This window comes from Medicago truncatula, chromosome 2, assembly GCF_003473485.1.
Source record: "Medicago truncatula cultivar Jemalong A17 chromosome 2, MtrunA17r5.0-ANR, whole genome shotgun sequence".
NCBI lineage: Eukaryota > Viridiplantae > Streptophyta > Magnoliopsida > Fabales > Fabaceae > Medicago > Medicago truncatula.
Window position 1 is genome coordinate 34,384,589 of NC_053043.1, and position 72,089 is coordinate 34,456,677.

At 36.7% G+C, this 72,089-nt stretch overlaps 4 protein-coding genes and 1 non-coding gene across 7 annotated transcripts; 2 read left to right on the top strand and 3 right to left on the bottom strand.

The window, feature by feature from the left end:
* Positions 1-6,562: 6,562 nt before the first annotated feature.
* Positions 6,563-8,465, bottom strand: LOC120578076 (ervatamin-C). 2 transcript variants are annotated; one of them, XM_039830152.1, is made up of 2 exons: positions 7,964-8,465; positions 6,563-7,237 (listed from the first exon to the last, which is right to left on the bottom strand). In XM_039830152.1, the coding sequence occupies exons 1-2, from the start codon at positions 8,424-8,426 to the stop codon at positions 6,642-6,644; spliced, it is 1,059 nt and encodes a 352-aa protein (XP_039686086.1). In that variant the 5' UTR covers positions 8,427-8,465; the 3' UTR covers positions 6,563-6,641. The 2 variants fall into 2 exon arrangements, with proteins under 2 accessions (XP_039686086.1, XP_039686085.1); XM_039830151.1 differs by having other exon boundaries at positions 7,952-8,465.
* A 13,270-nt stretch (positions 8,466-21,735) lies between these two features.
* On the top strand, positions 21,736-22,973 carry LOC25486921 (ervatamin-C). Its single transcript, XM_013608752.2, has 2 exons — positions 21,736-22,207; positions 22,390-22,973. Exons 1-2 carry the CDS (start codon positions 21,736-21,738, stop codon positions 22,971-22,973), a joined length of 1,056 nt encoding a protein of 351 aa, XP_013464206.2.
* Positions 22,974-29,408: 6,435 nt separating this feature from the next.
* Positions 29,409-32,817, bottom strand: LOC25486922 (shikimate O-hydroxycinnamoyltransferase). Of its 2 annotated transcripts, none has more exons than XM_013608753.3 (3): positions 32,693-32,817; positions 32,081-32,503; positions 29,409-30,520 (listed from the first exon to the last, which is right to left on the bottom strand). In XM_013608753.3, exons 2-3 carry the CDS (start codon positions 32,486-32,488, stop codon positions 29,630-29,632), a joined length of 1,299 nt encoding a protein of 432 aa, XP_013464207.2. In that variant the 5' UTR covers positions 32,489-32,503; positions 32,693-32,817; the 3' UTR covers positions 29,409-29,629. The 2 variants fall into 2 exon arrangements, with proteins under 2 accessions (XP_013464207.2, XP_039686573.1); XM_039830639.1 differs by having other exon boundaries at positions 32,685-32,813.
* Positions 32,818-46,159: 13,342 nt separating this feature from the next.
* On the bottom strand, positions 46,160-46,265 carry LOC120578802 (small nucleolar RNA R71). The gene has a single exon (XR_005644613.1). It is a non-coding gene; the product is annotated as a small nucleolar RNA R71 (small nucleolar RNA).
* A 4,458-nt stretch (positions 46,266-50,723) lies between these two features.
* LOC120578387 (uncharacterized) lies at positions 50,724-51,098 on the top strand. Its single transcript, XM_039831074.1, has one exon. It carries the CDS (start codon positions 50,724-50,726, stop codon positions 51,096-51,098), a length of 375 nt encoding a protein of 124 aa, XP_039687008.1.
* Positions 51,099-72,089: the final 20,991 nt, after the last annotated feature.

A 72,089-nucleotide genomic window follows, 5' to 3' on the forward strand; every position in this document is an offset into this window, starting at 1 on the left:
ATTCCCTTCTGTGACACTCATCCTATACGAATCAATTCGATGTGGTAACCTATATAGCTAATTCGGCAGAATACATGTTGTGTTCTCTTAATCTTTTGACTTTCCAAAGAGGCTTGCAAATCACTACATTCAGTATAAGACACTTCAATACCAACATCTTCAGCAAACTAACAAGAATTAAACTTAAATTCCAACAAAATAAATACATGTTGTTACTTAAACATAATTTTATGGAAGAATGAAATTGTTGAGAATATCTTCAGGAGATCTCAGCAACGTAACTTTCATCTCAATTATCGGAAACATACGTTCCTGATAGTATCTAGAGAACATACTCCTCAGGTAATCCTCGTCTGTCAGCATTATCTTTTCGGTTTGCAAATAAACGGGACATGCATACTGAAGGTCCTCCTCCCTCCTTGTGTCTCCGGGATTGAGTCTTTGATTGATTTTGTTCAGTTGATCCTTCAGATCCTTTAGCGTGATATCAACCTGGACTTTGAACAAATGATGGTTTCCACCGTTGAAACGTACTTGAGCTTTGAACAAATGCGGGTCTATTGTGTCAAATCTACACCATAAGAAATAAACAATCAATGAAAAATTCATTCATAGATTTCATCAAAAACGTGGAGTGCAAATTATACATAAACCCTAAAACTCATAGTTACAACATAAACATGCAAAAATCTAAATAATTAAGCAGTATATGTTGTTTACATATATGTAACATTGTATCATTTCTTGCCAAAAAATCAAAATTTAAACAAACTCTAAAACAAAAATAAAAAATCTAATTGAAGATGAAAAATCTAACATATAAACATAAAAAGGTCAAGGGTGTTGCTAACTGGTGCCCCCGGGGCACTGGTTAAGGAACAATAAATAATGTGTCCTACTTGTTTTACCTCAATTAAATTGATAAATAAGTTAGCTAATTAAAATAATAAAAAAGTTGTATTTAATGCTTTGTCAAATTTTCTTTCCTTTACACATCATTTCCTTTCTTTTTCTTGTGACGTTGCATATATTATGCATTGTCCTTACCAACTAAGCTAAACTCACGAGGACAAAACAATAGAGAGAAAGTAAAAACATAATGTGAGTATAGAAAAGAAAGTTATCACAAAAGTTGTCAGAAAATAGTTGTATAAATATCATTTCTCATTCAGAAATCCGTCTGTACAACTCAATTTTTTTTATAGATAATTTCATTATAAAATCACCAAATGTATATTTAAGAGATTAATTATTAATAAAGTTCTGAATTTAATCGGAAAAAAAATGTAGTTTTATTTGTGAATACATAATTGTTGGTTATTATTGCTAGCATCCGTCTCCCTGTTCTTTTTATTGCGCTGATATGTATAAATTATAAATATTAGTTTTTATGAAATTTTTATTTTAATTAAAATTATCGGAAAAGATATTTTGCACTTCCATACTGTAATAAATTTTACTTATCTTTTTCAAGATGGCAACAAATAATAGATATAATATGTATTATCATCTATTTGAATGACATTAACAATATTATTGCCAAATTTTTTTAAGGGTAATTGAAAGCGAAAAATCCATCTAAAATTATATATTCTCTTTACAATATTTAATAATTTATATTAAAGAATCGCATTACTGACAACTACTTAAAATTGAAAATCTACAAGAAATTTATAAAACAAAATACAAAACACTCAACTACTTAACGTGATGTTGATTTGTTGATTTACATGCTTTCTTACCACAAAACACTTAAAATATCTATGGAGTTGCATGATCTAGGATAAAAGTGAATTACAACGACTCAAGTGAAAATAATACACTATGTTCTTCAAACCATTGAGAAATCCTCTAACTCTCTTCTTATTTGCCTTCAAATGCAAAGAAAAGTACTAAAACATAGCAAAAAATATCATATGATGCTCTGTCATCACAACCCAAAACTTAAAGTGTTGCTTGTCCTCAAGCAACACAATAGCAAGAAGTTAGAATTTACATGAATTTAAATAATAGAGCATACCTTTCTAGAGATTTGCTCATATTGTCATTCTCCCACTATCAGATTTGACTAGTTTACCACTTCCATGCAAGCGAAACAAAGTTAGAGAAGATACTCTTACTTTTAACCACATAGAATTCCAAGATACACGTTTGGAGGTAGTATAACAAGCACTTTGGAGTTAGTTCCTAAGGATTCCCTATTTAAAATACTTTAACAATCTTTATCATCCAAACCTTGTAACTTCATTTACAAATTGTATCACAACCATTGTTATGAGGTACTAGCTTTCATTTTTGTAGTCAGTTCAAAGAATTTGGACACTAGTAGAACTACTTATTTCCTTTTTATTATTAAGAGACCAAATTTTCGTTCATGTCTCTTGATTTTCTATATTGTTTTTATGTAGACATCATTTTCGACGTTTTATCTACACTTTTATTTTTCATTTTTTTCCTTTTATAACCAAGTTTTACTAGTACCCCACCCCAAACTTAATATGTGGCTAATTCTAAATAGAAACCCCAAACTTAATTTCAAACCATGACAAATATTTCACTAACCTATTTAACGCCGAAAAGGGAAATCAAACATATATAATCAATAGGATCAAAACTTGTGACATGATGTAAAGTCACATAAAGTAATGAAGAAAAAAGTAATGGATGGAGACTCACAGTGATTTCACAAAGGATATATAATTATAATTCAGGATGGCTTGAAAAATGCTCTATTTATCAATATCAAATACCTCGTGTGTATGACAATACAACCGATAGTCCATAGAGAACTTCCGAAATTTCGAGCAAAAGTAGAAATCCAACATGGAACACTCATAATAAAAGAAAAAAGTAGAAATAGATTGGAATATTTGGCAAAAAAATCTCACCGGTTATGTTATAGATAATTATAGTAGTGAATTTTTTTGAGTATCTTCCGGAGCAAGCACCAAAAGTTACCGTGCTCTTAAACTTCGGAAGTAAGCTAGCATTCTGCTTACAATGTTTGGAACAATTCTTGAAGTCTAAAAACAACGCGCCTAGTCGCGAGTTAACAACAGTAAAAGAAAGAACTTATAAGATTGAGTGGCTATGTAAAATAAGTGAATGAAATTTAAATTACTGAAAAATCAAAAGATGGGTTTCCTCCCTTCCAACGCTTGTTTAATGAACTGTCCAAGAATCATAAAAAAATGGTCATAGAAAACAGAGACCGAAATATCCACTTCCAAAGTATCCCACACAATCACCAAATCCCCTGACGCCCCAACAGACGGTCGAAAAGAATAAGCATGAGGTTTAGACCCCTAAATCGATGAACACAAAATCATCACAAGACTGGATCTTACTTTCTTGAATACACAGAACATAAGGCATCTTCTCCCCGACCAACTCACGAACCTCCTTTATCTTCTTCTCTAACCCACCCAGACCCCAGAAATTCCACGACACAATCTTCATCAAAAACACCCTCACCCCACCACCATCCGCACCCGACGCCTAACACCTCCCACCAGCCAAAGTCCCTCCCTCCCCATCTCCCATATTTTTTGTCACCCTCTTCCCTTTCCCCGCTCAAGAAAGCACACTAAACATATTATGATTTTCCGCATCAAATTTTACACCAATAATTTCCCCATCCCACACACATCCTCCACTGTCACCTTTTCATTCCCATGCAAGACCACCTAGTGTTTCCAGTCATTATTAACAGAGTCTGAAGATGAAGCTTCATCAGAATTACCTTGAGTTACAACTTCCACTGCCCGATGGATTCTGTTTGAACTTTGTCTTTTATGGACTCTCTTTTTCAAGTCATGCAACACTGCAGAGCGGTCCTTGCTAGGTAACCGCGCCACCTTTTTCAGAGTATGAATCGCGTGACGCATCATCTCACCAACTTTTCTACGCTTAGCACCAGAGAACCCATCCAGTCTATGTTTATCTTTGATTCTCCCCACCTTTTTTAACTTCTTTTTGGACGAGAAAATAAGACCCCTATCACCGTGATGATGATCATTGAACCATTCCACACTCGACGACCCTGACACCTCTGACCCGCCCACACCAGGAGGACCTGATACAGTGTGAACATGCCGAGTCACTTCAGACTCCTTCATGGCTTCTAACCCTTTCTAACCAACCTGAAGACAGTTTTTGAAGGACCGTTCCGCACCAATATGAGTCTCACCATCAAGTATCGGACCACCAACAGTCGACACAATATTATGATCAACACTCACAGTCCGCGACACTGCACTCGGCGTCGAGGAAGCAATATGTGATACCACCAGAGCAACTTCCACCTCATCTTGAACATGTGGCCCTTTCACATGCATATCAGTAGGTGCTGCATTTTCAGGATCAATCAAAACATGTTCTTCGTCCCTAGTGTATTGCAAAACATTTATCTCCTCTACCTCTAACTCACAATCTTATCAACTAGATTATCAACATTATTACAAGTTTCTGGATCAATAAACACCTCCTCATTATCAGACTGAGTATTCAACCCATCACTATCTTCAAAAAGGCACACATCCTCCCCTATATTGAATCCCCACTCCTTAACAATCTTAACCTCCACCATCTATCAGTAATTTGGCAACAAGATTAACAATCTCCAGAGAGGGCGTTGCAATCAATACCCGTGCATAATCAAATCTTTCTATGTCCAAAGACACAATATCTGTACGTAGGAAAGTCCCACGATCCATAACACATAAATGAAAAAAGGTTTCATTCCATGCATGAAGCGGTATATCATACAATCTTTACCAAGAACCCCTTTTGAAAAAAAGGTTTCATTTCTTCTCACAATATTAGAGAAGAAATGGTAAAAAAAATATTTTTCTTCCCCTAAAATTGTCAATATTTCCTTATCTGATAAACTCTGCATAAAAACTTTGTCGGTGCCCAGTTAAATGATTTCTAAGTTAGTAAACCCAACATCTTCAATTATATTTTGTATGACCGGAATTGCCTCACCATTAACCACTGAAGCTATCACACCTGAACGTGCCAACTTCAAATCTTCCTCATTTGATCTATACATCCTTACCAACTTCTGAACTATCGGTTGTTGTTGTTCAACATCATGAACCCGACCATTTCCCTTCTCCCTCACCACATCCACCACCTTACCTTCTTTCAAAACCGCCGGCTCACCCCCACCACGTCCCCCCCCCCCCCCCCTTCTCCATCCCTCATCTTAGTGACCACTTCCCCCACGTCACCCTTCTTCCCCTCACTCACTACTACCTCTGTACTCCTTCCCCCAACTCCATGCACACCCATGCTCACACTTTTTTCTCCATCACTCACCTGTATCTTCCCACCACAACCTTCCCCACCTACAACAATCTTTGCCTTCTTACCAGGATCCGCTCTCCTCGCCTCACTTACTCCCTCCTTATCCCTATCTCTCTTCCCCTCAAGAGAAACATTACGGTCAAACCTAGCCACTTTAGCCCTCACACAAAAGTGACCAAAGCAAACAACATTCATAGCCTTCAGTAATTTACCAACATCTTTAACCTTGGAAAACCGTACAAAGCCATAAAGCTCCCCATGCACATTTTGTCTACTAGGAACAACTATCTCCTCAAGCATTCCACAAACCTCAAATAGAAATTCGATAAATGAGCCGAAAAATTTGTAAAGTAAAAAGTAATGAACCGTTTGCACTGAGAATTCCCTGAAGCCTCCTTCCTCCCATTATAATCATTGTGTGGCTGGTCTAGGAGATCATTATCAGCCGGCCGCGACATGTGTAGTGGTGGTGCGGTGTAGGCAGGTCGTGATTGCACCACCGCGCGACCTCCCTCCGTGCGCTAGTAGTCCCCCTGCGAGCCTGCCGAAACCCTCACCCTAGATTGAGGGAAATCTCTTAAGCACCCGGGTCAGTTTTTTTTTTTCTGTCTACCTTACCTCTTAATGATTTGGGGTAATTTAGCCCATCAAAGAAAATTTTATATTTTTCATTTTTTTTCTTCTTACAATCGAATACCATTTTCATCTCCATAACATCAAACTTCTTTATCTGCTTCATTCAATATGTGATCTCCATCTCATTCGTTCCATAATCAAATTTTACTTGTTATTAGGGGTAAATTACCGTCAATTCATCAATGAATAATTAATGTAGGCTTCACCATTTTGATTTTTTCTTACAATCAATTATCATTTTCATCTCCATAATATCAAACTTTTTCATTTGCTTCGCTCAACATGTAATCTTCATTTTCTTCAATCCAGTATCGAATCATACTTAACATGAGTGGTAAATTACCCCTAATTCATGCAAGGGTAACGTAGGTCTCACCAGGTCAGAGGCGTAGCGATTTTAAGAGTGGAGGAAGGAAAATCGCTTAGCTTTAGATCAAGAGTTAAGTGATTTCCCACTAACTTAACTTTATAAATAGCTCTTCACTTCATTCTATTTTTAGATCTTTTTGCAATTTTTCTGGAGAATAGAGATAGAATAAAGAAAAGCTCGAAGAATACAAGGTGCTTGTTTGTCTTTCTTTCTATCTTTTGAAAAACTTATTATTATTATTATTATTACCATTATTAATTTTGTTATTACATGTCTTCAACGATCTAAGATCACTAGCACATATATGCTTGTCCCCATGTAAAATTTATTTAACAGTGGGATAAATAGAAAATACCATGGCAAGGCCACATACAGGAGAACTAGAAGAACCTTGCCTTTTTAATCTCATGTATCCTTTCTCACCCCAGTCATCACCATAGGAATTCTTAATCAACCAATACTTATTTCTGCGGCTCCCTCCATAACCAATTAAGGTGACTGCATGAGAAAAATTGAGCGACTCCTTCGGTCCACATGGTCCGCTACCAAATATTCCACTTTCATATTTCTTGAAGTCATCGTTAATCGCGATTGCAACTGTAACCGGCTGTTGTGCCACTGCTTCTAATAGGTTTTGTTCGCCGGGTGATACTATTACATAACCATCAATTTTCGCAGCACGGTCTTTTTTGTTGCTAAGGCATGTACCCACTTTTTCTGTGTAAGGATAATCCACATCTTTTGCTATTCCATTGGTCTTCATATACTCTAAAGCTTTTCGTACGCTACCTCCTTCGCATCCACCATTCGCTTTGTCACAGTCTACCAATTCTTGCATAGATAGTGACGTCAATTCCTTATCGGTTTTGATTTTCATAATTCCTTCTACCGCTGCTGTTGTCGCAAATGCATAACAACATCCTATGATAAAAATGGATTAAACACTAACATAATATATTCAATAATTTCATCAAGTACTTAGAAACTAAATTTATTAAATTCTTTTTACAAGTTATAGAAAAATTCATCTATTTCATCCAACAAAAAGGTCCAAATATTTTCATGCCAAATTATTTTTGGTTGTCTTCCTACTCGTGGAAATTTGACTAGAAAGGGGCATGTGTTTTTGGAAAAGTGAGGGATCGAATTGTGTATGGTACCCCGTAGATTATTAAAAATTACCACAAATTTATGGGTTTCAATTTTGTTGTACTTCCCTGCTCTATATGTTCAGTTTTTTTTCCTCCTTCATCTAAAAAGTGTAAAAAATCTATCTTTATTTTTTCGTTATCCCAATTATAACCTTAAATAATTTTTTATATAATAAAGATTGTTGTTGGGGTCATTAAAAAAAATAAGATTTTAGATTATATATATTTTTGTTATATTGTTTCTGTGTTTGAAAAAGATAATCATTGTTAGTTTGTTTATTATAACTTGAAAGCAATAAACATTCATATTTGAAGTTTTAATCAAAATCAAAATTTAATAAAATATACAGTTTATAATTTTCAAATGTTAGCATAATAAAAAGGACGAAAAGACGGACACGTGAGCGCCTTCTTTTCGCTAGTAATTATAATATACTTTACGCTAATGTTATAATTAAAAAAAAATGCAAGAGACTGTTATTACCACATATCAGACCTTGCCTCTTGACATTGGTGACAGCTCCACTCTCTTTCCAATCTACGCTATCTGGAATTGGTTTTCTTTTCCCTTTTGGTGAATTCGTAGGTGAAATTTCACTCATATTAAATATAGGTCCAGCAGTGGATACCATAGATGACTCTAGTTCTCTTTTAAGATCAACACAATTATATAAAGCAGCAAACTCTTCATTTGTTAAATCAGAGAATTGATTCAGACCCAACTTATAAGTCTGTTTTCCAGCACGGTTAAAATTCTCTATGTATTCTAAATTCTCTGCAAAAATCTTGAATCGTTTCTCCTTCTCAGCATCATCTGCATAATTGCGCTCGAATTCTTTCATCCATTGCTCGTATCTCGTTTCAGTAGCAACTGATGATTCCAACACTATTCTCGACATGGTTTGAAATGCACATGTCCAAAATGTGAAGAAAATAGCTATTAATATAATATGCTTCATGTTCAAGTATCACTGCAAGTGATATTGGTGGTGATTTGTGTGAAGGTAAACATGGGATATGTTTTATTTATATAATACTTTTTTTATTAAAGAACCTTCAATTTATTTTTCATGGTCAACATTATTTATTTATATCAAACAAGTATACTAATTTTAAACTTCATAGTAATAAAGTCATCCCCACCTTAACCATAATTATAGTTTACAATTTTTTTAATTTCACCACATTTAATAAAAAATGATGAATAACAATATTAATAATATCCTTCAAAAAAAAAAAAAACAATATTAATAATAACACTTTTCGGTATTTATGATTTGATCAAATATTAAAATATAATAATGTAGTAGAAGGTAAACAATATTCAAATTTGTTTGAAAAATTTACACTAGAAAGGTTTTTGGATGAATTTTTATGATATAATATATTTTATCGGAGTATCCATAATTATCATATATCTTTAATAAATAAATGAATGATTGTTACCATTATATTTTTTTTGAAGGATTGTTACCATTATATGTTATTTGTGTGATACATAAAATAGTATATAATTATTTAAATCTTAAATTATATTCTCTTAATCTTAATGTATGTTTTTAATGTAAGTTAAGGGTAATAACATGCATTGAAATATTTGATAAACATCTCAATCATATGTCGGCATTCGTATAACATAAAAATTAACTGCATGTATATATAATATATGCTAGTGTTTTGACCGGCAATCTATGTTCGTTCATCTGTCTGTTTTTTTTTTATTGCGTTTATAATGCATAGAAATTACAAACAATAATTTTATAAAACTTTGGTTTTGATTAAAATTATATATATAGTGAAGGAGGGCATTACGGTGGGGAAGGATGAGGGAGGCGGGAGGGAGCGGTGGTAGTGAAGGCTGGAAACAAGCCTCCTTCACGATCACTTGTGGACGAGAAAATGGTGGTTCTAAGGGACGTAGAGATTCACAAGTCAATACCGGAGGTAAAATCACGATTCATACATATTTACAGATCAAAAGTTGCAGACCTTGAGTGGGCTAAAGCTGGTATGGTGGCCTTGGTAATCGCAGGGGACTCCACGTTGGCTTTACAACAAAGAATTGAGGACACGGGGTTTCTGTCTGTAGTTGTTACTCCTTTAGGCGGAGATAGAGTATTTTTACATAGTACTGGTGGGGAGGATATTTGGCATGTGTTCAATGAAGCTATTCATTTTTTTGGTATGCTATTTAATAATATTCATAAGTGGTCGGTGACGGACGTCAAGTATGAACGTGGGGCTTGGTTACGAGTGTATGGTATTCCCGCTCACGCTTGGAATGATGATTTTTTTTTCCAGACTATGTGTTATGAATAACAGAAGATTTCTTCGTGCAGATGAGTATACATTGGACAAGGTTCGGTTGGACTTTGCACGTATTCTTATTTCTACGACTAATATAGAAATTGTGAATACGACTACAAAATTTTCAATAGATGGATGTGTGTACGTTATTAAGCTGGTGGGGGAGTGGGGGTGTCAGTTGGGGGAGGATACTTTCTTGACGGAGGTGGAGTCAGAGACTATGACAGAAACATTACCGCAATTTAATCACGTTCCTGGAATGGAGAAGGTTCAAGGGGGGTAGGAGTTAGATGACTTAGTGGATGACTTGCAAAAAGAATGGAGTCAACATGATAAAAAGAAAGAGGGAAAACATCATTTGGTTACAGAGAGTCCGGTGGTGCTTAAGAAGGAAAACAGTAAAAACCAGCAGCCTTTATGTATCTCGGTCTTGGAACCTCTTTTATGCCCTGTTGATATGATGGATGCAACAATGCCGCAAGGTTCAAAGGATAAGCGGACTGTTTCTTCTCCACGGCCAAGCCACAATGGTCCTTGGAGTCTTGACTGGTTGTCGCAAGTGCCCATTCAGGAAGGTGGTAAAGTTTTTACGGCTGGGAATTCTGCTGGTGCCAAACAACATTCAATTTCCAAGGTTATACATGAACAACCTTTGCAATCGAAACATTCATCCAAAAAGACGACGGTTAGAAGCTTCAAGCATTCAATGGGTTTCTTGAAACGAGTTGTACGGATGCCTTCAGTTGACAGAAAATAAATATCGAAAGTATTGAAAAAACAAGACCGAAAAAGGAAGACAAGCAAGGTTTCCCAAACTTCGAAGGGTAAGGCAACCATGTCTTCTACTTCGGACTCTTATAAAAATTCTTCTACTTCCGTTAATAACGACTGGGAGAATTGGGTTTTGGCTCATGATAAAGCAGAGGGGGTAGCGGAGGATGTCAAAGAGATAAGTAAGTTTAGGTGTAAGTTTTAAGGGAGATCACAATAATAGTTTCAACTTGTTGACACGGGCGGGTAGAAGAGAGTGGCGGGCAGCAGGGGTGATGATGTTACTGGTGAGGGAGTGGGAGGTTCTTTGGGTGAAGGTGACGGGTTTTGAGGCTGTAGGTGTGGTGGGAGATGGGGTGGAGTGGAGGTTCAATGAAGGTAATATTTTATAATGTGAGGGGGTTGGGAGGTGGTGAAAAGAGGGTGGAGGTCCGAAGATTAGTACAAGAAAAGAATCCTTTTGTTTTCTACATCCAGGAATCTAAGCTGAGTTTTGTCGACAACTTTTTGATCAAATCAATTTGGGGAAACACTCCTTGTGGCAATTCTTATCAATAATCAGTTGGAGCGTCTGGTGGTTTAATTATGGTGTGGGACAGTTCTCTTATTGACGTCTGGTCTTCCATGAGTTTTGATAACAGCCTTGTTATTGCTGGTAGGGTCATTATTACAGGGGAAGATGTTGTTATTATTAATGTGTAAGCACCTTGTGAGACGGCGGCTAAAAAGGTTTTGTGGGATCGTTTGGTACCTTTTATTTCTAGCAAGACAGATTTCAGTTTATGTTTGTATGGGGATTTTAACTCTATTCGTAGTATTGATGAAAGAAAAGAAAGGAGCATGGTTTTCAGACAGGTGGATGTGAACAATTTTAATATGTTCATTGATGACAATTTATTGATTGATTTGCCAATTTGTGGTCGTTTACTTACTTGGTATCATGGTGATGGTGTATCGATGAGTAGATTGGATCGATTTTTGTTGTCTGAAAAGTGGTGTGCGGCGGGGCCTAACAATATTCAAGTAGCATATCAACGGGGTCTTTCTGACCATGTTCCTTCGATGCTACATGTTGATGAAGCTAATTGGGGATCTCGTCCTTTGAGGATGCTCAAATGTTGGTCTGATTATCCGAGCTATGCTAATTTTGTTTGTGACCAATGGAGTTCTTTTCAAGTGCAAGGGTGTGGCGGCTATGTGCTGCGTCAAAAGCTTAAATTGATAAAAAAAAAAATTAGTTTAAAAGAGTGGCACATACAACATTCTCAGAACATGGAAGGCAAGATGTCGGAGGTAAAAAATTGTATATCTTTTTTTGACTCTAAGGGAGAGGTGTCGCCTCTTAGTGATGTTGAGGTGGAGGAGCTCCATGAATTGTCGACTAATTTTCACTATATGGCTCAGATAAACAATAGCGTTCATTAGCAGAAGGCTAGATTGAACTAGTTACAGGAAGGTGACGCGAACTCTAAATTTTTCCACAATGTTATGTCTCATCGCCGTCGCCGTAACACTATTAATTTGGTAAATGTTGATGGAGTTTGTGTTGAAGGAGTGCAGAACATCAAAATGGCAGTCTTTAACCACTTTCAGGTCATTTTAAATCCATAGGTGCTGATCGGTCAGGTGTGGGTGGTCTCCCTTTCCGTAAACTATCTTTTGGCGAGGGGGGCATCCTGAGTAAACCGTTCTCGGTGGAAGAAGTGAAACAAGATGTGTGAGACTGTGATAGTTTGAAAAGTTCGGTTCTGGACGACATCAATTTTGGATTTATAAAAGAATTTTGGGACTTGATAAAAGATGATTTTATGAGATTCATGGTGGAATTTGATTGTAATGAAAAATGAACGAAAGTTATCAACTCTACATTTATAGCTTTGATTCCAAAAGTAAATAGTTCGCAAAGGCTTAATGACTTCCGTCCTATATCTCTAGTGGGATGTATGTATAAGGTGCTTGCGAATGTTCTAGCTAATAGACTTCGAGGTGTTATGGGCAGTGTCATTTCAGATTATTCTCAATCAGCTTTTGTAAAAGGAAAGCAAATTACGGACGATATTCGAAATTCAAATGAGGTGGTCGATGAAGAAAAACGGTTGAATAGGGTCGATTCTTCTTTGTTATCGTCCGTCGGGAAAGTCATTTCGGCGAGGAAGTCAGCAAATACTTGTGCCTTGAGCGCCTTCCTGGATTCGTGGTGTATATCGAACTCGGATAGCTCGAGTGACGACTTCATCATCCGGCCGGCTACATCAGGGAGGCCCAAGATTTGCCTGATGGGTTGGTCCATTCGGACCGCCACCGTATGTGCCAAAAAATACTGCCTCAATCTTCGGGCCGCTGTGAGGAGAGCGATAGCCACCTTCTCGATTCTCTGGTACCTTGTTTCAGGTCCTAGTAACGCCTTGCTAGTCAAGTAGATTGGTTTATGTCCCTCTGTCGTTTCTCTGATGAGAACGGCGCTTACCGCGTCAGAGGAAACAGAGAGGTATAGGTACAATACTTCACCTTCATCGGGTCGCGAGAGCACTGGCAATGCCAATAGGGTTTCTTTGAGATGTTTCAGGGCGTTCTCGCACTCGTCCGTCCAATCGAACTTTGTTTCTTTCCTCAACAGTTTGAAGAAAGGAAGACCGTGTTGGGAGTATTTAGCCACGAATCTTGAGAGGGCAGTCAGCATCCCGTTAAGTGTTTGGATGCATTTCTTGGAGTGGGGTGTTGGGAGCTCAGTAAATGCATAAAATTTATCTGGGTTTGCCCCATATCCTCTTTCTGTTAGGTAGAAGCTGAGGAATTTTCCCGCTTGGAATCCGAAGGTGCATTTTTCTGGGTTGAGCCGCATGTTATGCTTCCGAGTTTGTCCGAATACTCTCCTGAGATGGGTGGCATGATCCACCTCTTGTTGGGATTTTACGATCATGTCGTCCATGTAAACCTTGAGGATGTCTCCCAGAAGTGTCTTGTCATAGACTCTGTTCATCATTCGTTGATAAGTAGCCCCCGCATTTCGTAGACCGAAGGGAATTACGTTGTAGTAATAATTCCCCGACTCGGTCATGAAGGTTGTTTTCATTTTATCTCCTTCAGCCATAGGTATCTGATTGTACCCAGAATAGTCGTCCATGAAGGATAAAAGTTTAAAGCCGGAGGAATTATCTACGAGTTTATCGATGTTAGGAAGAGGATATGCGTCTTTAGGGCAGGCCCTATAGGAAGTCTTTTACAACTTTTTCTACAACCTCTGATTTTTCAGGAGACTGCTTTCTACGTCGTTGGGCTACAACGCTAATTCCGGGATCTACTGTCAGCTAGTGACAGGCGACGCCAGGGTCGATTCTGGGCATATCGGCTGCGCTCCAAGCGAATAGGTCAGCGTTCTTCCTTAGGCAGGCGACCAACTGTGCTCTGACAAGTTCGAGAAGATCCTTGCCAATCTTGAAGTTTTTCGAGGGGTCGTCTCCGAATGGGACCAGCTCGAATTCACCGTCAGGAACAGGTCTAAGAAGTTTCGCGTTGAGGGAATCCTTCTTTTCCCGTTTTTGTTCCTTAAGGTCTTCCTTGGTGAACCTGGGATCCAGTTCCACCAAGTTGGCATCCATAGTGCTCGCAACAGCTTTACCTTTGTCTTCAGCAGGTTTGATGGATTGGGAAACCGAGCTCTGGGTTTTGTTAGCTTGGAGGAAACATCTTTTTTGCAGCTTCGATGTCTCCGTTGAGAGAGGCGATGATGCCATCTTTCGCATGGTATCTCAACTTCAGATGAGCAGTTGAACATGCAGCCCCTAGCTGTGGAAGCCCGGTTGTCCCAATAATGCAATTGTAGAGAGAAGGGCAGTCGATCACTAGGAATAGGACCTTTATTGTTTTCTTGGCCTCCTTTTCCCCGAAGGTGACCAGTAGCTCCACGTATTGTAACGCCCGTTTTGAATTATTTAATTATTTAATTGAGTCTAGAAATTATTTAGATGAGTTTATATTATATTTATATAATATATGTGTGATTTATATGATTTATATGATTGAGGTGGTTTTTATGATTTTATGAGAAGTTGTGACTTATTTTATTGTTAAATAAAATAAGATTTGAAAATAAAATAAATATTGAGTTTAGGGGCTGTTTTGAGATTTTAGAGAGTTTTGGGGGAGAAAGAGAAATAAGATAAGATAATTGGAGGAGGTATAAATAGGGAAACCTAGTTTAGAAAAAAGAAACAGTACGTACGATCAGTTTTGGAGAAAAGGGAGAAAAAGCCAAGAGAAGAGGGAGAAGACCTAGAGGCTGCGATTTTCTTCAATAAGGTAAGGGTGAGACTAACTTTGCAATTCTATTAAGTCTATGAATCAACGGTCACATTTAACATGAATTAGGATGAGTTTAAGAAGAATCGGAAATTAGGTCAAATTGATAGAATTGATGATTAAACGGTGAAAAGTTGTTAGATTGATGTAGAAACTGTTCCTAGACCTTAGATAATGTGTAGGATGAATTCAGGAATCAATGTTAGGCTTAAAACCATGAGAAAAGATGAATTTTCGTGAAAACTGCACTTCTGCCCGAGCAAACATTCATCGCTCGCCCTCGCGAACGATGATCCTCGCCTCGCGAGTGATGAAGTTCATCGCTCGCCTCGCGAACCATTTTCCCTCACCTCGCGAGTTGCACGTCGCAGCTCGCCATAGCGAACAGATGAACTCGCCTAGCGAGCTTGACCAGAGAGCATGCAAGATTTCGTATTTTTGACTTTTGAGTTGAACCTTAGATGCTTTTGAGTGCCTGAACATGTCTAAGAATGATTAGGAAAGAATGTAGAATGAGATTTGTAACACCTCATTACCCAAAACAATTAAATAACGAATATTCATCAGAGTATTTCCACAACGGGCATGCTACACCATCATTTCAAAATTTCTTAAATAGAAAATAAAACTATTTAATTAAACAACTTGATAAAATATCAAAACATAGCAGCAGAATAGTTTTCAAAGTCATTAACATCGTGAACATCCAACAACATTTTATGGCATTAAAGGCCTCATCATAAGTCGACAACATTGTTCAAATAACAATAAAAAGGCTCCACATTTTAATTCCAAAATTGATACATAAGGAATGAAAATAAATATAACTAATTCCCACCCCGAACGTATCAGAGCCCTAGACAGTTGAGCCACCACCTACTACTCAGGATCACCTGCAAGTTACCCATAGGAAGGGCAACATTTTCAAGCAGAAGGGGTGAGATTCACAACAATAGAATATAGATATTAAAATCTTCAATTGAATCTAACACCCTATAAACATCAATTTATCATCTTACAAATATAAGTATATCATTCACAAGCAACAACAACATCATCAAAATCCATCCATCACAATATGTATATAAATATATATTCATCAACAACATCATCATCATCAAGGTGGCAACTACAACCAGCAACTAAAACTCATGCAAATGACATGTCAACACTGCTAAGACAACACCTTAGACTCCTCCATAAATGCAAATATGCATGTGGTACCAGACAGGACCGAAGCCATCACCGCTTTTGAATGGTTAAAGCATTCATCAGGACCGAAGCCCTCACCGCTGTTGAGCAACTAGTGCTCCAGGACATGAGTCATCTCCGCTGTTTTATGCATATGCAATGGACCTACTTGTGTATATCTACATACAACTTGACCTTGCATACAAACTCCATATGACTCCACTTTTACAACATGTATGTTTAAATAACAAATCATACATCACAACCATCAGTAACATTCAACAATTCAGCAATCCAATCACCCAGAATAATGCATAATTACATGAAACTATGCTCAACACAACAACATTAAATCACTACCATTCATGCACGAAATTCAACACTCAGGAACTGTGCAGCTCGCCTCGCGAGCACATCTGCTCGCTATGGCGAGTTCACAAAACTGGTTGCTCGCCATGGCGAGTTCAAGGCAAACTCGAGGCGAGTGAAAAATAGGTGCTCTCGGGAAAAATGACATTTTTCTCACTAAAACCTCAATTATAAGCTCCCTATTCATCTTTTTAACCTAAAACTTGCTCCATTCATCATTAAAATCATCTAGGTACCTTAAACCATCCCCAAAACATCTTATAACAACAATTTGAAAAATCAAGTTTTGAACTGGCTTGCTCGCCACGGCGAGTTGATCTGCTCGCGAGGCGAGCTATGAAGTTGCTCACTCACCATGGCGAGCACAGCTACTCGCGAGGCGAGCGATGAACTTCTGTACGGGCAGAAAACTGGTTTTTCCCCAAAATCCCATTTTTCTTCAAATCACTCCCCAAATTAGTTTACAGATACATAATTAAGTGTTTTATGCAACCAGAACCTAAATCTAACATCAAATTCATCAATACAACTCCAAAATCAACATTTGATCATAAAACCCCAAAAATCCCAATTCTCACTAAAACTCTATTAAATTCAAATTCAGAAATTAATAACTACACTATTGAAGTAAACCTCACCCTTACCTTAGAATTGCAGAAAGAAATGCACAACAATTTGATTCCTGGGTTCTACTTGCTTTCTCTCCCTTTTCTCCCAACTTGACAGTTTCACGTAAAAAGCTTCTGACATCTATTTTCCTAACTTCCCTCTTACTTAACTCCCTTTATTTTCATATAACTCCTTTTAATTCTAATAAATATTAAATAACTCCCCAAACTCCTAAATAATTATTATTTCTCACTTAATCCAATTATTATTAAAATAAACCATATAATAAAATAAACACACCACATAAATCACCAAAAATCATATATATATATATATATATATATATATATATATATATATGTATAGACTCCACATAAATCAAAATAATTAAATATATCGACTAGGGCGTTACAAGATTGAACCTGGAAAGACTTAGAATGTAAATATGGAGAATCTGACTGAACTCGCCATGGCGAGCAGAGGCTCTCGCCTCGCGAGCATTTGTGTTACAGAATGCCTTTTTAGGTTAAAGGCGATCTTTGTCGTTCGAGTTGATGTGAGTTGATCTTAGAGGTTAGAAACTAAGTTGTTTACCTTGCTGTTAATGTTCCAGTAAGACTGATGCTTATGAATTAATGTTGCTTATAATGTTATATAATTGTATATACATTACGTGACTTAAGTTTGATAATTGAGTTGTTGATTTACATTCGATATTATTATATCATGATGGTTTGCATACTGCCTATGTTGCTGTTTGTTATTTAACTAAGCTGCATGAGTCGGTCTAAGTTGTTGAAGATGAAGATGTTCCAAATTATTGGATTAATATAAGAGGTTGTCGAATTAAGATGTTTAAGAGGTCGAGTCCATGCATTAGCATTCATTGTTGGGGGCTTGATGCTCTGGAGCTTTGTACTCACCACGTTGGAGCATTAGCTCAAATTAGCGATGGGGGCTTGATGCCCTGGAAGTATATTAATACTCAAATAGCAATGGGGGCTTGATGCCCTGTATTGGTACCACATGCATATAAGAGGTCTAAGTTGCATAGTTGCATTTGTCAAGTCGATGATGATAAAATGATTAAGTTGTGTTTATTAAAGAATAAAGTGATTTATGATATATTATTATCAATGTTGAATAATAAGATGTTTTATGTTGTTAAATATAATTGTTGAATTATATGCTTAATATGATTGTTTTCTGAAATCTCACCCCTTCTGCTTGGAAATGTTGCTCTTCGTATGAGTAACTTGCAGGTGATCCAGAGTAGGTTGTTGTTTGTGCTGTCGTGAGTGGCCTTGCCTCACTGAGTCTTAGGTTGCTCTGATACGTAACGGGATGGGGTCTTTGATTGCATGCTTCTATTCCTTTACGTATTAACTTTTGAAATTATGATTAATGTTATTGAACTAAATTTATGACGTGTTTGATGAGGCCTGCGTGCCAAGACAATTTATGAAGTTGAATTTAATTCTACTGCTTTTATGTTGAAGTTTATGTTGAAGGATAAATTATTATTTATCTATTTTTGAGACTTTTAAGAAGTGTGATATCCCGTTTCATGATGTTTTACTCTGATTATTGTTGAAATTTTTATGTTGGGAAAACGGGGTGTTACACGTATCCCCATGGCTGGGTGGATGAGCCGTTGAAGTTGTAGAGTTCATTTCCAACGTAGGGAGAAAGTTTTTCTCCGTCAGTTGAAGAGTTTTGAGCAGGCTAGTGTACCTAATGTCGCACGAGGCCCTTGTGTCAATCAGGACTCGTCGAACGTCAACATTTGCCATCGATGCTTGCACGAGCAAAGGAATGGCTGAATTTGAAGCCCCACCGGGAAGTTCTGAATCATAGAATGCCAAAGGTGGCCTTCCTCCGTGGAATTTGTGGAATCGACGGTATTTTGTTTTCTCTACTCCCTTCCTCTCCTGAGATGGAGCCTTTGGTGGCTTGATGCCAGCTTGTGTCAGATCGCCTACCGTGATCTCAGCGAGGATTTTCTCCCTTGACATGGCTAAGGGTGTGTACTCTGTGAAGTGACCGTTGGGTCTTTTGCCTCCCCGAGTACCCTTGCCTTCCTTCTTTTTCTCGTGGAAGGGCTTTTTGGAGGACTCAGCAGCAGGCTCCTCCTTCCTGGATTTGTTGAGGCTGTCTGCATACAACTCCTCTTCATAGGCGATGTAGATCTTGGCGATCGCTAGGAACTCGTTGAGATACCTTGGGCGATCCAAGCGGACAGCTTTCTTGACGTATGTGCCTTCGCGCAGACCTTTGGCGATGAGGTACTGTTTCATTGTTTCATCAGCACCCTGTACCTGAACAGCTTCTTTGTTGAACCTCTCAACGTAGTCTCGGAGGGGTTCACTTCTTCCTTGAACAATTGCTTCAAGGGATTCTACCATCTTTGGTTGCGTCCTTGAAGCAGTGAAATGGGTTGTGAACTTGTAGCAGAGGTCGCTCCCTAAATCGATGGAGTTTCTCTTTAAGTTCTTGAACCAGGTGACAGCTCCTAGTCTCAGTGTAGTGGCGAAAACCTTGCATTTGACGGCGCCTTGCACCGATCTGTAAGTGAGAACTGCCTCGATGTCCTCGATGTGCTAGTCTGGGTCAGTTGTCCCGTCGTATGAGTACATTTGTGGAGGCTTCTCTAGCCCGCGGGGGATAGGAGCTTCTTGGATGCGCCGTGTGAAAGGACCGTAAGCATTTCGGTCATTTCGGGCACCACGAGTGTCCTCGGAGCCAGAGGGAGACCAAGAGTGTCCGTTGCGTCTTGGTGGAGGCCTCCTCGGGGGATACTGTCTCAGAGGAGTCCACCTAGGTGATCTCCTTCTAGTTGACCTCCTGGTGTAACTCGGAGATCTGATGCTGACCGAGTTGCGTGGGGATCTGGAACGTGACTAGCGAGGGCTCCTTCCCCTTCTACTACGTATTGGGGAAGGACTCTGTTTGGCTTTAACAGAATGACGCTCTTGCTCCAGATCCATCAGGCGTCGGTTCTATTCCTCGATTAACGATGTCTGTCGTTGAATCGTGCGGATCAGGTTACGGACGAGGGCACCGGTTGGTGTGATATCTTCAGGCGTCTCCGTAGGTCGTGGGGGACCCTACAGAGGTCTTTGTTGGAGAGGAACTATTTGTATTGGTTCCTCCCTGGGTGAATCCACAGGTGAAGGTGAGGATGTCATGCCATCTCGTTGAGGGATGCGTACCTCACTTCGTATCTAGGAGACACAGTTGGCAGCCATATTAACTTTTTTGGAAAGCTTTGGTTTTTAGGAGTATAAAAACGGGGAAAGCTTATATTTCCCACAGACGGCGCCACTGATCGTACCTGATCAGAAGGTGACTGCCGGTGTCGTGAATGTGGTGGTTGTGACGGTGGTTGAATACATCAGAATGCTTCTTGGAGCGGATGGGGTGTGTGTACCTATAGGCACTCCGACGCTCAAGTCAGTAGAGATCAGAGAGTGATGGTTTTGAGGAAGAGAGATTCTACCTTGGGGACTGCATTGAATCCCCTATGTATAGACGTGGAGGGCTACAAAGCCGTTGTAATGGCACACCTAACACTGACGGTTACGAAATCATGGGAAGTGTAACTGCCTATGAGTTTATTGCGGGAACGTGGAAAGAGACGTTGGGGTTCGTTTGAACCAGTCTCTTTCGTTATGTGCACCCCCTCTCATGGAAGGGGTGTGTCGCGAGTAATTTTGCCAAACGTGATGTTTGGGCTTTGGATGGTATTGGGCTTAAGTAAATGGGCCAAAGATCCTTTTGACCGGTCCAGAACACTTTGGGTCCTTGAAGGTTAGTGTTTCTCTTCTTGAGAGATTCATTCTTATGACCACATACTGATTTAAGATGATCAGATTTGTTGAAATAAGAAAACTATATTTTATCAATCTCAACCTTTTGAGATCATTCTAATTTAGAATAAAATGTCTTTTTGAAATGAGGATTTTTTTTACAAGTTTTTTTTTATGAAAAAAAAATACATGTTCAAACTGTTAAAATCTTTTTCAAAATGAACATTTTTCATTTACCTTTTCACTTTTGTTTGTGATTGGTTATGAATCATAAACCAGCTTTTTGAAAGGTCTTACCAGACTTTAGAAAGTTGGTTATGTCCTTTTTCAGAATAACATTTTGTTTCAAAAATTTAGACTTTTCTAAATCTTACAACTTTTTGTTCATTGAGGATCTTAAGTTTCTTAAAAAGAGATTGCTGCAATCTTTGAATGGTTTTAAGATATATCTCATTCAAGATTAATAATTTCACATTTTCTTTCTTTATACAAGAGAAGTTATTTAAAAGTTCCTACTTTTAAAACAAAAGGCATGAGTCATATGAGATATTATAAAACACTTTATAAAAAATATATTGTTTTGAAAACATTTAATATTTCAAGACCACTTTAGAAAAACATTTTCAAAATTACTAATTAATAAATTATTTATAAAAAATATATATTTTTTTTAAAAACATTTAATATTTCAAGACCACTTTAGAAAAATACAACAAAATTACCATATTAAATCAGTCTGCTAAGACTCCATTAATGGTTTTTCTTATTCCCTTGTGTAGGATTTTAGTACTATATAAATACCCTATGTTTACCTTCACACATTATCACTTGGGTGAGATATTTGAACATGAAGAATCTTATATTAATAACTATTTTCTTCACATTTTGGACATGTGCATATCAAGCTATGTCCATGACAGTGTTAGAATCATCTGTTACTGCAGAAACGAGACACGAGCAATGGATGAAAGAATTTGGGCGCAGTTATGAAGACGATGCTGAGAAGGAGAAACGGTTCAAAATTTTTGCGGAGAAATTAGAATACATAGAGAGGTTCAACCGTGATGGGAATGAGACTTATGAGTTGGGTTTGAATCAATTTTCAGATTTAACATATGAAGAGTTTGTTTCTGCATATGGTTGTTCCCGTCTTGAAAACCATTTACTAGAGTCATCCATCTTCAATTCAAGTGAAATTCCAACTATCGAGTTACCTAAGGTGCCTCCAAAAAGAAAAAGAAGTCCACCTAGCAGGCCTCCAAGGCCTCCAAAAAGAAGAACTCCACCTAGCACGCCTCCAACAACAGGAATTCCAGGTAGAGTAAATTGGAGAGAAAAAGGAGCTGTCACCATCGTCAAGAACCAAGACAAGCCAAAACAATGTGGTAATATATTAGGCTCTTGCATTTACTTGAATCATTACTTTAGCAACATTTCATTTATATATTGCCATTAACCAGAAAACCGGATTTTTTTTTTGGTTCAAAATTGACAATTGATCATAATACTTTTAAGTGTACTATTTAATTAATATATTGTCCGATTGATTAATCCGTTTTAATTATAGGAAGTTGTTGGGCATTTGCGGTAACTGCAACGGTAGAAGGAATTATGAAAATCAAACAGAACCGCCCATTGGTTGCATTGTCTGCACAAGAGTTGATCGATTGTGACCAAGGGAACAATGGATGTGATGGAGGTAAGGCATCTATAGCTTTTGAGTATATCGTGAAAAATGGAATAACAAGGGATGTTGATTATCCTTATAGAGCTCAAAAGCTCGGATGCAATAGAGGATCCAAACGTAGTTTTGCAAATATTAAAGGTTATGCAAAAGTAGAAGCAGGTGAACAAAACCTACTAGAAGCTGTGGCACGACAACCCGTTGCAGTTTATATCTCTGCCGACAAACACTTTGAAGACTATAAAGGAGGAATATATGGTAGCGGGCCATGTAAACCGCAGACGAATCTCAAAGTTAACCATTTGGTTACCGTAGTTGGTTACGAAGAGGACTATTGGTTGATTAAGAATTCTTATGGTACAGGTTGGGGTGAGACCGGATACATGAAATTGAAAAGGCAAGGTTCTTCTCCAAATCCTGTTTGTGGTATTGCCATGGTAGCTTCTTTTTATCCCACCACTTTTTGAGAACGATTTTATCTCGGTCTAGCATACATGTTGTGATATTCAATAAAGACATGTAATAATATTTAGGGAGCTTCTACAGTGCAGTCATGAAACTGACTTTTCTGAAAAAGTTAATTTTAAATATTTGATTCATTTTTAAATTGTTGATTACTGATTAATGATCAATAGTAATTCATCTAGTAATGCTTGCAACATCTTAGACTTACAGATACTATTTTATCGTTGGAATCTTTAACTTGCAAACAGAGTTCCTGATATCATGTGAGTGTTACACTTTGTGGGGTGTTACACTTAAAACAAGGTTGGATAAAATTAGATTAAGTGTATTCTTGTTAATCTGATGAATTGATGATACTAAGGGACTGAACTTTTGATGTCACTGTACAAACAGTGTGGTGTTACTCACAACATTTTTGATGCTATAGTGTTAACTTCACCAAAAAATATTATTTTAATGACTTCACCATAAAATTTTCCTAATATTAAATCTGAAATTGTGTCCCAAATAAAATTGATGATAATAGTATTATTGAATGTCATATTTAATTTTCTTAACATTCTTTGGTTGTTTAGGCTCAATTTGAGACACGAAATCAAAGTAATTATAGAAATTACACGAATATGTTTTCCTAAAATTTGTCCCAAGTGTGAACCATTTCAACAAAAAGCCTTGCAACAAAAAATATGAAGATGGGATATGTTGGATTTCCTTCCTTTGCAACAAAAAATACGAAGAACCCTTCCTTGATGCTATCGATTCTTGACAAAGAATCATTACTCAATTGGTTTCCTTCAAATCAACTAAACTTTAGTTAAGGGATAGAGAGAAAAAAATAAAACACCATTGAATGCATCCAAAAACAAATATAAAATACCATTCTCTCTAGTGTGCCATTTCACTCCCAAAGACCTAAGTCAATGGAGTTTTGTTGAATATTCAATACCAACTATTTGCTAAAGTGTGGACACCATTTTTGTTCTTTGACACTTGAAGTTTTAACCTGAAACCCTAATCTAAAAACAATTCTTGATGATGCCCTTGAACCTCGACACCCAAGATTTGTACCTCTAACTCTCTAAAATAATGATGCTTGATCAAACAATGCAATGATCCAATCAATTTGAGAACATTGTCAATCTTGACATGAGCCACCCAAAAAATCGTTGGGGTCTCCTTTGATCTAGAACGCTCAATCTTAGATTCCCTTTGAGCCTCCCTTTAGATGTAAGATGAAGAAAAACTCCGAATTCCCCAAAGGAAGTGAAAGATCGTAATCTTTCCTTTAGGTTCAAATTTCTCCAATTGAGAACCCAAGAATATCACAATCCGATGTACAAATAATATTAATCTAAGTAAATCACAATCTATCAACATCACAATCACTATCTAACACACAAGAGTTTTCAAAGAGTAAAGGTAGTAGAAGAGGGTTTAAGATAAGAGATTGTGAAAATTTTATTTTTTGAGAAGAGGTGTAAATTTTGCTTATATAGGTTTGTGAAAATGTAGTGTGAAAAACAAGTTATAAAAAAGTTGTCAAAAATACAGTTAAACGATTCACTAAAGTTCACTGTATGTGTTAAACGTTTCTAACACAAGTGAAACATTCACTCTAATAGCAACAACTTATTTTATTAAAAAAAATGCAACGATTCACTCATACAAGTGAAACGATTCACAAGTTATCAGTACTAACTATGTGAAACAATTTACTCACTGAAATAATACAATTCACAAGTTTAAAAATATGAAAGTTTCAAAAACCAAAAACAAGTGAATGAATGCTATGTTTTAAAACATGCAACCTAGACATGGTTGTCGAGATAATATTAAGGCTTAAACTAGATTGTTGACCCGTGCGTCGCACGGGTTTATTGATAAGGGATTGACATACGAATAATAAAATGCAATATATAATTGGTAACGGTGACAAAAAGAATAAGTGATAATCCATAGTAGGCAAAATAAAATACTTCATAAAATGTATAAAATCTGAAAATATTATAAAAGATGAAGGTTGTAAGGTCACATCCTTCCGTTTGCAAAAATAAAAATATCAAAATATATGATTCTTCTGCTGTCTGTGTAATTTACCACGGTTTAGTTTTATTTTTAGAGAAACACGCATTAGGGTTTACTATATATAGCCGAGTTTGCATGGAAATTAGGGTAGTCGAGTTTGCATAAATATTAGGGTATTCTGTTTGTAAATGTATTAAATAAGTGTACAACAACTTGTCAAAAAAAAAAAAAAGTCTACAGAAACAATAGATATATACAAAAGATGACAACATGATAGGAATGAAAAGCTCATCAGTGAGGAGAAATATTAGAGATTGCTACATTTTAGAGGGAATCTCTTAGGTTAAATTGGTGCGATGCATTTTAGATGGAATTTGTTAGCATGGTTTTGCCCACGTGCTAGTTGCTGACTATGCAACTTTTGCCACGTGACGACGATGTGGCATGCCACATAATTAAAAAATATTTTTTAAAATTTTGAAAATAGTTTTTAAAAATAAAAAAAATGATAATTAATTAAAAAATTCCAAATTTTTTTTTTGATCATTTCGAAAATTTTAATTTTTGAAGTTTTTTCTTCTAAAAAAAACGATTTTTTTTTGTAAAAGAACAAGAAAATAACTTTTCAAAAAATAAAAAAAAAAGTTCTTGGAAAAAATCTGAAAATTATATGTGCAAATTTTTTTTTTTTTTAAAATATTGAAAATTTTATTTTCAGATTTTATTTAATTAAATAATTTTCCATTTTTTCATATTTCAAAAAATTATATTTTTAAAAAATATATAATCGGAAAAGTTTTTTTATGATTTTTTTATTTTTTAAAATTATTTTCATATTTTTAAATTTTAAAAAAACAATTTTCGAAATTTTAAAAATGTTTTTTTAAAATTTAATATTATGTGGCATGTCACGTCAACGCCACGTGGCAAAAGTTGCACAGTCAGCAACTGCCAAGTGGCCAAAGTCATGCCACTTCAGCTGAATAGTGGGGCCAGGGACCATTTTCAAACAATTTTTTTTTTTTTACAGGGACGAAAATTCAAACTGGATCAAATTATAGGGACGATTATCATATTTAAGCCTAATATTAAAACAGCAATACTTAGATGCACAAATTCTACTTAGAAGTTTTGGCACTAAACCAAAACCATCAGTAAGTCCAATTACATCGAATTGAATTGAGGGTCAAATGATATGGTTAATCCTTGCATTCCCTCAAATCCTTCACCAATCTCTCATTTAAATTCCTTCTATCAACTTTAGTCTAGTTTTGAGCCTCTGACCTCTTCTTCTCAGTCACACTCTAACCCCAACTAATATTTTCTAAATTAAAAATACAATTAATTATAAAATATACAAGGGTATCTCACATTCTCATCGTTCAAAAGTACTTCAATTTAATTAAAAATAGACAACGAAAATAAGTTCAAAACATAAGAGAGACAACGAAAATAACTTCAATTAAGACTTATTTATAAAATAATAAGAGAGACTTATTAGTAATTAAATAATTATGTATGACTTATTATTTAATTTGTGAAAATAGAGCAACGCGGTCCACCATAAGATACGGTGTATTTAAGTGGGATATGGTGCACCGTAAGGTACGGTGTAATTAAGTGATTGACTTGATGACCACACAAGGGGTTCTATAAATAGAACACTTGTGCTGAAACGTTTTCGTTGTTGAAACGTTTAACCTAATTCACAAAGTAAACCTAGTCACTGCTCTCTAAACCTAATCTCTCTGAATCTCCGCTGGAATTGGCTCGTACCGGTCATCAGAGAAGTTCTCTACGTGTGGACTGAGTAGAGGCATCGCTACGTTGCTTTGCTCGTGATCAGAAACTATTCCGCTACAAAGATTCTGCGCTTCAAGAGGTAAACACATAATCTTAAAGTGTTTATGTTTGTGATTAATGATTTAATCAAGATCTGTTTCGTTTCAATGGAATTTGTTCCGCTAAGAGAATTAAAATTTTGAAAAACCCCTCTTAGAATACCTTTAATAAATTCATCAAAATCACAAATTCACAAATAATCACTTATGACCCATAATCACTTATTGGAATTATAGCTTAATTGATGAAAGGAAACCATCCCCCTTACCTCTAGTCTTCAAGAATCCTAACTTTAACTTCACTTATGCTCCTCAATTCCAAGCTCTCTCTCACTAGCTCCTTCTTCTCTTCTCTTGATCCACTTTCTCTCTCTCTATCTCTCTAAAAATATATTGTGAAGTGAATGAAATGAGTAGAAAACCTAGTTTTCCTCTTAGTGTTATGTTTATATAGCCACCTCCAATTGAGCTTGGTTTCTAATTATCTTAATGGGCTTAACATTCTTACCAAATATTTCCCCAAAGTTACTACACACTTAAATCGTCAAAATAGCGAATAATTACGATCTATAAATAATTACCCAACTTACTAGTAACTTAGTAAAAATAACTATTCCCACTAAAGCACAAAAAAAAAAACCTATAAGTGAAATGACTATTTTAGCCTTGCTCACAAAATGACCAAAATACCCTTGAGTCTAAAAAATGACTAAAATACCCTTCTATATCAAAAATCCACTAATCCCGAATAAAATATACACAGAGACAATTAATCTCACACAAGCACATATAAACACATATAATAAATATCTTAGTGTTTAATGAAGTGTTGTTAGAGGCAGCTTTGTCTGTCGCAACATTATGTTTCTTCACGGTTTCAATATCGGCACCGGCACGGCGAGCGGCGTTGACAGTTTATAACCTTCCCAAACCTGTCTTTCAAAACCATTGCAAATTTTCCCAAACCAACAAACACCAGGGTGATCCATGCTCCCAGTCGTATTCCATAAAAATCTCTCAGAGCTTTCCATCCTTAGAAAGAAAAAAAACAGCACCGTTTACTCTCTCAACTAAGACTTCAAACTGGTTGTCTTTTGTTTCAATAAAGTGGCATAGCGGGTAATCTCATCCCCAAAGTCAGCTGTAAAGAGGTTAGGTAACCTCACAACACCCTACAGAAAAAAAAACATAAAACACAAATAAACATCAAAACATTTGTAGCAACAGTGAAACACATGAACTGGATATGTAAAACGAAACATTAACACTGACATCCTCAACATTATATTCGACAATATAGGAACGGTATTTCGTTCGGAGCTTGTTGACGGCCTTGTCCAATTCAGTACCAGGGTTACTCGCCAAAGGTCCTACTAAAGAATCACGAAAAGATAGAATTAGAAGAAAACCATTACACTCCGATCCAAATGAAAGCTAAACTTGTTTTTACCGGTAAATGCATGGTAGGACAACAACGTTTCAACGTTGGATCTTGACATTTTTTGAAATTGAAATTGTTTAAAAAGTTAAAGGATGAAAATGAGAAGAAAAAAAAAAGGACGAAAACGTTCCCTAAAGTTAATTTTTAAAGGACTATTTGCGTAATTTTGCCTAAATGATTTTATTTTAAACAAAATAAGCTAATAAATCAAAAGTAGTTGATATTTTGTATTATGACTGATTTGTAGTGAATGAAAGTTTAGTCTTAGAGTGGTCCACCAGCGGGACACCAGCGGACATATCATCAACAATTATGATATTGATTAAACAAAATAATTTTATCCACCTTAATTTACGATCTCCTTATTAATTTACGCCCACTTTAATCAAAATTAAAAAAATTATTCTTGATTTCATAGTGACTTCAAATAGTAAAAAATGGTTTGAAGAATTGGAGTATTGCAATTCTAAGATGGAACTTGTTGACATTTTCACCAAACCATCGAAGAAGGCAAGGTTTGATGAATTTGAGAAAGCTTACGGAAATGAAGAGGCTCACTGGTATGAATTAGGATGAGTGTTTGGACTTGATTCTAGAGGTACAAAAGATCTAGAGGTGAAGAGATCCAGAGGTACACAGGATCATCACAGAGAATGCATTAGTGTAGTAATCTAGTGTATAGTTGTAATGATGCATATACTTTAGATTAGCATAAGCTTGTTATTATTAGTTTGTTACTAGCTAGAAGTTAGTTGGATAAGGATGAGTTAGTTACTTAAAGATTAACTCACCATATGGTTTACTTGGTGGTCAAGAAACCATGGTTAGTTAGAAGTTTTGATTTGTGTATATAAGTTATGTATTGCACTTAGAAAATGTATCATATAAGTTGAATAAAATTTCCAGAATCCTTTTTCCACAAAATTAAGCAACTTATCCCAACATAAATTGCCTATTAATCTTGTAAATTGATGATTATTTATCATGTGTAAATTGCCTATTAGCGTTTAGTTCCTTCCTTGAAATAAGGCACTAAACATGGAGTAAAGAATTTATGAGTCAGTAATAGGCAAAAACGACACATTCTAACTGTAGTGCAAAAAGAATGACTATTTATTATGAAAATGAAATGTTGAAGAAAAATAATCATGTTAGGAACATGCATCTTTGGCGCCAAAACAATGAAAGCAATCACAAATCTTGTCCAAATGTGATGTCAAATTAATAACACACTTGTTTCTATAGAATTACACACACTTTGCCAAGCCAGAAGCAAGTCCATGATTACACATTTAATTGATTCATAAAAAGTAAAAAGCTAGGAAGAAAACATGCACCGCCTTAGAATCCCTCAAATGTCATAAAACAATTCCTGAAACAGTTTCATCTGATCTGGAGGCAGACCAATTGCCAAAGATAAGCTACCATCATTTGTTGAGCTCGGAATGATGAAAGATAACCCCTCATATGCAATCCCACCAGGTCCCATGAATATGGGTCTTCCCCAACCAAAGTCAGCTTCATGGATTGGTAACCTTGCCCAGCTAGTGATACCAAGATTTGGACACTTAAAAGTATGTGCACCACGAACAAGAGCTTTCAAATCAGGTTGTAGCTCAAGATAGTCCAAAGCAGATCTCAAATAATCATTATCCATTTGTAACAATGCATTGTGGATTCTGCTAGCAGCATACCATGTTGGTTTTGACATTAAATCTCCTGCTACTGCTATTGGAGTAGTTGTGAATATCACATTGCCAAAGTAACCTTGTGGAAGTGAAGGTTGAAGCCTTGATCTTCCATCAGTTGCAATGTACAATTTTGTTTCTTGATCAACAGGAAGTGCTCTTGCCTTGCTTACACTTCTCCATACATGACCTGCCAACATCTCATAGGAGCTATAGTTGATAGTGTTTCCATCTTCTTTTGACTTACCCTTCAAGATGTTGAGTTGTTGACGGGTTAACTTGAAGATTGACACGGTTACACTAGCACTAGTGTCTGAGCCTTGTTTAGCATGTTGCATTGATGGTGGAGGCTTGTATTCAATGTGATCAAAAACAGGTCGAGGTGGATCACGAGCATGGAGTAGTGTTCGGCCAATGAACGGTGGGATGGAAACATCAAGGCCACGAGCTACATCTGACCATGAATTGATGAAGTGAAGACCAGATGCTCCATCTGCTACATGATGTTGCATACCAACGCCTAACGATACTCCTCCGCATTTGAAATGTGTTACCTGCATGCAATGCAGCATTGTATTAAGTCAAAATTAGTAGGTGGGGTATTAATTTATGGGGTACAATAGTTCATAATTGGTACTACTAGTACTGATATTAATGTTGCACCAAAATTAAAAGCTTAAACCTACGATATCGGCTCAGCGGTATCAATTAATAACATTAATCTAATCTGGTTCAAAACTATTGCAAAGAAAACAAAGTAAACTCATCCATCCTCATGTTTCACATGTCATGTCAACCTTTTTTTTTTAAAAAAAAAAGCTAAACTTTAATACCCATGTTTTTCTCTGTATAGGCGTCACGCTTATTTATTAAGAATAAGTTTTGTTTTTTTGTTTTTTAGGGATATTAGGAATAAATTATCATTCCCTCAAAAAAAAAATTATCATTCCTTAAAAAAATAATAATAAGTTATCATATTTTTCCTTCGGAAAAAAGTTATCATATTTTTAAAAAATACTACTACGTCATTTCATTCTGTTATAAAATTTAGATATTGTTAAGATTTTATAACAATTTATCAGTGTTTTTTATGCAGTCTAATAATTAGAAATTCATCCATTAAGATATAAATACATGGAGAATTTGGAGTTCAAACACTAATCACGGTATAATGCAACGTCCTTATCATTTGAGTTATATACTCACATGGACTAACAATTTATCATTTTACATGCCTAATATATATATATATATATCAAAATGAATGAAAATACAAAATAATGTTAAAATTAAGGGTGTGTTTGTTTCAAGTTATATTTGTTGATTCCCAGGTATAAAATGATAGGGATGTATATGTCTATGTTTGTTACAAGTTTACTAAATTTTATTCCCAGGTATAAAATATTCATGGGAATAGAAAAATTTACCCAAGGAAAAGGGTGGGAATAAAGTTCCCATAGAGATGAGAATAAATTCATAAATAGTTACCTATTATAATCCTTATTTTTATGGTTCCTAGGAATATTATAAATTTAATCAAACATATTTTTGCTAAATACCTTGAAATAAAATTCTCATCTTTATATTCCAATAAATGTTATTCCTAGGAATAAATTTGGTAAACTTAAAACAAAAGGTTGTCAATTAAAAGAAAAGTTTAAATATTATAATTTTTTTACTAAAGAAAGTTTAAAAATTATGTCTAAATAAAATGTCCAATTCAATGAATTATACAAACAAATCAATACTTATCTGGTAAATATTATATTATATATAAAAAAGTATACATATAGGAATATCGTAATATATTAATTAATATTCTTTTCCGTCCAATTTTAAAAAGATAAGTTATTTGTAAAATTATCAAACAAAGAATAAATTAAAGTTATTCTCTTTTTTTTATTGAAAATTAAAGTTATTCTAAACCTTAAATTAAAGTTTTTCAAAAAAAAAGAATTCTATTATATTCCTAACCTTAAATAAAAGGCGTGTAAATTGCATGGACAGAAATGGAAAATGTCCTAAATTAAATTTAAAAAAAAAAAAAGAAAGTTTGTCGAAACGTGTGTTTAGAAAATGAAGTAACAGCTGAAGAAACATAAAAGAAAACGCACCTGTAACACCAACAATGGATACGTTTCAATACCAGCAGAATAATCCACGGCTGGGATTAACTGACGGAGGCGAAGTGTTGGAGCAAAGTCACTGAAGTCATCAACGGAAGCGGTGGTATCAGCATCGACGAAGAGCACCCCTTGACCATCGCAATAAAGCTCAACACGACCATCTTCATCTCGGCGGAGACGGGCTGCCATTGGATAGAACGGGACCAGCACCTTGCTTAGAGCTTCCTTCATAATCTTAGCATCGAAGAAATTGGACGTGCCGTTTGGCCTGTAAAAGTACACGCTTGGTGTGTGAAAATTTGGAACCACCAAGTCGACGTTGGAGTTCCATAACGCCTTTCGTGGTGTCTCCTCCGCCGGACGCACCACCGTCGACTCTTTCACGTTGATCAACATCTCTGGTAGCTACCACTACAAAGTAGTATACAACAAACTTTTAATTATTATTAGTCATTCGTATTCGCATATATTTTAAACAAATTACATCTACACATTTTTTTAATTAAAATTAAAAAACTATTTAACCAGGCATGCAAAATACTACTAGTATTAAAATCAAGAAGAAATTAATTAACAAAAGAGAGGGCTTTACATTATTACCAATAAAAAAGATGCAAAGAATGAATGTGAAGGTAAAGGAGGAATGATGAATGAGAGTGGGTTAGGATTTGGTGATGGAGGTGAGAAAGAAAGAGAAAAGGTCTAGTGCGGAGGTGGTGCACTCATATGACTTAAATATGCGTTTTATCTTATCTTATCATTGTTGAATTTAATTAGGCAACACATTTATTTTGACTTATACCTTCAACTCAACAGTGTGCGTTTTAATCCCCGTAAGCTTACTCGGTTGATAGAGATATTGCATGTTATATGCAGAGGTTGAGATTTGAACTCGGACACTCCACTTATCCACAATTAAATTGTGTGAGCTCCAACCACTAGGTTACTTGACAAAAAAAAACGGTGTGCGTTTAATTCGGTTGCAAGCGCGAATAAAATCAATTTGGATTGCATGCAGTACAAATTACATAAGATATTTTAAATTCATTAGCGAAAATATGATATTTTCGCTCTTTTTATTGCGCTAACATTTGAAAATTATTAACGGTGTTTTTTTTATGACATTTGATTTTGACTAAAATTAAAAATATAAATGTTTGTTGTTTTCAAGTTATAACAAATCAAATTAATCATGATTATTTATTTCAATGACACCAACAATATATAACAAAAATATATAATCTAAAAAATTTTAATGGCACCAACAACAATCTTTATTATAGAAGAAATTGTTTAGGGGTATAACTGAGATAATAAAAAGTAGGCAAAATTACACAATTAGTCCCTTAACTTTATTTTAGGTAATATTTTCGTCCTTTATATTTTTTTTTTGTCACAATTTAGTCCTTTATGTTATTAAATGACAATATCTTATCATTTTTTAAGAGATTTTTTTCAAAGAAATTTGATTTTCTAGGCTTGTATGATGAAGATTTACGTTTGCCTATGAGTTTGATGATTTTTTTTTTGGAGTTTTTGATTATTTTTTTCATAAAAAAGGATAACTATGTTGTTATTTTATAACATAAAGGACTAAATCGTGACAAAAAAAAGATAAAGGACGAAAATGTTACCTAAAATAAAGTTAAGGGACTAATTGTGTAATTTTGCCTAAAAAGTAGGTATAACTATACTCCTCTAGTTTGTTACACTTTTTAAATGATAAAAGAAAAGAAACACACACACACACACACACATATATATATATATATATATATATTATGTTTGTTACTTTTTTTAATATTTAAATTTATTATTATCTATGTGTTATTTGTATTGAAAATTGAGGACATATTTGAAAATAGAAAAAATCAGTCCAAAAGAGCTGAAAGAGATTATTTTCTTTATATATAGTATAAATTTACGGATTGGACGATAGTGGTTGGACGGTCTAGATTTAAAGTAATTTAAATAATAACATAAATGTTTTTTTGTCAAAAAAAAACATAAATGTTTTAAATTTGGATTGTTTGATCTTAATTGGACGATCAAATCTCCTAACTATATGTAGTTTTAACCGCTTATAATTCAGAGTAAAATAGTGTTGCATCATTTGCAAATTTTATTTTCACCATTTATTTAATATAATGATGAAGTTTATTGATTCAAAGATGAAAACAAATTTGTGCATGGTGCAAGATTTATCGCACTTATGTACCATATAAATATTATCTTTTTTTTAAGGGAAATCTAAATTTTGATAAGTGTGTTTTAACTCTAACAAACTCTTGAAATCCAATTATCTAAACTTTAATAAAACTTTTTTTTTTTTTTAAGAAAACTTTAATAAAACATATTGTCTTCCTAAAAAAAAAAAATAGACTTTCCATCATAGGACGCTAAAGTAGGCTGTTTGAAATTTTCCGATACTTGCTGGGGTATTCCAAATATCATCTGGGGTTGGAGTTCACATTTAAAATGGACATGTGATTACCTCTGCCATCCTCGATACTAATTGGAAAATTGCTCTTCTCCCAACATAAATTGTTCGCGCCCACTTAAACTTGCTAAAATGCCTTCACGTGACTTAAGTCATGTGGGTGTTATACTCGGCGTGATTTAAGTCACGTTCGGTTCTTCTTCTCTGCCAAGGTTGGCGTTTGTTGATGTGTCTTCCAATAGTTTCAGTTCCTCTGCCAGTTCTACGGTTTGCGGTGCTCAATATATCTCATAACTTCTTTTATGGAAATATCACACTTGTGGGTTCTCTTTTGTCGATCTTGCCTTTAGAACGCGACAAATCAGAAGTCAACGGTGGAATGTGCATCATTTTATGCGGAGAGGGGACTCAATTTTTATAATTCTAGACAACTGAATATGACAAATATCAATAATCAATATTTATCTAGTTTAGTTGATCAATTTTAAAGTCTCGGTTCCTTTTCGTCCTAAATTCAAATCTTGAAATCAACAAAATTGATTTATCAGGCTTTTAGTTAACACTAGTGTGTTAGCACAAGCTACTATTTTTTAATTTTTAGAAATAGATTATTTTTTGTTTTTTATTTATCAAAGAAAATTATTTTTTTATTTTTTTTTATTTTTTTTGCATGTTTTTTCTTACGCTGCAATGACAAAATATTTGTATCATATTTCTTTTATGTATCAAGAACAAATATTATTCTTGTGTTTTTTTTAAAACAAATGAAACTTGCCAAAGAAGCAAGCCTCTAGAGAATATTATATAATAAAAAAAAGATACAAAAAAAGGGGGGACAAACAACCAAAATCCTCTAAAGATCAACAAAATCTAAAATAAGGCAAGCCTAACATATTTCTAGTGTAAGCTTTCCTAATCTGATGAAGAATGTGATTCCACCAGAAAGATGTGTTCAAACTAAGAAAGACATTGCAATAGTTAAATGTATGCAGTTCTCCCACCTATTCCTCAGTTGCCAAGGCACAATAGATTTTGACTTGAAAGCCAAGGTTACCTGCAGCATGAAATCTGTTTCAAGCCATATATGAGATCAACATCTCTGATTAGCTAATTCAATAGTTCTAGGTGCATTTCCATAAATTAATTTTGACTGAGAAAGCTTTATGAAGCACAAAATCAACAATTGAAGTGTTTGCAGCACACTTGGAGTTATTACCTATCATGGCAGTTCCTAAGATGATGAGATTAATAGCTGATCTGAAGTTGATCTTCTTGCTATTAAATCTCAAGTGATTCCTGCTGATAAGATCACAATTTTGCAAAGAGCCAATTTCTCTGACTAAGCTGAATGACTTCCTGAATTGATGGAGCCTTGTGTATTTTACGTACCAATGACAAATATTTATCCCTTGTTTTTTTTTTCCTTTCTATTTATCAATGAAAAATATTTATCTCATGTTTATTTTTATGCTTAAATGACAAATATTTATCTTATGATCGTGTTTCTTTTTCATATTTATTGGTGATAAATATGTGTCTCATTTTTTTATGTAGCTTTGAAAAATACTTTCCGATAAATATGTGTCTCATTTTTTTATGTAGCTTTAAAAAATACTTTCCCTCTATTTTTATATTTATAAGTCACAAATACTTGTCTCGTATTTTTTTTTACATATCAATGATAAATATATATCTCGTGTTTATTCTATTCATCAACGAGAATCATTTGTCTCGTGAATTTTGTACCAATGATGAATTTTTGTGTTTTGCTTTTTAATATTTTTCACTGACGAAAGTCTTGTGTCTTGTGCTTCTTTTCAAAAATAATTTTTCAAAGAAAAGTGTTTCTTTCATATTTTTTTATGTATCTGGAACATATATTAGTCTTGTCATTTTTATGCATCAACGAAAAATATTTTTCCCATATTTTTTATTCATCAATGACAACTATTTATCCCGTGATTTTTGTATCAATAATGAATATATTGATGTGATTCTTTCAATTTTTTTCATAACAAATTTTTATCTTGTGCTTTTTTAAGTAAAACATAATCGATAATTAGTTGGAGAGATGAGAAAGGATCAGATGAATATGATTAATAGAAATGGACACACTTCTATCTCTTTGTAGGAATTCTAATATCGAGCATATGAGGTAAGAACAAAGATTTTTTCTTTTTTTAAACTAGAAGAGAAGCATGTAGCTCACTCTCCTAAAATATATTAGCCAAAAAAAGATTGGTACAAAAGGAAAGGGGGGACAGGTAAGAACAAAGATTGAAAAGAGATTGAAAATGTTCATACTAAATCTTATTGATCAACCAATGCCTTATATAGGCTTATTGTATGAGTAAAACTTCCATCTAACAAATTTTCTTATGATACAAGCATTCTAACAAACTAACCAACCAATTGAATGATTCAACAATTACGCCATCTTGGTAAAAAAATTGAAATATACCCATGCAAAAAATTTTGAAACCATATTTATAGATTATGAAACCAAACACCTTACAATTATATCACTTAAAATCATATTTAAGTGTTGATCAACTTAAACATCACACCAGTCTTTAAAGAGACGATACAAAAATACTTACTTTTGATACTACTTCATGCTGCCATACTCAGATCCCACTTTGGAATCTTGCTTCCTTCTACCTAACCCATATTCAGTTTGAAGAAGAAGTAGAAGTAGTAGAAGACATGTGTTAAAAGAAAAACTTATAATAGAAAACAAAATAGAACCTTAGATGTCTAAATTGAGAGAGAGTTGTAGATTACTACAATAGCAAATTGTAGAGTTTTTCCTCAATTGTTGCTATGTGGCGCCATCTTTCATCATATGAAGGTAATTATAGAAGAATTGGTTCAGTACGTGTGTGTATTTTCAATGATCAACTAATTACAAACTTGTGCTTCGCACGGGTTCAATAATGTATTCGATAAAAAAATTCTTTGAAAGAAGAGATGTTAAAACGACGGAACATTGTGATTCATCATAAAATATGTATGAGATGATTAAGAGATTAGGAATTGACATCATATTTAGGATGAAAACAATTGGAACCAATAAAGGAAACAATGATGTGTGAATTATGATTACATATTATCCAAAATTATAAAAAAGAGCGTTGTTGTTATAGAGTTACCAAAAAAAGGATTGATACCCATATTTAAAACAGATGAAATGAAGCAAAAAAGTAGCATTAGTGAGTGAAGATAATCTAGTATAGGATTAGAATTAAGGTGATCTGTTGAAAGTGCGGATCATGAACACCAAATCTTTATTTGGGAATGACTTGAACGTGCATATTTTTAGGTGGCTTCTCTAGGTCAAAAATTAGCTTATCACCTACCTCTAACATATGATCTCGGCAAAAGTTGAACCATTGATCACCTAAGTATTTTTCGTAACTTGCTCTCTTTGCCGACACTTATACCTTTTTTGAGCTTGTTTGTCGATAAGTGTGATTGTTTTCCGTGTTTCTTTTAGAAATGTCCTTGATATCTCATTTGAAAAGTGCTAGATACAAAACAAATTGCAGTGTTAAATAGATGTTATATATATATATATATATATATATATATATATATATATATATATATATATATATATATATCTCTGTGTGTGTGCACACGCGTACGTTTCTAAAATATTTACCAAAGCATTATAAAGATTTGCTGTAGTAAAAGAGCATGTTCTATTTTGTTCAAGAGATTGGGAAAACAACATTATAATTAACATGATACTAATTGAAACCAATGAATGAACCAACAATGTGCAGATTAACGTTACATAATAGTTAGATTTATAAAAGAGACTGCAAGTGTCATAGACTAACCAAAAAAGGATTTTTGCCAATATTTACATTAGACAAAGTGAAAAGAACAAATGGCATCCCAAAGTCAATATAATTTACGATTACAGTCCAATGCGATACGTCAAAATAGTAGAAGTTCAAATAGTTCAGCAGCAAAGATCTACTTTGGAACAACTCGAACGTGCAAGTTCTTCGGTGACTTTTCGAGATCAAAGTTGAGCGTACCACCTTCTTCCATCACACTTTCTCTGCAGAAATTGAATCATTACCCACCCAAGTATTTTTCATAGCTTGCTCTTTCGGTGATAATGAGTATATTACATGAACTCGATCACCCTAAATTCGAGAAAGAAACCAAAAAATATAAATAAATCAAATGTACACTAATAAGTAACATTGATAAATCATAAAGGAAATTACAACAAATCTTAACTAACTCATCTAACCTTTGCATCACAAATAATGAGCTTCATATGTTGATTCTCATTACTATCAGTCACAATCCAAGAATCCAACACTCCAAATTCTATTTTCCAAATGTCCAAATCATTTTTGAGATCCTTAATGTAGTCATAATCACTTGACATTGAAAGTCCTATATAGAAATACAATAATACATCATTTCATTTTATTTCCTTTGTTCATTCTGATATCGAAAGAAGCTAACATATTTCTATGTGATCAAATTTTGATATCATTAACTTTCTGGACCTCACTGATATGACCAAAACAAATTTACACCGATCAAATTTTGTACGGCTCAGTGATATAGGAAAGAATAAACCAAATATAAAAACTGTTACAACTTTAGGATTACTTACAAAAACTAAAATAACCCACATGCATTAAAAAAATTCAACTATAGTACCAGAACCTAAAATAACAATTGTGTCAATACCTTACCATAACAAAAGAAGATTTTTCTACAGCCATGCAACATAATAATTTCTGGTACATAATTCACTAACAATCAAAAAAAAAAAACCTTAAAATGTAGAATCATGAAAAAAGGAAGAAAACCACATATGATGAAGCAAAAACTAAAACAGCGTCGAAAAATGAACTCCTCAAGCCATAAAAATCAGTCAACTCAAACCACGTTGATGAAGACAAATGGGAAAGGGTGATTTTGCAATTAGCTTGGGTGATTTTGCAATTAGCTTATAAGTTATAATCTTTTTCCATATTTTATTTTAGTACTTGGAACCAATATTACATTTTCAGCTTAAAATTCTTGTAGGACAGTCAACTAGTCCTTACACCTGCGAGTCCTTCAATCTGAAAAGCTCTCTACTTAATCTAGAGCAACATGTGATATGTGGACCCTTTGTTGTTAAGTTCTTAATTATTATTACTCACACCCAACCCAAGCTTTGTCCCTTTTCAATGTACTATAAAAATAGAGTAATGATACATAGACACCCTTTATTCCCATACATCCTTGTACACCCCATATATTAGGAAGAGAGAAGATGAGAGAAAAGAGAAAGTGTGCTTGTGCGGAGTCCATGTGACTACGTGTCAGATTTTTGTGTGGGTGTCGAAAGGTGTATTGCCACCTAAGGGTGTCTATGTATCATTACTCATAAAAATAGGGACATCTATAACTATTAATAAAGGGAAAACTTAGTTTTGGTGTAGCCTACTTTCTTTCCCATTTTACCCTTATTCTTTTAATGTGAATTTTTCATTTTACCCTTCAAAACTGAACAACAATTACATAAACTTTCTGTGTAGTTTATTTGGTAACTGTGGTTTTTTTTTTTTTTTGTGTGTGTTAGAAGGAGTGATGTTGAAACAAAACAAAGGCTCTGTTTGGTAAAAATAGCGGATAGCTGATAAGCTAGCTGATAGCTTTTAGCTGATAAGCTAGCTGATAGCTTATAGCTGATAAGCTAGCTGATAGCTTTTAGCTGATAAGCTAACTGAAGTGTTTGGTAAAAACAGCGGTTCAACTAGCTGATAAATGTAAAATGACATAAAGGGTATTCTTAATTCATAATAAAAATTATATCATTAATTTAAGTATTTGTAATTTTGTAAACTAATTTTTCTTTAAAAAAAATACTTTAAATTTATTAATTTAATATATCCTATGTATTATAAATTAAATTAAATTTTATTCACTAAAATTTTATCTTATATTTATTATCATTTAAGTGTTTCCACTTTATAAAAAATATAACATTTACCTCAAAAACAAAAAAAAAGGTAGCACTAATAGAGTAATACTAATAACAGAGAATAAAGAAAATAACACTTACCTCAAAAAAAATAAAAAAAGTAACACTAATAGAACAATAGTATTTTGTTTCGTAAAAAAAATGAAGGTATATATTTTTTCAAAAAAAAAAAAAAAGGTCAGCTGATATATTTACAAAAATTGAAATAAAGGGATAGTAGTCTTTATTACGTAGCTTATTATAAAAATTATAATGGATAAAAATACAATTTAAATGAAATAATAAGGGTAAAATTGGAAGAAAAAGTGAGAAGCTATAAGCTATAAGCTCAAACGCTACTTGGAATAGCTTCTGAAAAATAGCTTATAAGCTCGTGAAATAAGCTATAAGCTCATGGTGAAAAAGTGTTACCAAACAGAGCTTTTTTTGTCAAACGAGCTTATAAGCTATAAGCTAAAAGCTAAAAGCTACTTTTTGGGGTTAACCAAACAGAGCCAAAATCACTTCCAAAATGGGGAATGATGTCGTGAAAAGAGAGGGAGGGATATGAAAGGCATGTTGGGTCTTCACGTATACAGTACAAAATTCTTTGTTATTTGTTTCCATTCTTAGGTCTACTCCCTTTTGTCAATCTTCATATATTTTCTAAACTGTATGTTGTTTTGCATCCACTTCTTATAATTTTTTTACTACAGATGTTGCCTCGCTACAATTGCTGTTAAAAATTGGAATTGAGCGGCTATGTTTCTTCTCAATATTATTGCCGGTTTTTGGTGGATTGGCATTTGAGGCCCTCAATCAAACAAAAACCGGAAAAAATTAAACTGTCTTGCAATGTGAAGTTGGAACATGGAATTTAGTGATAAAACTAATATCAGGAAATCTGAGAGGGAGGAAGGAAGCCCTCAATGGAAGAGAGCGGCGCGTAAGAAAGTGCTCTTTCTCTATGTCAAAATCTCTTTTCCTCCTTTCTCTGTCTCTGTAATCTCTCTTTTTCTTTTTATCTTCTCACTTTGTGAAATTATTATTTTCAGCAATTTGGTGAACATTACGAAGACACCATACATGAATCAACCAATATAATCGCTTTTACCCTTCAAACTTCATGTTTGATTTTTAGTTGTTTTTTTCATGTTGAAATCTTTATTGATGTGTACAATTATTTGCTTTTTGTTACTTTAAAAAAATGTCTTTTGATGTGTGAAGTTTTTTTTTGGTGTTTGATCGTTGGTGATGCCTCCTTGGCTCTCGGTTACATTACCAATTGGTTTTGTGTATTTCTTATACTTTTTTTTTTGTGAGAGTGGTGTGATAGGGAGTAAATTTGAATTTATAACTCTGATTTTTTGGTGCCAAATTCTTTCCCTTTTCTCATCATGTAAAGGCAGAAATTGGCAAAGCTTATTCCATAACAATGGCCTATTTGGGTCATTACGCAATTATTAAAAACATTAACAATGATATGCAACTGGATACGGTTTTCTGTATTTCTCTCCCTAACTATCTCTCTAACTTCTTTCATGTGTTGCAATTAAAGGTTGAATGTTAAAGAAATTGGTTCCACACTTAATGCCCTCTAAGACACGGTTTAAAGGAAATGAGAGAAACCTTTATAGGTTTATTTTCTCAATTTTTCTTAAATACTTGAATCTGAACCATAGTTAAATCAAGTTCGATGTTAAATTGCTTTTCTATTTGCCATTGACTTGGTTCATCGTTCCATTATTCTGACATATGAATTGGAGTCAAATATTTAACAAAATTAATGCATTCAATGTGTGCATAATCTTTTCCGTAAATGGTTGGCAGTCGATAAGGTGTGTAGAATATGAATTCCATTCTCAGTTTCGTTTGTGAAACATTTCCATGCACATTAGTTATAACTTGGACTACTTTATTTTGCATATGCTACTCAGATGATCTTCTTTTAGATGTTCTATCTTAATAATTTTTGTGAACTAAATTTGTCTAAACTGATTATTATCGGTTGTTTCATCTCTTTCATTGGATCATGACTGTTTTTTTTTTTTTTTTGTATTCTTTTCTATAGGTTGTTGCCTTTGATAATTAAGGATTGGAAATGATGTACATTATTTACATGGGACTACACAATCTTCTGGATTACGACTACCCTTGCAACAAAATGCACAGGCAGCAATCAACAATAGACAATATCAAAATGAAAGAGGAACACAAAATGGAAGATAAAGAATACAAATAAAGCTCACTTCATAAGCTTTAAATATCACTCTTATATTTAAAGAAACATATAGTTAAGTATACACATACTTTAGCGCAGTAGAAAAAGCGGACGGACGGGTACGGGAGTGTCCAGACGTGCCCGTCTGGACGCTAGTTTAAATCTAATGCCCAATAGGAATCTATTAATTTTGTTAATATTTTTAAATTACAAATTAATTTGACTACATGCAATATTTTCCTAATCTAATTTCATCATATTTTTTTACTGATTACAAAACTTACCTGCTCATGACATGTGAGAATTGATTGCAAAACTTATTTTTATTTAATTTAATAAAATTAAAACCAGCACATTCTCTTTATGTGTTTTTTATTTTTTTTACTTTTCTCTTTCAACGTGTCTTTCTGATCAATTCTTTATACCTAAAGTACATGTATTTAATTAAAATTAAATAAAAAAAACAAAGAAATTGAGAAACCCTTATTGATTGAATACAAAAACCAAAGAAGTTGGGAAACCCTTATGAAGGATGTACACAACACAAGTGTAGTTGCATAAGTAAAAATCCAACACGGGAGATTGAATGGAGAAACTGAAACTTTAGGTGATGGATAAGAATTGGATTTGTTTAAATAAAAAAGTGAGAAATAAGGATATTATTCGAAGTAGAAGTAACAAATACATGTAATTGAGAGCCAAAATGGTGTTTAGAGGAAAGAAGGGAGAATCTGATTAAAACTAAACTAAACCATATCCTAACTTTTTTTTTTTTTTGAAGAACCATATCCTAACCTTATCAAAACAATAATAGATTTAAAACAACTTCATAGCCAATACATAATAGAACAGTAATGATATGTAAACACATCATTTCCTACACAAATACGACACCATGTGTAAAACTGTAATTTTGGTGTGAAATATAGGGGCAGTTTGGTAGTTTCATTCCTTTTTCCCAATTTCTAAGCCTTTAATCTTTCTTCTCTCCACGACAACCTCTTTTTCTCTCCTGCAATTGCAACCGTAACCCTTGTTCTAACCACCACCACCACCACACCCTTCCTTCTAACCACCACCACCACCATTGTCCTCGTTAATCACAACCACCTCCGTCCTCACTGCACCTTCCATCCTAACCGCCATTGTACTCGTCAATCACCACCACCGTCGGTCCGTCCTTGCCACCGCGCCCTCTGATAACATGGAAAATACAACATCATTTCAGCTCGTTTTGTGTGTAGTTTAGGCCTAAATTCTCTGGTTTTGTCTATGTTATGCTGGGTTGTATGGCTATGTTTCAGGTACACAGCAATAAAGGCCTTCATGCGCAAAAATGACGGAATTCAGTGAGAAAACAAAGAAGGAAAGAAGTCTTAGGGAATTCTGCTTCAGGGTGACGGTCGTCATACCCTGTGACGTGCTGATCGTCACCCTCCAACTCGACCTGGCTGTCACCAGCATCCCAGACCGTCACCACCCCGTGACGAGCAGATCGTCACACCCTGTGACGCCCGTCACGGGTTCGGAAGAAGCAGTCTCCCCCATTATCTGAAACGGTTTCCAGATTTCTCTCCCACTCGCTCCACCTGCAGAAGCACGATCAGAGCACGTTTCCAATGAAGCTTGGCCTATAAATAGACCCGGAGAGGAGTCCTGCAGGAGGCACGCTTTCAGTTTTAGCTTTAGATTTTCAGAAAACAGCTTATTTTCCATTTTAGCTTAAGTTAGTTTTTCACAAGTTTTACAATTCCGATTTGAGCAAGAATTATATCCACAGATTTGTAAACAGATTTCGGTTCATTATGTGAAGAAATAACATCCAGACTTGTCTTCTAAATTTTGTGCAATTTAGTCCCTGAGTTCTTCTGTTTACGTTTCTGCACCATTGTTCCTGTTTCTCTTTTATTTCTTGTTTATAATTCTTTTTCTGTTTAACTACTGCATATACAAGCTGCTGCATAGTATTGCTTGTTAGTAATTTGTGTTTTGCAGCGGAATGCTTATTCAGCAGTTTGCATAGAATCTGTTTGAACTTACACTCAGTTATAGTGGTGAATATTGCAGCTGCTCTTTTACTCGTTTTTAGTTGCCATCTGATAACAGGTTAGGTACTTTCAATATTTATTAGCTTCCTCTTTAGCATGAACTCAGTAGAAGGATATTTAGTGTTTAATTTAATTATGTCTGAGTAGATTTCCATTGAGTTCGGAATATGATGAATGTCGCACCAATGATGCCCTGTTAATTTGTATGATTAGAAATTGTAACAGGAAATATTTTTAAAAGTCTAAAAATTCTGATTTTAAATTAATTAACATTTACAATGAAAGTTGAAATAGAGTGATACCGGTTTCATATCGAAAGAGTGAAACCTGTATCTGACCGTAGAATTTTTAGGAATTGATTTTGAAACTCAGCGAAAGCGTTTTCTTTAATTAATTTAGAAATTTCAAATTTTCAAAAAGGCTATTTTAAACTTGCGGTCGTACATGCGAAAGCTGACGCTTGTGAGTTTAAAATACGGTATCGGACGTACGAGAGTCGACGGTGCCTTTAAGTTTGTTCTTTTTACACGTGAAAATATTGTCATGTTACAATAATAAAATACAATTTAGCAAGCATCAACGGACAATACGAATTATATTCCGGGCTCTCATCATTTAAAAGTAATTAAAAACAAGTTAATTTCCCAATTTGCAACCAAATTAATCTGCATCGCCTTAGATAAACAACGTAACAATTAATTACGATACTTGACATTGGTCTCTGTGGGTTCGACAATCTTTTATACTAAAACCGATATTTCCGTGCACTTGCGGACCTATCAAGTTTTTGGCGCCGTTGCCGGGGACCAAATAGGCAATATCGTAACACCGTTGTTACACCGTATAGACTAAGGCATTTATTTTCCTTTATTCGTCGATTATATGCCAAGTACTCGATCCTCTGAGGACAATCTAGAGCGACCAATCGACGAAATCGAACGTTTTTTACATATCAGACGCCAAGTTGAACGAATTCACGCTGAAATGGAACTAGCTCATAACGCGAACCGTCCTCTTAAGGACTTTGCCGTCCCATCCCAGGACGAGCCTCACTCAAGTATTGTTAACCCGACGATTCAGGCTAACAACTTCGAGTTGAAACCTTCTCTGTTGCAAGAAGTGCAACAAAACCAGTTTTCCGGTAATTCTACGGAAGACCCGAATTTGCACCTATCCGTGTTCGTGCAATTCGCTGATACGCTTAAGTGCAATTGCGTCGCTCTCGAAGCCATTCGCCTGCGTTTATTCCCTTTCTCCCTCAGAGACAGAGCCAGAGCTTGGTTGCAGTCTCTGCCGTCAAATTCCATTACGACATGGAATGAATTGAAAAAGGCGTTCCTAGCAAGATATTTCCCTCCTAGTAAAACTGCCCAGCTTAGGAACCAAATTACCTGCTTTAGGCAGACAGACGGCGAATCGCTTTTTGATGCGTGGGAGAGGTACAAAGAATTAATGAGAGCTTGTCCCCACCATGGATTAGAACAATGGTTGATCATTCACACATTTTATAATGGCGTTCTCTATAATACGAGGATGACCATTGATGCCGCAGCGGGCGGAGCCCTAATGGACAAGCCTTTCAAGGAGGCATACGAGCTTATTGAGAATATGGCGCAGAACCATTATCAATGGGGAGCGAACGCACTCCTGTAGAGAAATCTCAATCCAAGGGAGGTATGCATGAAGTCAGTAACCTTGACCATATGAACGCCAAAGTGGATGCGTTGTTCCATAAGTTGGATAACCTAAAAATCGCTCCACCAGCTACTGTTGCTGCCGTAACTCCCAATTGTGAAATATGCGGAACCCCAGGACATGTTGCTGTCGATTGTCTGTTGTTAGCAGAAACTGATCAAGTGAATTACGCGCAAGGAAACCCGTACGCTAACACGTACAATCCAGGATTGAGAAACCACCCAAATTTCTCTTACAAAAATAACAATCTTACCTTTGCGCCAAGTCCTGCACCTGCAACACCCCCCGGTTTCCAAGGACAAAGAGGAACCCCTGTTGCTCCGAAAAAGTCTAACCTGGAGCTCATGATGGAAAACTTTGTTTTAACTCAAACTCAGCAAAACAAGGAGTTTATGAATCAAAACGTTCATACGAATGAATTGATTAAGCAGTTGGCGCACAAAGTTGACTCCATGGCCACTCATAATAAAATGCTTGAGACACAAATATCCCAAGTGGCCCAACAACAAGCAGCAACAGCTGCCCCAGCCGGAACATTTCCGAGCCAACCGCAACCAAATCCTAAGGGACATGTTAATACTGTAACACTACGTAGTGGAACAGAATTAGACAACAGACCTGCTGCTGTGAGAGTTAGGAGCCGAGACGAAGGAAAGGCTAAAGACCCTGTGAGTGAGCCAGTTGACATCGGAGAGACATCTAAGTCTCAGGAGGTAACAGAAAAAGAAAAAGAAAAACCTTATGTACCTCCTCCACCTTATAAACCTTCAATCCCTTACCCTCAAAGACTCGCGAAGTCTAAAACTGAGGGCCAATTTAAGAAGTTTGTAGAACTTCTAAAATCTCTTCATCTCAGTATTCCATTTTCGGAGGCGATTACTCAAATGCCTTCGTATGCCAAATTCTTGAAGGAAATTCTAACTAACAAAAGGAAGATTGATGATAATGAGACCGTAGCACTTACTGAGGAGTGCAGCGCTATTATTCAAAATAAGATGCCACCCAAGTTAAAAGATCCAGGGAGATTTTCAATTCCTTGCGTTATAGGCAGCCACATCATTGATAGAGCCTTGTGTGATTTAGGGGCTAGTGTGAGCCTGATACCACTATCCATTTGTAAAAAGCTAAACCTAGGGGAGTTGAAACCAACAAGAATGTCTCTGCAATTAGCTGACCGATCGATTAAACATCCAGTCGGGATTATTGAAGATGTCCCTCTTAGAATCGGTCAACTATATATCCCCACTGACTTTGTAGTCATGGACATTAGCGAAGACTCTCTTACTCCCATCCTCTTAGGAAGACCTTTTCTGGCTACCGCGGGTGCCATCATTGATGTAAAGAAAGGAAAACTCACATTTGAGGTTGGCGAAGAGAAGATTGAGTTCATTTTATCTCAATTCATGAAAAGCCCCTCCATAAACGATACATGCTGTTTTGTTGACATAATAGATGCATGTATCAAGGAGTTTTCAACTGAAGATGAACCATCTGAGGAAACAATTGAAGATCCGATCGAGGAAGTAAAAGAGATGGAAGAAGTAAGTGATGAGGAGGCCGAAATTTCTCGCATTCTTGAATGCCTCGACCAAACCACTGACCCATCTCCCGAGCCAGATCACCCCAAGATCGAGCTAAAGGAACTTCCTAAGAACCTCAGATATGAGTTCCTAGATAAAGAACGTAATCGCCCCGTGATAGTTAGCGCAGAGTTAGGGAAAGAAGAGACGGGTAAACTCCTCGATGTTTTGAAAAGATATCCTGATGCTATAGGGTATAAGATTAATGATCTCACCGGGATCAGCCCATCTGTGTGCACACACAGAATTTTGCTCGAAGAAGACTCTAAAACCTCTAGAGAGCATCAGAGGAGGCTAAACCCCATTATGAGCGAAGTGGTCAAAAAGGAAGTTATGAAACTCCTTGATGCTGGGATCATATATCCTATATCCGATAGCAAGTGGGTAAGTCCAGTGCACGTAGTGCCAAAGAAAGGCGGGATGACTGTAGTTCAAAATGAGAAAGGTGATTCAGTCGCCAAGCGGACAGTTACGGGATGGAGGATGTGCATCGACTACAAAAAGTTGAACACAGCTACTAGAAAGGATCATTTTCCTCTCCCGTTTATTGATCAAATGCTCGAGCGTCTTGCAAGGCACTCATATTTCTGTTACCTTAATGGTTATTCGGGATTCTTTCAAATCCCCATCCACCCGGATGACCAAGAAAAGACCACATTCACATGTCCCTACGGAACATTTGCTTATCGGCGAATGCCATTCGGACTATGCAATGCACCCGCCACATTCCAAAGATGCGTGATGGCAATCTTCGCCGACTTCCTAGAAGATATTCTAGAAGTTTTCATGGACGATTTTTCTGTGTGTGGGTCTAGTTTTGAAGACTGTCTTGGTAATCTTGAGAAAGTTCTGGAGAGGTGTGTGAAGGTCAATCTAGTACTTAATTGGGAAAAGTGCCACTTTATGGTCAGGGAAGGCATAGTACTTGGACATGTGGTGTCCAATAGAGGAATTGAGGTTGACAAAGCAAAAATAGAAGTTATTGAGAATTTACACCCTCCCAAGTCTGTAAGAGAAGTTAGGAGTTTTCTTGGACACGCCGGTTTTTATCGACGATTCATCAAAGACTTCTCGAAAATTACCAAACCATTGACTGGCCTTCTGATGAAGGACGCTGAGTTCATTTTTAATGAACAATGCCTTAAGTCCTTTCAACAGTTAAAACACGCATTGATCTCAGCCCCAATAATGCAACCTCCAGACTGGAGTCAACCTTTTGAGATCATGTGTGATGCTAGTGACTACGCAGTAGGCGCTGTTTTAGGTCAGCGAAAAGATAAGAAACTCCATGTTATCTACTATGCGAGTAGGACCCTCGATGAAGCTCAAATAAACTATGCCACAACTAAAAAGGAGCTTCTAGCCATCGTCTTTGCAATTGATAAATTTCGTTCCTATCTAGTGGGATCGAAGATAATCATATACACAGACCATGCGGCTATCAGGTACCTGCTTAGCAAAAAGGATGCAAAGCCGAGGCTGATTCGGTGGATATTGTTACTGCAAGAATTTGACATGGAGATCCGCAATAAAAAAGGGACTGAGAATGTAGTCGCAGACCACTTGTCAAGAATTCAGGATGGTCAGTTGGAGGAGGTACCCATAAATGATTGTTTTCCCTACGAAAGATTGGTATCTTTTGTGAAAGCGGAGTCACCTAGATACGGTCACCTCATAGATTTTCTAGAAGAGGGGAGTTCAGGCATCAAAAAGATACCAGAAGAAGCAAGTGCTCTAAGCAATACAGCTACCCCATGGTACGCGGATATCATAAACTATTTGGTTGCTGGAATTCTACCTCCCGACATGACCTATCAACAAAAGAAGAAATTCTTCCACGATCTTAAGCAATACTACTGGGATGATCCCCTCTTATTCAAAAGAGGAGTGGACGGTATTTTCCGTCGATGTATCCCATAAGAGGAAATTGAGAGTGTCATCACACATTGTCACTCCTCTCCCGTTGGAGGACACTTGAGTAGATCGAAAACTGCAGCAAAAATTCTTCAAGCTGGGCTTTATTGGCCCACCATCTTTCGAGATGTTCATGTTTTCGTTTCAGAATGTGACCGGTGCCAGCGATCCGGAAACATCTCTAGCAGGAATGAAATGCCACAAAAGTTTATCCTAGAGGTGGAAGTTTTCGATGTCTGGGGAATTGACTTTATGGGTCCTTTTCCTTCATCTATGGGAAATAAATACATACTCATTGCTGTGGATTACGTGTCAAAATGGATCGAGGCCATTGCCTCTCCTACCTGTGATACAAAAGTAGTGGTAAAGATGTTTAAAAACATTATATTCCCAAGATTTGGTGTCCCCAGACTAGTCATCAGTGACGGAGGATCTCATTTTATTTCTCAAATATTTAAGAATCTCCTAACAAAGTACGGGGTACGTCACAGAGCAGTTACTCCCTATCACCCCCAAACGACTGGGCAGGCAGAAATCTCTAATCGAGAAATTAAGCAAATCCTAGAGAAAACTGTCTCTGTCTCAAGAAAGGACCGGTCCTTGAAGCTGAACGATGCATTATGGGCTTATCGGACCGCCTTTAAAACACCCATTGGCACTACTCCTTTCAAGCTCGTTTATGGAAAATCGTGCCATCTCCCGGTTGAGCTCTAGCATAAAGCTTATTGGGCCATCAAAGCCCTAAACATGAATCATAGCGAAGCTGGGGAGAAAAGGATGCTGGATCTTCATGAGTTAGAGGAATTGCGGCTCGATGCGTATGAAAATGCCTTGATCTATAAAGAACGAACAAAGAAATGGCATGACAGACGCATTATAAGACGTGAATTTAATGAAGGTGAGGTAGTGTTGCTGTTTAATTCTAGGCTAAGGCTGTTTCCTGGAAAGCTTCGCTCTCGATGGAGTGGACCATTTGAAGTCACTAAAGTAAATCAATCAGGTGCCATTGAGGTCTGGAGCGAATCCACTGGTAAATTCCTAGTGAATGGCCAAAGATTAAAACACTACCATCCAGCAGCGAAAGTAGGACATGTCGCTACTCTTGTTATGTGTCCTCCTTGAATGTTGCCACTCTGAACTGTCGAGCTACCGACATAAAACGAAGCGCTGCATGGGAGGCAACCCATTGTTTTTCTCTTTTTCTTCCAGCTTGTTTTTAGTTCAATAAGTTTCAATCGTTTGAATGAGGTTTAGCGTTTTTCCAAAGTCAACGACGGGTTGACCGTCATCGTTTGTGACGACCGTCATGAATTCCAACGGTCTGCTGGTCATTTTCGGTGACGCCCGTTACTCTGTTTGACGATTAGACCGTCACCCTTCGTGACGCCCGTCAAAGAATCTGAACAGCCCGTGGGTCCCACACCCTTTCCCCCACTTAACACCCTTTCATTTTCTTTTCTTCCCTCCTTCTCTCACAATCGTACCCTTTTCTTTCTTTTCCCCTTTCATTTTCTCTTCTTCCCATTGCATGCAACATCCATTATCAAACTCTTTCACCTCTCATCAAATTCTTACCACAAAAATCCCAAATCCAGCATGTCATACCCCAAATTTGGACCATTTAAAATATTTTTGTCCATATTTTATAATAGTCCAGATTCTCTTTTATTCATTTTTTTTACCTTTTAAAACTCGTGTTTTTCGTCATTAATCATTTAAAAAAAACTTTCATCTTGCATTTAAGTCCTCGCTTGCTTTTTTTACAATATTTAAAATCACTTCATTTGAATTTTTATAAACGCATTTTATAATCCTTTTAGTCATAACAGGCAAGTCATTTTAAAATGGCTAATTGTATTTTAAAAGGCGTGTCTTTTTAATCATTTCAACCGAAATTTCGGCAAGGAGGATACTTTGAAGTACCTCATGTCAGATTTGAAGGGACTTTTTATTTTCTTTGTTTTAGGTTAGTTTGTTTATTATTATTTTATTTTATTTTATTTTTTTAGAAAAAAAAAACAACAAAGAAGTGAAAGTCACGTGAGTGACTTCCTTCCTTTTCTTTTCTTTTCTTTTTTTATTTTTATTTATTTATTTTATGCATTTTGTTTTTATTTTATTTATTTATTTATTTATTTGTTAAAGTCTTTTTCTCCAAGTCTCAGCTGCAGGGGTATTTTGGTCTTTGATCTGTACCAGAGCCAACCCTAGTTTGTCACTATAAATACACTGTCAATCATTGAGAACTGGGTCCGAAAATTACTGTTCACGTCAGAAAAATCAGCAGCAATTCACAAACCCTAATTTTCTACTTTTCCAACCCTTTTTCAAATCAAGCACAAAAATTACAAAGAAAATAGCATGAGTTTAGGAAGAACATTCATAGGTTCATAGGAAAAATCCAGCAACACCAAAACTTTACCAAAACCTCAAAACCATTCATATAATCACACAAATCACAAACAAGCATAAACAAGCAAACAGAACCGAACCGGAGAAGAGAGAAGGAACCGGACCAGAAAAGAGAGGAATAGGCGAACCGGAAAGAAGAGGCCGAACCGGAGCAAGGAGGAGAACGAACCGGACCGGAAGGAGAGGAAGGAGAACCGTGACAGATTCAACTTGAGGTAAAGATGTAGAAACTTTCTCTTCCATGTTTTTATGCTTTCTTTGCAAACAAAAAAATTCAAGTTCAAACTCAGATCTACTCCGTTTGGGACTTGTTTTCAAAAATCTAAGCTCGGATTCATGCAAAGCAGAAAAATGGTTTTTTTTTAAAATGTAAAAAAAATTTCGAACGAAGATGTTTGATTCTCCGGCGCGGCGGCGCCGCCTGTTGGCCGGCAGCCACCACGCCGGAAGTTGCTCAACTCGCCGGAGAAGAAGGCTGCATTTGCAGACCTTCTCTCACTAAAAATTTCTTAGAGAGAGAAGAGAACAAGAAAAATGATTTAAGAAAACTGAGTTATGCTCTTATACCCTTTCCTTCCTCACGTTTTTTTTTCTGCTTGCTGGCTGTACCCCCCTGTTTTGCTTGCTGGCTGTACCCCCTGTTTGCTTGCTGCACCCCCCTTAATTCATGTTGATATTCTTATGTTCTTTGCATGCCTTATCACATTTCTTTGCCTTAGTACATGATTTCACTTGAGTTATGCTTGTTTAGTTAGTATTTTAATTTCATATAGTATGCCAAATTATTTTAATTTTCCTTATATTCGTTTAAATCATTTTAAATGCCTTTTTACACTAATTTTTGGCCATTTCATGCTTCTAAAAATTTCTAAAAATATTTCTCGTGTTTTTTTTTTAATTTCTTTTTATTATTTTATGTACTTTTCTTCTTTTGCAAATATTTCTATGTCATGTTATTCTCTTTCATCATTTTAAATATCTTACTTACATTAATATTTGTTTTTTTTACGTTTCTAAACACATTCTAAAAAATATATTGCTTTTTTTTTTACTTTACTTTTGAGTTGCTGTTTTTTTATTCTTTATATTTTTCACCTTTTTTTGATACTTTTTGTTTCTAAACAATCATAAAAACATATTCCTCAACCATTTTATCTTTTTCCTAAATGTTAAAATTTACTCTTTTGACTTTTCTATGTGTCTTTTTTTCCCTTAATTTCTTGCTTGTTACTTGTTCATGTGTTCATTTTAATTCCTTGCTCCTTTCATCATAATTTTCTTTATGTTTATTATTGCTTTAATACCTGTTTAAATCATGGCATACACGGTTATTTATTTATTTTTCATTTTATTTTGTCATTGACTTAGTGTGTATAAATAGGAAATTGATGTAATTTTATTTCTTGCATTTTTATTTTGGCATAAAGGCCTTAGGGTTGTATTTAGGAATTGATGTAATAATGTAGGTAACACAAGCACCGACACATGCACCGACACTACCACATTTTATTTACCGCTTTCCGTTAGTTTTTACGACGTTACGTTAGTTATCACCGTTAGTTTAGAAAAAACCTTTTTATCAAAAAAAACTAAATATGCCAAATACAAAAAAATCATTTTCTTAGCAATATTTTTCTCTTTATTTTCTTAATCAAATTCTCAATCAATTTTAATTCAACTTCAATCATTTTCAAAATTTAAAATCAATTAACCTCACTCATTTCTTTTATCTCATGCCTTGAGGCCTCTTTCTCTTCTTGAAACCCATTTCAAAAAATCTTAAAATCAAACTAACCCACCAAAGAAATTTTTGAGTGGAACTACGTCGGTTTTGATCCCTTCCCAAAAGGGTACGTAGGCAGAGGGCTTGTCCTTCCAAATCAAATAAAAATAACCAAAAACATACTTCTTCTCCCTCCATTCTTTCACTTAGATTTTAGGTAATAGTTTTTTTCAAATAAGCAACAAAGTTAGCACAAGATAATCTAGGTAAGAGGTTCCTACGGAATACCGTAGATGCTTAGGATGCTAGCACCTTCCCTTCGCATAACCAACCCCCGAATCCAAAGTCTCGAAAAGGGTTTTTACTCATTTTTTCCCTTCCCAAGAATAAAAATCGAGAGTTCAAAGATTGACGATTCAAATCAATTAATGGTTTGATATCCAAAAATCGCGAGCACAGAATGGCGACTTCACTGGGGATTTAGATCCTACGCGGGTTAAACCCACCTTACTTTCTTTATTTTGTGCTTTATTATTTGTTTATGCTTTGTAAATATTTTGCTTACATGTTTACTTTATTACGTGAGTGGTGAGATAAGCTCTACACCCGAGCTTGAGGGAAACTTAAGATAGGACGGCGGTATAATCATAGTTCCATGCCAAGAGTACTCTTCGGTATTGGCACATGTGATAACCCCACTCAACGGAGGGATCTTGGAAGTATATGTTGTCAACGTGAGTACTCATGTTTGGCATGCTATTTTCAAGTGACCTTTGAAATTGAGGACCTTTAGTCACCTTTAACCCCTCTTGGCCTTTTAGGACGTAGTGCGGTGGCTAATCGAGAGTACTCTTGAATTAGTTGATACGCGATACTACACCCAAACGAGACTTTCCGACGAATATAATTGGAATGGGAGTACTCCTGTCACCCGATAAATATTCGGAAGTGGTTAAAGACTTTGGGAACTTGGTAGAACCCGTGATACAGGTACATTTGAAACCATAGTCCTTACCAAATGGCGTTGTTACCCTTGACTCCAACATTATGGGACTTAACCTCATCATGTATTCTATGTACTTTAGCATAACCATGCATACATGCATCCATTCATAAATAACTTTTTCCATCAAAAATTGAAGGACTTAGATAAGTTTTTGTAAACATCACGGATATGGACCTTGTAAGAATGAACACCAAGAGATACAACTTCAAAATCTTAACTAAGCTTTAACTTTTGTTAAGAACTCTTTCCTTGGTTTCGTTCTTACCTTTTGAAAAAGGAACCTATTGCAATATCTTTAAAATTTTCAAATGAAACCATGTTCCTCTACTGTGTTTACATTTCACTTTGACAAGTCCTTCAAAAAAAAAAAAAAAAAAAAATTGTCTATTTTTGCATATCATCCATCACTTTGCATTCATAGTTTCTAGTCCATGTCTCATATTTTGTTTTTACCTACAAAAGGTCAATCCAACAGTAAAGGGGTCAGATGTCGTCATCCAAGTTCGGCTCGCATATGCAGACACTCGTGCAAACAGGAAAAATGGATCGGCTTGAGCAAGAAGTCCAGGAGCTTCGTGGAGAGGTAACAACACTTCGGGCTGAGGTAGAGAAGTTAGCTAGCCTAGTATCCTCATTGATGGCTACAAACGATCCACCGCTTGTCCAACAAAGGCCTCAATCACCATATCAGCCAATGTGCCTTCAAAAGCCTCGACAACAGGCTCCTCGGCAGTCTATCCCTCAGAATCAGGTTCCTCAGAAGTTCATTCCGCAAAATCAGGTCCAAAAAGCATCTCAGTGTGACCCGATTCCTGTGAAATATGCGGATTTGCTTAAGAAGAACCTTGTTCAAACCCTACCACTTCCTCAGGTGCCGAATTCGCTGCCACCTTGGTATCGCCCTGACCTCAACTGTGTATTCCATCAAGGGGCACCAGGTCATGACACTGAGCAGTGCTACCCTTTGAAAGAAGAAGTTCAGAAGTTGATTGAAAATAACGTCTGGTCCTTTCAGCAATATCAACAACAGCCTCGACAGCAGGCTCCAAGAATTAAATTTGATCCGATTCCAATGAAATATGGGGAGTTGTTTCCCTATTTGCTTGAGAGGAACCTTGTCCAGACTAGGCCACCTCCTCCAATACCGAAGAAATTGCCGGCTCGATGGAGACCTGATCTCTTTTGTGTTTTCCATCAAGGGGCACAAGGTCATGATGTTGAGCGCTGTTTTTCTTTAAAGATTGAAGTCCAGAAACTGATCGAAGACGATCTCATACCTTTCGAAGAGTTTGGATCTGAATGTGCAAGTTAACCTGCTATCGGATTTTTTGGACCTTGTGTTGACATGTGGAGTGTTTAGCTACAATTGGGCCTTTGCTGATGTTTATTTCTACTACTCTTTTGTTCAATTAATATGTTTGTTTGTGGCTTTATGTTTTTTAAAAAAAAATATATATAAAAAAAATCCTTTCGTCCCACCCGAGACGGAAGTGAACTTGTTTAGGGCTTTTTGCTGTATCTATTTTCATCATTAATGAAAAGGTCGTCTTGGTCCCGACCTTCTTTTATTTTGTGCTTTTTCTGGAAAAATGGTAATACAAAAAAAACCAAAAATTTCTTTTTCTTTAATCATTTCCACATATCTGCATAATCCTAATATTTGTATCAATAATCAAATCATGCATTAATAAACCCGTTGAACACTTAAACCCTGTACTCTCGCTCGACTTTGAGTTCCTTGTATATGAGGCTGAAGAAGAGGATGATGAAGAAACTTCCACTAAGATTTCTCTCCTACTAGGGCATCTTGGCCGTCGAAGCTGCAAATATCAAGAGAGATTGTCCAGAAGAGGACTTTCATGTACAAAGACTGGCACGAGATGCCACCATTTGCCTTGCAAGGATATTGTACTTCAAGTGAACATTTCAGCAGGGGCAACCCCCCCTCCATCCCTCAGTCTACCACATAAAGGCAGTGCCTCACATGAAGGTCAAAGTCCCGTCAACGGGAGTTCCAATGAAAGCTAAGCTTGATTGAATTTAAAATTTGTTACTGCCATATGGCGTGGACAGTTGTATCAAAAGCATGAAGCAAGTTTTCAACAAGAGAAGGCTCGTCCCCATGAATGTCAAGAGAATGGCCTTGTGCTCAAAAGTTATACTATCTGAGTTAACCAAGTTCCAGGGGCAATGAATGCCTAATACAAAGAATGAGGGTAAACTTGTATGTCCTGTGAATACCGATGCAGTCAAGAAATACTTTGTTAAAATGAAAAGCTCGATAAGTCGCAAACCTGAAAAGGCGGCTTAGGCAAAAAAGAGCGTCTCGATGGACTGAAAACCTGAAAGGGCAGCCCATGCAAAAGTTAGAGACATATAAAAAAAAAATGATGATTATCCTGATAGGTTGAAACCCGCAAGGGCGATCTATGCAAAAGTTAAGGATCATGACAAAGTAACTGCATCTGGTCGGACATAATTCATATGGGGCATTTCAGCCGTCAAAAGACCTCCGACTCATGGCAAGGTAACTGCATCAAATCAGATATGATTCATCTGGGGCATCTTAGCTGTTAAAGGGCTTCCGATCTAAAGCATCTGCAAATCAAAGACTCAGAACAGTGAAATTCAAAGTTGGTAGAGGGAACAATGGTCATTGTGTTCAATGTTCATTTTCCATATAATTACCATTTTCCAAACTTTTAAAATCCGTGGAACCACGCCTTTGGCAGGCCACCACTCCATTTACATTAACTTGAGCTTGTGCCCATTTATTTGAAATTCTCATTTATTCTGTTTGCAAACTTTTCTTCTATTTTTGATGTTAATACCTAAAGCAAAAAAAATTCAAAAAAAATCTTTAAAAAAAAAAAAAAAAACTTTATCATGTCTTTTGAAAAGCATAAACAACAGGTACATCTTCTTTGAACTTATGAGCAGGTGAAACATACATCAACATCCGTCTCAAGGACATTTAAACTCTGCAAGGTTGGCATGACCAAAAGCTGTGAGATGACCTCTGTCAAAAAAAAAAAAAAAAAAAAAAAAAAAAAAGCTCGCTAAGTCGAAAACCCGAAAGGGCGGTTTAAGCCAAAAATGAGCGTCCCGATGGACTGAAAACCCGAAAGGGCGGTCCAGGCAAAAATTAGGGGCATACAAACAAAATGAGTATATTCCCGGTGGATTGAAGACCCGAAAGGGCGGTCCAGGCAAAAGTTAGGGATTCAAAAAATATATACAAAAAGTGACAAAACAAAGACAGAGACATCACAGTGCAAGAGGGTCAAATGGAAGAATGCACTCGGTATTGGTTTACAAATGGCAACTTCTGCCTATGGTTTGATGAATGACGACTTCTGCCAAAACATGGGTTGGTAGCTCTCTTGTGGGTTGATTAATGGCAACTTCTGCTTGTGGTTTGATTATGGGGCATTCTCCCTTCAAGTGGTTTGATTATGGGGCATTCTCCTTTCAGTGGCCTGATTAATGGTTTGTTTCCCCTACTTGTGGTTTGATATCGTGCTTCACCCTAACAATGGTTGATTCATTCCCCGTGGCTTTATCCCCAATGAAGGTTGCGAGTGTTCGTCCAGTGATGCCGGGCCGTTCTCCTTATAGACCTGCCTAGTCCTGCCTCAACAATCTTACCATTATGCCGTCATATGAGTCTCATACATACTCATTCATTCATGCATACATAGCACGCATATAAATATCATTCATACATAGTTGCATTTTTACCCAATGACTTATTTCAATATCCTTGGATATCACCCCCAGTGTGTCTAACTCCAAAATATCATCAAATCAAACATGTGGCAGGTCTCACCAGTAATCAGTCTATACAATTCCCCTTTGTCTTTAGACAAATTCCTTGTTCCCTTCAACTTTATCTTTATCAAGTCACTCCCCTGATACTAAGCTTTACATTGTCTTTACTTTCACCGGAGGCTTTGCTTTTAGCAAATGCTAATGGTCCGTCTTGCTTTTATTTTTACCGTGTGTTTGCTATCCCACAATGTTAGCAAACCCTGTCAGTCCGTCTTGTCTTTACTTTCACTGGAGGCTTTGCTTTTAGCAAATGCTAATGGTCCGTCTTGCTTTTATTTTTACCGTGTGTTTGCTATCCCACAATGTTAGCAAACCCTGTCGGTCCGTCTTGTCTTTACTTTCACCGGAGGCTTTGCTTTTAGCAAATGCTAATGGTCCGTCTTGCTTTTATTTTTACCGTGTGTTTGCTATCCCACAATGTTAGCAAACCCTGTCGGTCCGTCTTGTCTTTACTTTCACCGGAGGCTTTGCTTTTAGCAAATGCTAATGGTCCGTCTTGCCTTTATCTTTTACCGTGTGTTTGCTATCCCACAATGTTAGCAAACCCTGTCGGTCCGTCTTGTCTTTACTTTCACCGGAGGCTTTGCTTTTAGCAAATGCTAATGGTCCGTCTTGCTTTTATTTTTACCGTGTGTTTGCTATCCCACAATGTTAGCAAACCCTGTCGGTCCGTCTTGTCTTTACTTTCACCGGAGGCTTTGCTTTTAGCAAATGCTAATGGTCCGTCTTGCCTTTATCTTTTACCGTGTGTTTGCTATCCCACAATGTTAGCAAACCCTGTCGGTCCGTCTTGTCTTTACTTTCACCGGAGGCTTTGCTTTTAGCAAATGCTAATGGTCCGTCTTGCCTTTATCTTTTACCGTGTGTTTGCTATCCCACAATGTTAGCAAACCCTGTCGGTCCGTCTTGTCTTTACTTTCACCGGAGGCTTTGCTTTTAGCAAATGCTAATGGTCCGTCTTGCCTTTATCTTTTACCGTGTGTTTGCTATCCCACAATGTTAGCAAACCCTGTCGGTCCGTCTTGTCTTTACTTTCACCGGAGGCTTTCCTTTTAGCAAATGCTAATGGTCCGTCTTGCTTTTATTTTTACCGTGTGTTTGCTATCCCACAATGTTAGCAAACCCTGTCGGTCCGTCTTGTCTTTACTTTCACCGGAGGCTTTGCTTTTAGCAAATGCTAATGGTCCGTCTTGCCTTTATCTTTTACCGTGTGTTTGCTATCCCACAATGTTAGCAAACCCTGTCGGTCCGTCTTGTCTTTACTTTCACCGGAGGCTTTGCTTTTAGCAAATGCTAATGGTCCGTCTTGCCTTTATCTTTTATCGTGTGTTTGCTATCCCACAATGTTAGCAAACCCTGTCGGTCCGTCTTGTCTTTACTTTCACCGGAGGCTTTGCTTTTAGCAAATGCTAATGGTCCGTCTTGCCTTTATCTCGTACCGTGTGTTTGCTATCCCACAATGTTAGCAAACCCTGTCGGTCCGTCTTGTCTTTACTTTCACCGGAGGCTTTGCTTTTAGCAAATGCTAATGGTCCGTGTTGCCTTTATCTTTTACCGTGTGTTTGCTATCCCACAATGTTAGCAAACCCTGTCGGTCCGTCTTGTCTTTACTTTCACCGGAGGCTTTGCTTTTAGCAAATGCTAATGGTCCGTCTTGCCTTTATCTTTTACCGTGTGTTTGCTATCCCACAATGTTAGCAAACCCTGTCGGTCCGTCTTGTCTTTACTTTCACCGGAGGCTTTGCTTTTAGCAAATGCTAATGGTCCGTCTTGCCTTTATCTTTTACTGTGTGTTTGCTATCCCACAATGTTAGCAAACCCTGTCGGTCCGTCTTGTCTTTACTTTCACCGGAGGCTTTGCTTTTAGCAAATGCTAATGGTCCGTCTTGCTTTTATTTTTACCGTGTGTTTGCTATCCCACAATGTTAGCAAACCCTGTCGGTCCGTCTTGTCTTTACTTTCACCGGAGGCTTTGCTTTTAGCAAATGCTAATGGTCCGTCTTGCCTTTATCTTTTACCGTGTGTTTGCTATCCCACAATGTTAGCAAACCCTGTCGGTCCGTCTTGTCTTTACTTTCACCGGAGGCTTTGCTTTTAGCAAATGCTAATGGTCCGTCTTGCCTTTATCTCGTACCGTGTGTTTGCTATCCCACAATGTTAGCAAACCCTGTCGGTCCGTCTTGTCTTTACTTTCACCGGAGGCTTTGCTTTTAGCAAATGCTAATGGTCCGTCTTGCCTTTATCTTTTACCGTGTGTTTGCTATCCCACAATGTTAGCAAACCATGTCGGTCCGTCTTGTCTTTACTTTCACCGGAGGCTTTGCTTTTAGCAAATGCTAATGGTCCGTCTTGCCTTTATCTTTTACCGTGTGTTTGCTATTCCACAATGTTAGCAAACCCTGTCGGTCCGTCTTGTCTTTACTTTCACCGGAGGCTTTGCTTTTAGCAAATGCTAATGGTCCGTCTTGCCTTTATCTTTTACTGTGTGTTTGCTATCCCACAATGTTAGCAAACCCTATCGGTCCGTCTTGTCTTTACTTTCACCGGAGGCTTTGCTTTTAGCAAATGCTAATGGTCCGTCTTGCCTTTATCTCGTACCGTGTGTTTGCTATCCCACAATGTTAGCAAACCCTGTCGGTCCGTCTTGTCTTTACTTTCACCGGAGGCTTTGCTTTTAGCAAATGCTAATGGTCCGTCTTGCCTTTATCTCGTACTGTGTGTTTGCTATCCCACAATGTTAGCAAACCCTGTCGGTCCGTCTTGTCTTTACTTTCACCGGAGGCTTTGCTTTTAGCAAATGCTAATGGTCCGTCTTGCCTTTATCTTTTACCGTGTGTTTGCTATCCCACAATGTTAGCAAACCCTGTCGGTCCGTCTTGTCTTTACTTTCACCGGAGGCTTTGCTTTTAGCAAATGCTAATGGTCCGTCTTGCCTTTATCTTTTACCGTGTGTTTGCTATCCCACAATGTTAGCAAACCCTGTCGGTCCGTCTTGTCTTTACTTTCACCGGAGGCTTTGCTTTTAGCAAATGCTAATGGTCCGTCTTGCCTTTATCTTTTACCGTGTGTTTGCTATCCCACAATGTTAGCAAACCCTGTCGGTCCGTCTTGTCTTTACTTTCACCGGAGGCTTTGCTTTTAGCAAATGCTAATGGTCCGTCTTGCCTTTATCTTTTACCGTGTGTTTGCTATCCCACAATGTTAGCAAACCCTGTCGGTCCGTCTTGTCTTTACTTTCACCGGAGGCTTTCCTTTTAGCAAATGCTAATGGTCCGTCTTGCTTTTATTTTTACCGTGTGTTTGCTATCCCACAATGTTAGCAAACCCTGTCGGTCCGTCTTGTCTTTACTTTCACCGGAGGCTTTGCTTTTAGCAAATGCTAATGGTCCGTCTTGCCTTTATCTTTTACCGTGTGTTTGCTATCCCACAATGTTAGCAAACCCTGTCGGTCCGTCTTGTCTTTACTTTCACCGGAGGCTTTGCTTTTAGCAAATGCTAATGGTCCGTCTTGCCTTTATCTTTTATCGTGTGTTTGCTATCCCACAATGTTAGCAAACCCTGTCGGTCCGTCTTGTCTTTACTTTCACCGGAGGCTTTGCTTTTAGCAAATGCTAATGGTCCGTCTTGCCTTTATCTCGTACCGTGTGTTTGCTATCCCACAATGTTAGCAAACCCTGTCGGTCCGTCTTGTCTTTACTTTCACCGGAGGCTTTGCTTTTAGCAAATGCTAATGGTCCGTGTTGCCTTTATCTTTTACCGTGTGTTTGCTATCCCACAATGTTAGCAAACCCTGTCGGTCCGTCTTGTCTTTACTTTCACCGGAGGCTTTGCTTTTAGCAAATGCTAATGGTCCGTCTTGCCTTTATCTTTTACCGTGTGTTTGCTATCCCACAATGTTAGCAAACCCTGTCGGTCCGTCTTGTCTTTACTTTCACCGGAGGCTTTGCTTTTAGCAAATGCTAATGGTCCGTCTTGCCTTTATCTTTTACTGTGTGTTTGCTATCCCACAATGTTAGCAAACCCTGTCGGTCCGTCTTGTCTTTACTTTCACCGGAGGCTTTGCTTTTAGCAAATGCTAATGGTCCGTCTTGCTTTTATTTTTACCGTGTGTTTGCTATCCCACAATGTTAGCAAACCCTGTCGGTCCGTCTTGTCTTTACTTTCACCGGAGGCTTTGCTTTTAGCAAATGCTAATGGTCCGTCTTGCCTTTATCTTTTACCGTGTGTTTGCTATCCCACAATGTTAGCAAACCCTGTCGGTCCGTCTTGTCTTTACTTTCACCGGAGGCTTTGCTTTTAGCAAATGCTAATGGTCCGTCTTGCCTTTATCTTTTACCGTGTGTTTGCTATCCCACAATGTTAGCAAACCCTGTCGGTCCGTCTTGTCTTTACTTTCACCGGAGGCTTTGCTTTTAGCAAATGCTAATGGTCCGTCTTGCCTTTATCTCGTACCGTGTGTTTGCTATCCCACAATGTTAGCAAACCCTGTCGGTCCGTCTTGTCTTTACTTTCACCGGAGGCTTTGCTTTTAGCAAATGCTAATGGTCCGTCTTGCCTTTATCTTTTACCGTGTGTTTGCTATCCCACAATGTTAGCAAACCATGTCGGTCCGTCTTGTCTTTACTTTCACCGGAGGCTTTGCTTTTAGCAAATGCTAATGGTCCGTCTTGCCTTTATCTTTTACCGTGTGTTTGCTATCCCACAATGTTAGCAAACCCTGTCGGTCCGTCTTGTCTTTACTTTCACCGGAGGCTTTGCTTTTAGCAAATGCTAATGGTCCGTCTTGCCTTTATCTTTTACTGTGTGTTTGCTATCCCACAATGTTAGCAAACCCTATCGGTCCGTCTTGTCTTTACTTTCACCGGAGGCTTTGCTTTTAGCAAATGCTAATGGTCCGTCTTGCCTTTATCTCGTACCGTGTGTTTGCTATCCCACAATGTTAGCAAACCCTGTCGGTCCGTCTTGTCTTTACTTTCACCGGAGGCTTTGCTTTTAGCAAATGCTAATGGTCCGTCTTGCCTTTATCTCGTACTGTGTGTTTGCTATCCCACAATGTTAGCAAACCCTGTCGGTCCGTCTTGTCTTTACTTTCACCGGAGGCTTTGCTTTTAGCAAATGCTAATGGTCCGTCTTGCCTTTATCTTTTACCGTGTGTTTGCTATCCCACAATGTTAGCAAACCCTGTCGGTCCGTCTTGTCTTTACTTTCACCGGAGGCTTTGCTTTTAGCAAATGCTAATGGTCCGTCTTGCCTTTATCTTTTACCGTGTGTTTGCTATCCCACAATGTTAGCAAACCCTGTCGGTCCGTCTTGTCTTTACTTTCACCGGAGGCTTTGCTTTTAGCAAATGCTAATGGTCCGTCTTGCCTTTATGTTTTACTGTGTGTTTGCTATCCCACAATGTTAGCAAACCCTATCGGTCCGTCTTGTCTTTACTTTAGCCACTCGTCGGCAAATCATGTCTTTACTTTAGCCACTCGTCGGCAAATCATGTCTTTACTTTCGCCACTCGTCGGCCAATCATGTCTTTACTTTCGCCACTCGTCGGCCAATCATGTCTTTACTTTCGCCACTCGTCGGCCAATCATGTCTTTACTTTCGCCACTCGGCGGCAATCATGTCTTTACTTTCGCCACTCGTCGGCAAGTCATGTCTTTACTTTAGCCACTCGTCGGCAAATCATGTCTTTACTTTCGCCACTCGTCGGCAAATCATGTCTTTACTTTCGCCACTCGTCGGCCAATCATGTCTTTACTTTCGCCACTCGTCGGCCAATCATGTCTTTACTTTCGCCACTCGGCGGCAATCAGGTCTTTACTTTCGCCACTCGTCGGCAAGTCATGTCTTTACTTTCGCCACTCGTCGGCAAGTCATGTCTTTACTTTCGCCACTCGTCCGCAAATCATGTCTTTACTTTCGCCACTCGTCGGCCGAGCATGTCGTTACTTTCACCATCGTCTAAACCATGTCCTTACCTTTGCAATGGAAACAATGTTAACAAACATTATCATTCATAGTCCAGTTGTTCCAAGCTATCTCACAGCAATCTTAAGCATTACCTATCCTTTCTTTCCCCAGTGATGTTTATCCATTTGTCCCCCAATCAGTCTTTTATGCATCATCTTTACATTCATGCTTGTATCATGGGCAGTCATATAATCACATTCATCAGCATCGCATATCTGGCATTTCAAACGGTCCAAATTGGCGTCTTTTTATATTTAAGTCTCTTCGACCCTTTGGTTTAAAAGTTTTCCCTTTTAAAACCTTCGTGACGAAGAAACTTAAATAGGGGCATCTGTCATACCCCAAATTTGGACCATTTAAAATATTTTTGTCCATATTTTATAATAGTCCAGATTCTCTTTTATTCATTTTTTTTACCTTTTAAAACTCGTGTTTTTCGTCATTAATCATTTAAAAAAAACTTTCATCTTGCATTTAAGTCCTCGCTTGCTTTTTTTACAATATTTAAAATCACTTCATTTGAATTTTTATAAACGCATTTTATAATCCTTTTAGTCATAACAGGCAAGTCATTTTAAAATGGCTAATTGTATTTTAAAAGGCGTGTCTTTTTAATCATTTCAACCGAAATTTCGGCAAGGAGGATACTTTGAAGTACCTCATGTCAGATTTGAAGGGACTTTTTATTTTCTTTGTTTTAGGTTAGTTTGTTTATTATTATTTTATTTTATTTTATTTTTTTAGAAAAAAAAAACAACAAAGAAGTGAAAGTCACGTGAGTGACTTCCTTCCTTTTCTTTTCTTTTCTTTTTTTATTTTTATTTATTTATTTTATGCATTTTGTTTTTATTTTATTTATTTATTTATTTATTTGTTAAAGTCTTTTTCTCCAAGTCTCAGCTGCAGGGGTATTTTGGTCTTTGATCTGTACCAGAGCCAACCCTAGTTTGTCACTATAAATACACTGTCAATCATTGAGAACTGGGTCCGAAAATTACTGTTCACGTCAGAAAAATCAGCAGCAATTCACAAACCCTAATTTTCTACTTTTCCAACCCTTTTTCAAATCAAGCACAAAAATTACAAAGAAAATAGCATGAGTTTAGGAAGAACATTCATAGGTTCATAGGAAAAATCCAGCAACACCAAAACTTTACCAAAACCTCAAAACCATTCATATAATCACACAAATCACAAACAAGCATAAACAAGCAAACAGAACCGAACCGGAGAAGAGAGAAGGAACCGGACCGGAAAAGAGAGGAATAGGCGAACCGGAAAGAAGAGGCCGAACCGGAGCAAGGAGGAGAACGAACCGGACCGGAAGGAGAGGAAGGAGAACCGTGACAGATTCAACTTGAGGTAAAGATGTAGAAACTTTCTCTTCCATGTTTTTATGCTTTCTTTGCAAACAAAAAAATTCAAGTTCAAACTCAGATCTACTCCGTTTGGGACTTGTTTTCAAAAATCTAAGCTCGGATTCATGCAAAGCAGAAAAATGGTTTTTTTTAAAAATGTAAAAAAAATTTCGAACGAAGATGTTTGATTCTCCGGCGCGGCGGCGCCGCCTGTTGGCCGGCAGCCACCACGCCGGAAGTTGCTCAACTCGCCGGAGAAGAAGGCTGCATTTGCAGACCTTCTCTCACTAAAAATTTCTTAGAGAGAGAAGAGAACAAGAAAAATGATTTAAGAAAACTGAGTTATGCTCTTATACCCTTTCCTTCCTCACGTTTTTTTTCTGCTTGCTGGCTGTACCCCCCTGTTTTGCTTGCTGGCTGTACCCCCTGTTTGCTTGCTGCACCCCCCTTAATTCATGTTGATATTCTTATGTTCTTTGCATGCCTTATCACATTTCTTTGCCTTAGTACATGATTTCACTTGAGTTATGCTTGTTTAGTTAGTATTTTAATTTCATATAGTATGCCAAATTATTTTAATTTTCCTTATATTCGTTTAAATCATTTTAAATACCTTTTTACACTAATTTTTGGCCATTTCATGCTTCTAAAAATTTCTAAAAATATTTCTCGTGTTTTTTTTTTAATTTCTTTTTATTATTTTATGTACTTTTCTTCTTTTGCAAATATTTCTATGTCATGTTATTCTCTTTCATCATTTTAAATATCTTACTTACATTAATATTTGTTTTTTTTATGTTTCTAAACACATTCTAAAAAATATATTGCTTTTTTTTTACTTTACTTTTGAGTTGCTGTTTTTTTATTCTTTATATTTTTCACCTTTTTTTGATACTTTTTGTTTCTAAACAATCATAAAAACATATTCCTCAACCATTTTATCTTTTTCCTAAGTGTTAAAATTTACTCTTTTGACTTTTCTATGTGTCTTTTTTTCCCTTAATTTCTTGCTTGTTACTTGTTCATGTGTTCATTTTAATTCCTTGCTCCTTTCATCATAATTTTCTTTATGTTTATTATTGCTTTAATACTTGTTTAAATCATGGCATACACGGTTATTTATTTATTTTTCATTTTATTTTGTCATTGACTTAGTGTGTATAAATAGGAAATTGATGTAATTTTATTTCTTGCATTTTTATTTTGGCATAAAGGCCTTAGGTTTGTATTTAGGAATTGATGTAATAATGTAGGTAACACAAGCACCGACACATGCACCGACACTACCACATTTTATTTACCGCTTTCCGTTAGTTTTTACGACGTTACGTTAGTTATCACCGTTAGTTTAGAAAAAACCTTTTTATCAAAAAAAACTAAATATGCCAAATACAAAAAAATCATTTTCTTAGCAATATTTTTCTCTTTATTTTCTTAATCAAATTCTCAATCAATTTTAATTCAACTTCAATCATTTTCAAAATTTAAAATCAATTAACCTCACTCATTTCTTTTATCTCATGCCTTGAGGCCTCTTTCTCTTCTTGAAACCCATTTCAAAAAATCTTAAAATCAAACTAACCCACCAAAGAAATTTTTGAGTGGAACTACGTCGGTTTTGATCCCTTCCCAAAAGGGTACGTAGGCAGAGGGCTTGTCCTTCCAAATCAAATAAAAATAACCAAAAACATACTTCTTCTCCCTCCATTCTTTCACTTAGATTTTAGGTAATAGTTTTTTTCAAATAAGCAACAAAGTTAGCACAAGATAATCTAGGTAAGAGGTTCCTACGGAATACCGTAGATGCTTAGGATGCTAGCACCTTCCCTTCGCATAACCAACCCCCGAATCCAAAGTCTCGAAAAGGGTTTTTACTCATTTTTTCCCTTCCCAAGAATAAAAATCGAGAGTTCAAAGATTGACGATTCAAATCAATTAATGGTTTGATATCCAAAAATCGCGAGCACACAGCACATAAAACTTGACCCATTTTCTTGTTGATTTTCGCAAAGTTTGTCTGAATGATGCGGTGAGTTCCTCAGTTCCGTTTGCATCAGAGTCTCTGTCTGTTGGGTTCGATTTCGCGTTGCTCCGGTCATGGCTGCTCGGAATCCGCGCATTGATTACATGGGAATTGAGTTTAAGGATGAAGCGCAGCAAAAATTGTTTGAAAAGTTGTCCAAACGCACAATCACGGCGACAAGGTATGCTGATCAAACTTGTCTCAGATCTTTAGGATTATTTGATAGCGTAAATTGGATGTTTAACCAAATCGGGTGGGGTCACTTTTTGACTCTGCGGCACCCGACGTATGAGCGCATCACTCTAGAATTTCTTAGTTCTCTTAAGTACACTTATGCTCAGAGAGTTCGTAAAGGTTTCGGAGGCACTAGTTTTAGACTGTTTGGCCAGGATTTCTTGCTTAGTCATAATGAAATAGGAAATTTGCTTCAATTCCAGACCTCCCTTCAATCCTTTGATGGGGTTCCATCTCAGGGACCTTGGACTACTGAGTACGGTCAGTTTTGGAAGAGACTTACGGGCGCTTTGGCCACTTCTGCAGAAGGCAATAAAGCGTCCCGCATCCATAACCCCGCCATTCGCTATTTTCATAGAGTACTCGCGCACACTATTTTTGGGAGAGGGGATAGCACAGGGGTAGTCAATTTAAGAGAACTCTACTTTATTCATTGTGTTTTTGCTCGCGAGCAAGTTAATTCAGCGGCTTTTATGCTCGCTCACATGTTCAAGATGGCCACCTCCGGTAATGGACCCATTGCTTTCGGTGGCCTCATCACCTCGATCGCTTATGCGTTAGGTTTTAGTGAGCGTATCGTACCGTTATCCCCTGTGCAGGGCAACACGTTGATTGACTTGAGCTCGTGCCTAGCACAAAATCTCGTCAAGAGAGAGGGTGAGATGTTCTGTTTAATGATCCGTAATGAGGTCGAGAACCGTATTAAGCTTCCAAATCCCACCATTACCGATGTTAGGGATGAGGAAAATTGGATTTATGTTTTCCCGGATGAGGAAGGAGAGGATACCGATGCGGAGATCGAGCGTCAAACTAGGCTTTCTCCCCCACGCACACATGCACCTCATCCTCACATGTCCGGTGCACCTCACACACACACACACACTCTGACCCACCCCCTTCCCCCCATTTCGACTCTGATTATTTTGCAGGTACTTCTACTTCCCATAGCAGTATTGAATATGAGCTTAACGCTCTACGTGATGAGGTAGCAGACCTACGTGCAGCCCAACAAGAGAGGAATGACCGTGAAGCAGAACGGGACCACCTTATGCGTGTCCACAGCCACATGATACGCCAGATGTACACTTGGATGACACAACAGGGTATGCCTCCAAACAGCCCCGAGGACGATTGAGCAGGTTATGTTTTCTTTTTCATACTTTTATCAGACCATTGGGGACAATGTCTGGTTTAAGTGTGGGGGAGGAAACTTATTTTCTTTTCTTTAGTTATTTCAGTTAATTTAATTGCTTTCTAGTTTTAGTATTTTCCTTTGGTAATAAGAAGGGTTACTGTCAACTGCATGCACTGTCGAGTCACTATCTTTATGTATTTGCTATGAATTATTCGATTCTCCCACTCTTGAACCAATGAAATTTTTTTCCAAAGTTTTAAAGAAGTGCTTAGTTCACATAGGAAGTAATTGGTTTGCGAAGTTACAGAGATTGTGTGTTAAATAAATTTGGTAAAACTAACTTTGACTAAATTGATATTGTCCCCACACCCTTGGTCTCCCAATTATGTATGCAAATTCAGATACCTATTGTGCCATAGTCTCTAACTGTTGTTTCATAATCCTCAAGTAGTTCATTTAGCCAGTCAGACACCATCTAAATAAATCACACATTAAGTAGGTTGGTCGATGAATATAAGCGCAAATTTAATAAAGGGACCAATAATGGTTAACCTTGAAAAAAAAAAAAAGGGGCAAACTAGCTAACCTTGATTATCTATTCATAAATGCATCTATGCGCAAAATGTGCAAATTCAAAGAAAGATGTGTTAAAAAGACGCTAACCGGTTTTCCTACCATGTGTGTGATAAGATAAAGGGTCTTAATGTGATTGTCTAGAATGAAAGAGGATGAATGAAGCCCAGATTAGAGACTAAGGTACAATGGCATGATCTGAATTTGTATGTTAGGAGGGAGACCTTTGCCCGCTTAATGCGGTATGTGTTGTTACAATGTCTTTAGAGTTGATTTTAGTACCAAGAGTTTTAACACTCAATCATTCCGATTTCTTAAACCACTTGCAACCACTTGTGATGCTATTTCTTCTTAAATTCTGTCTGTATGAATTGCTGCAATTTATTTGATAATGCAAGCTAAAATTTGCTTGAGGACAAGCAATGGTTCAAGTATAGGGGAGTTTGATAACATGGAAAATACAACATCATTTCAGCTCGTTTTGTGTGTAGTTTAGGCCTAAATTCTCTGGTTTTGTCTATGTTATGCTGGGTTGTATGGCTATGTTTCAGGTACACAGCAATAAAGGCCTTCATGCGCAAAAATGACGGAATTCAGTGAGAAAACAAAGAAGGAAAGAAGTCTTAAGGAATTCTGCTTCAGGGTGACGGCCGTCATACCCTGTGACGTGCTGATCGTCACCCTCCAACTCGACCTGGCTGTCACCAGCATCCCAGACCGTCACCACCCCGTGACGAGCAGATCGTCACACCCTGTGACGCCCGTCACGGGTTCGGAAGAAGCAGTCTCCCCCATTATCTGAAACGGTTTCCAGATTTCTCTCCCACTCGCTCCACCTGCAGAAGCACGATCAGAGCACGTTTCCAATGAAGCTTGGCCTATAAATAGACCCGGAGAGGAGTCCTGCAGGAGGCACGCTTTCAGTTTTAGCTTTAGATTTTCAGAAAACAGCTTATTTTCCATTTTAGCTTAAGTTAGTTTTTCACAAGTTTTACAATTCCGATTTGAGCAAGAATTATATCCACAGATTTGTAAACAGATTTCGGTTCATTATGTGAAGAAATAACATCCAGACTTGTCTTCTAAATTTTGTGCAATTTAGTCCCTGAGTTCTTCTGTTTACGTTTCTGCACCATTGTTCCTGTTTCTCTTTTATTTCTTGTTTATAATTCTTTTTCTGTTTAACTACTGCATATACAAGCTGCTGCATAGTATTGCTTGTTAGTAATTTGTGTTTTGCAGCGGAATGCTTATTCAGCAGTTTGCATAGAATCTGTTTGAACTTACACTCAGTTATAGTGGTGAATATTGCAGCTGCTCTTTTACTCGTTTTTAGTTGCCATCTGATAACAGGTTAGGTACTTTCAATATTTATTAGCTTCCTCTTTAGCATGAACTCAGTAGAAGGATATTTAGTGTTTAATTTAATTATGTCTGAGTAGATTTCCATTGAGTCCGGAATATGATGAATGTCGCACCAATGATGCCCTGTTAATTTGTATGATTAGAAATTGTAACAGGAAATATTTTTAAAAGTCTAAAAATTCTGATTTTAAATTAATTAACATTTACAATGAAAGTTGAAATAGAGTGATACCGGTTTCATATCGAAAGAGTGAAACCTGTATCTGACCGTAGAATTTTTAGGAATTGATTTTGAAACTCAGCGAAAGCGTTTTCTTTAATTAATTTAGAAATTTTAAATTTTCAAAAAGGCTATTTTAAACTTGCGGTCGTACATGCGAAAGCTGACGCTTGTGAGTTTAAAATACGGTATCGGACGTACGAGAGTCGACAGTGCCTTTAAGTTTGTTCTTTTTACACGTGAAAATATTGTCATGTTACAATAAT

Coding starts and splice junctions, on each gene's coding strand:
- LOC25486921 (XM_013608752.2), top strand. CDS start 21,736: ATGACAGTGTTAGAATCATCTGTTACTGCAGAAACGAGACACGAGCAA. Junction 22,208..22,389: donor AGACAAGCCAAAACAATGTG/GTAATATATTAG, acceptor TTTTAATTATAG/GAAGTTGTTGGGCATTTGCG.
- LOC120578387 (XM_039831074.1), top strand. CDS start 50,724: ATGAATCATAGCGAAGCTGGGGAGAAAAGGATGCTGGATCTTCATGAG.
- LOC120578076 (XM_039830151.1), bottom strand. CDS start 8,426: ATGAAGCATATTATATTAATAGCTATTTTCTTCACATTTTGGACATGT. Junction 7,238..7,951: donor GAGGCAAGGTCTGATATGTG/GTAATAACAGTC, acceptor TTTTTATCATAG/GATGTTGTTATGCATTTGCG.
- LOC25486922 (XM_013608753.3), bottom strand. CDS start 32,488: ATGTTGATCAACGTGAAAGAGTCGACGGTGGTGCGTCCGGCGGAGGAG. Junction 30,521..32,080: donor ATCCATTGTTGGTGTTACAG/GTGCGTTTTCTT, acceptor CATTGCATGCAG/GTAACACATTTCAAATGCGG.